Source organism: Amblyomma americanum, chromosome 1 (genome assembly GCF_052857255.1).
Source record: "Amblyomma americanum isolate KBUSLIRL-KWMA chromosome 1, ASM5285725v1, whole genome shotgun sequence".
Classification (NCBI taxonomy): Eukaryota; Metazoa; Arthropoda; class Arachnida; order Ixodida; family Ixodidae; genus Amblyomma; species Amblyomma americanum.
In genome coordinates, this window is record NC_135497.1 from 540,449,613 (window position 1) to 540,501,461 (window position 51,849).

The 51,849-nt window shown below is 51.2% G+C and overlaps 1 protein-coding gene, 2 non-coding genes and 2 pseudogenes across 4 annotated transcripts; 1 reads left to right on the forward strand and 4 right to left on the reverse strand.

The window, feature by feature from the left end:
* Positions 1-1,465: 1,465 nt before the first annotated feature.
* LOC144116873 (large subunit ribosomal RNA) lies at positions 1,466-2,314 on the reverse strand (annotated as a pseudogene).
* Positions 2,315-16,141: 13,827 nt separating this feature from the next.
* Positions 16,142-18,397, reverse strand: LOC144116872 (large subunit ribosomal RNA; annotated as a pseudogene).
* A 992-nt stretch (positions 18,398-19,389) lies between these two features.
* On the reverse strand, positions 19,390-19,542 carry LOC144116762 (5.8S ribosomal RNA). Its single transcript, XR_013311959.1, has one exon. It is a non-coding gene; the product is annotated as a 5.8S ribosomal RNA (ribosomal RNA).
* Positions 19,543-20,986: 1,444 nt separating this feature from the next.
* On the reverse strand, positions 20,987-22,789 carry LOC144116866 (small subunit ribosomal RNA). The gene has a single exon (XR_013311986.1). It is a non-coding gene; the product is annotated as a small subunit ribosomal RNA (ribosomal RNA).
* A 12,935-nt stretch (positions 22,790-35,724) lies between these two features.
* LOC144116297 (uncharacterized) lies at positions 35,725-48,406 on the forward strand. 2 transcript variants are annotated; one of them, XM_077651036.1, is made up of 7 exons: positions 35,725-35,856; positions 35,940-36,052; positions 42,052-42,172; positions 42,657-42,722; positions 44,033-44,115; positions 45,020-45,239; positions 48,299-48,406. In XM_077651036.1, the coding sequence occupies exons 4-7, from the start codon at positions 42,695-42,697 to the stop codon at positions 48,382-48,384; spliced, it is 417 nt and encodes a 138-aa protein (XP_077507162.1). In that variant the 5' UTR covers positions 35,725-35,856; positions 35,940-36,052; positions 42,052-42,172; positions 42,657-42,694; the 3' UTR covers positions 48,385-48,406. The 2 variants fall into 2 exon arrangements, with proteins under 2 accessions (XP_077507162.1, XP_077507163.1); XM_077651037.1 differs by having other exon boundaries at positions 42,662-42,722.
* Positions 48,407-51,849: the final 3,443 nt, after the last annotated feature.

Genomic DNA, 51,849 nt, shown 5'->3' on the forward strand with positions numbered 1-51,849 from the left:
GTCCGCTGGCTCTCCGAGCCAGGGTCTTTGGCTCGCTCAGCGCTGGAGAAGAAAAAAAAAATTTTTCTCTGCGGCAGCGCGCGTTCGCCCACTGCTTCAGCCGCCCACCTGCCCGACAAGGTCGTCTGAGCGCAGATGGAGCAAAGTCTGCCCAGCGGCCAAGTAAGGACGCCGCCACGCAAACAGCGACCCTCGAAAAGGGTTCGCTCTCCTCCATCTCTCTCTCGCGCGCTCTCCGTAGACGACGCTTTTTTCGTTTGCCCCTAACAACAGACGGGTCGTACCCGCCTTCTGCTGCGATCTCTCAGGAAGGATGAACGTTCCATCTTTTCTGTTTGCGGACAAACCTTCCAGTCAGAGTAAATACAAGGAGGGGGGTACTGCGCACAAAAAGACAAGGACAAGAAGATAACACAACAGGCTAAGCCTCAATAGATCGCAGTGTGGTGGCTGCTCTACTACTTACAGCACCACGACAGGTACCTAAGTCGTCTTCAGACGATTTGACGCTGCAGCGATTCAGGCCAGCCGGAGCCCCGGAGAGCGACCAGTGGCCTTCCCAAAACTCGGCCTCCGGTGTAACGCTCTCTGGGTACATTTGGCTTGCCTTTTTCTTACCTTTTTCATCAGCTCATTCAAAGCTGGTGAAGAGAGCGATCGTTTTTTCCGTGCTTTACAACGCTGTAATGAAATCTTGTGCGCACTGGTTGGAGCGCAGCTTCTCCAACCAGCTTAACCGCCTGTCAAAGGCTGGCTACCATGCAGACGTTTTGGGTTCTGTTGCAGAAAAACTGAAGAAAAAGGTCGGACTGGATAAGATAGGTGAAGCGAGACAGGAGGAAAAGAAAAGAAAGATTGCCGTAGTACCATATCTGCACCAAGTCTCGCATAACTTGAAAAGAATTGGGAAACATGCTGGTGTCGAAGTTGTCTTCTCGGCGCCTAAGCGACTGTCTAGCCTGGTCAAAAAAGTAAATTCAGTAGGATTGGAACCACGCAGCTGCTTGATAAGGCACGCGAAACAATTCGTGCCTTGCCGGGAAGGGGTCATCTACTCTCTACCTCTGTCATGTGGCAAATGTTACATCGGCCAAACTGGCCGATGTGATAACGAAAGATTAAGGGAGCACCAATATAATGTCTCTCGTGTCGCTATCACAGGCCACGTAGCAAAACATTGCAGAAACTGCAAAGACAACGAAGATGACGATGACGAGGAAGACAACGACGACTCAAAAAATTGTTTTCCCCTTTACAAGGAATGCTCTGTATTAGGTAAGAACCGCGACTCGCAAACTACGGAAATAATAGAAGCCCACCTGATAGCTAGGATTTCAGATCAGTGTATCAGCACTCCCTCTGTAGCCTTGTCGGATAAGGAAACCCGCTACATTGATTGTGAATGAAAACTCGTGCCTGCTGTAGGGGTGATATTTTGCACTGATGACTCTTGTATGATGACACGTGTCTGATGAACTGGCGATGTTTGATATCACGCAAGTCATGCGTGCTTGTATTTTTTTCCCGGCCACCAGGCCAGTATTTATACTGGCTGGCAGCCAATAAACGTTTTAGTTGTGAGTCAGCGCTGTGTGTTGTGTCTCCTCTTCTTTGTCCCGTCTGTCGCGCTGTTATGGACCATCGTCAGCACCAACTTGCCCAACAACTGGTTTCGCCGCAAGCGCACACGATATCGTTGCAGTGCTTAGACGGGATTCTGACTTAGAGGCGTTCAGTCGTAATCTCACGGATGGTAGCTTCGCACCACTGGTCTCTCGACCAAGCACGTGAACCAAGTGTCCGAATCTGCGGTTCCTCTCCCACTGAGCAGAATTACTATCGCAACGACCAGTCATCAGTAGGGTAAAACTAACCTGTCTCACGACGGTCTAAACCCAGCTCACGATCCCTATTAGTGGGTGAACAATCCAACGCTTGGCGAATTCTGCTTCGCAATGATTGGAAGAGCCGACATCGAAGGATCAAAAAGCGACGTCGCTATGAACGCTTGGCCGACACAAGCCAGTTATCCCTGTGGTAACTTTTCTGACACCTCTTGCGCAAAACTCTTAAAGCCAAAAGGATCGAGGGGCCCCGCTTTCGCGGTCTTGAATCGTACTGAAATTCAAGATCAAGCAAGCATTTGCCCTTTTGCTCTATGCGAGGTTTCTGTCCTCGCTGAGCTCGCCTTAGGACACCTGCGTTACCGTTTGACAGATGTACCGCCCCAATCGGAGTCTCATTCCCGGCTAAAATCAGAAAAGTAACAGCAAAAATAAAGTGGAATGAGAAGTAGCCTGTACCTGCAGAGCATCACCAGGCTTAAACCAATCAAAGAAAAATGAACAGGACCGAAATGGCCAAAAAAGTAATTTGGTATAAAAGCCAATTGAAAAAATAAAATGGTGGGCACGGTAGACGCGATGGTGTCCTAAGGGCGCAACGAGCACAGAGGGATGATAAAATCCCCGCGCGAGCTGATTTATTGATGAAGAAAGTTTTAATAAAAATATGATGGTGCCCAAAATAAAAAAAAAATTAAACACACACACACGGAAAAAAAGGAAAAAAAAATAAGAGAAAAAAAAAGAAAAAAAAGTAAATAAATAAAAAGATGAGAATGAAGGAACAAAGCAGATGACAGGAACTCGGGCAGCAGAAAGTGTGTCGGGATGATCTGAAAAAGGAAGGAAAGAAGATACACAAGAAAAAAGAGAAAAGTGCACACAAAATCTGCCCCGACAGGACAGAGAATGAAAAAGACAAAAAATCTGAAATGCAAACACATTCACTCAAAAGAAAAACAGCAAAGCACACAAAAACACACATACTAGAAAACACTTTCAAACATACCTAAAAAAAAAACATCAACAATAAAATAAGAAAATGAGATAAAAAAAAAATAAAGAAAGATATAGAAAGAAAACACATTCACACACCCTCCAAAAAAAAAAAAACCATTAAAACTGAGGCACGTGGCCCCCGAAGGGGCGGACACGAAAATGTCCACCTCATGTGGCCAGAAGGGCCCCTCCGAGAAGCCACGAAACCCCAGCAAAAAGCGCACCGCATAGATGCACAGCACAAAAAGAACAGTGCACACAGGCACTGATGTGCACTGCATAACAGTACTCAAAAAAAAAAAAAAAAAACTAAGCGAGGGCGCCTCTCAGACGCGCCCTCGATAAAGTGGGGCACAAAATTGTTTAATAATATAAAAAAAAACAGTGCACACAGTCACTGATGTGCACTGGAGAACAGTAATCGAAAAGTTAGAATAGAAAGAAAAAGAGAAAAGGAAAAAAAAAAAATATTGTCTACCTCGGACATAGTTCGGTAGAGCCTGGCTAACTGTGGCCACGATTTGCAATAGTAGGGCACAGGATCGGCGGTCCTCTAACCAACCACGCCAGTGGGATACTGTAGGTTGGTTGTCCCGAGGTGGTGAGGGCAATCGTGCCACCAACGTGCGTGTCAGAGGACAATCCGTCAAATAATGTGGGACGTCCCCTACAGGGGCACCGCAAGGGCATTGAGAAGACGCCGCAAGACCAAATCTATGCAGATAAGCAGGGAAGCGACCGTGGCCAGTAATAAGTGTCACGAGGGGACGCGGTGGTGGAAAAGAATCGGGCAGGGATAGGGCATCGGGAACCCAAGTAAATATGCCAGTCCCCTCGTGATTCTCTCTCCACCATACTGCCCACTTTGATCTTACCACCTCGTGGAAAATATGACGAATACTCGCGCGCGAGCGAAACACTTGTCGCACACGAGGGGAGCGACTCGCTCGCGAAGCCACAATGTCCGCCAATTCATTTCCCAAAACACCAGCGTGCGCCGGGACAAGAAACAGAGCAAGCGGCCTGCGCTCCGCCACCGACGTCAGTGCGACCTTAATTCGGTCGATTTCCAATACTGTTGTTTTTAAAACAGCAAGGGCCGAAAGTAAAGACAAAGAATCTGTATAAAAATGCACCGGCACCGTTCCCGGAAGGGAACGGACATACTGCACCGCCTCCTCAAACGCCACAACCTCTGGCCAGTATGGACCCGACGCACCTTCAACCCGAAAACGGCCGACCGCCCGGAGGCGGCCACGCGGGTCGAACGCCACAAAAGCGGCGCCCGCAGCTACGGAGGTGTAAGCACCATCAGTATAAACGTGGTACGCCTGCGACAACGCCAAAGCCGCCGCCGCCCCCACGTCCAAACGACGGTGCTTGAAAGCCACAACCTCCGATGGATGCCGTGTGGAGATGTCGAACGGCTGCTGAACCTCGACAGCGCGAAACGTCCTCGTCCCAAAAGCGACGTCGCGCCCACGGGAAAAGAGGTCGAATTCCGCGTTTAGTCTATCGAGTTCGATCGCTAAAGGCGGGGCGTGCAGAAGGATCTGACACGCCCGCGTACTCGTCGTGGAATAAGCCCCCGCCAACACCAAAAGCGGGGACCGCTGCACAGACACAAGGCGGGCGCAAAGACCCGAATGGGGACGCTCAGTCCACCAGACGGGCGAAGCGTACACAAGCGTGGGGAGCACGACCTGGCGGTAAAGCACCCTCAGACGGGCAGGCGGCGGCGTGCCGCTAATCCGCAAGAAAGTCGCCAGGCGGGCGGAGAGCGTCTCAGCACGCTCCTTGAGCCTCTCTGCATGGGGAATGAAAGAAAGGGTGCGGTCGAAGACGACGCCCAACACCTTGACAGTGGACCTGAAAGGCAGGCGAACACCGTCAAGGCGGACTGCTGGCATTGTGTTTCCCATTCCCCTCCTAGGAGGAGAAAAAAGAACGCACACCGTCTTCTCTCGCGAGATGGTGATACGCGCACCCCTCGCCCATGCAGCGACTCGGCCGAGAGCATCGTCCGCCAAACGCTCGAGCTCCTTTCTATTGGAACCAGGCACAAGAACGACGACGTCGTCCGCATACGCCTGGAGCGACACACCCTCCGGCATAGGCACCGCCAAAAGGCCACGCGCTACAACATTCCACAACAGGGGAGACAGCGGGGATCCCTGCGGACTGCCCAAGGTGGGACGCGCAACCGCGTCGCCCGCAAAAGAGCGGTACACCACCTCACGGTCAGATAGAAACGACCGGAGCAGCGCGCAGAGATTTCTCGGACACCCCCAGTCACCGAGCGAACTCAGGACCAGCGGGTGCCAAACGCTGTCAAAAGCTCCCTGAAAATCAATGGAAATTAGCAGCACGTGCAGGCCGGCGTCCCTGCATTCGCGCAATTTAGAGACGAGAACATGCAGGGCCTGAACTGCCCCCCGTCCTCTCGTGAAACCGAATTGTGCCTCGTGGTGCAGTCCGCAACGGGCAAGAAAATGATAAATGCGATTAAAGAGCAACCGCTCGAGGATCTTCCCCACGGCAGAATTAATTACAATTGGCCTATAAGACGCCGCCGCCTCGGGCGGTCTTCCGGGCTTGAGGAGGAAAATGATTCTCCCCCTCCGCCAAATTCGGGGAAAGTGGCCAAGGCGCAGTGCACTGTTATAGAGAAATAAGAAAAAATTTGGAAAACAGGCCCACAGTGCACGGAGCGCGCGAGGGCCGATCTGATCCAGACCCGATGCCGTCCCCATCCGGACGAGGGAGATCGCCATCTCGACCTCGCCAAACGAGAACGGCACATCGTCAGGACCGCCCAAATCGGGCCGAGCAGCCACGGCGCGCACCGCCACATGCGCAGGCGTGTCCTCGTCGGTGGCATCGCAGGACACTTGCTCGTCCAAAAGTACCCTGGCAGACTCCAACACGGATTCCGTCAAGGTGCCATCCTGTCTCAAAACGGGAGGCAAGATGGGCGGCCCGCGAAGACGGCCAAAAGCCCGCTGAAAGGGCCGGCCGTACAAGTTGTGAAGTGTCGCCTCTCTCGCAAGATCCCGCGCCGCCGCCTCTCGCGCCGCCGCAACGCGATTCCGAAAATCTGCCAGAGCCGCACTAAAAGTCACGCGGTTAACAGCGCGGACAAAGGGATGGCGCGCCCGCTGGTACCGGCGGCGCAGAGCACGAACGCGCTTTCGCTCTAACTGCAATTCTGGCGTCCACCACTGAATCGCACCGCGTGCGGACTGGTGGGGACGAAGCACCGATGAATGGCGCCTGCGCATCTGATCGTAAAGTGCGTGAAAGCGGTCCACCACAAGATCTAAAGCGCGCGGCGAACGAAAATCGGCGCCAAGAACAGCGGAAAAGAAACGGGAACCTTGCAGAGAAGCGACGACACGAGAGAGACCCCGACCCGTCAAAACTCGCTCTCGAGGCGCATCCCCCAACCCCACACGGACCTCAATGTGTTGGTGTTCGGAAAACGTCTCGGTGGTTGCAACAGTCCAACTAAAGGCACCGAGCGCTAAAGCTGGACTGGCCAGTGTAACATCTATCCAGCTGTCCGTATACTTTGTAGTGTAGGTGGGTGGGGAGGCAGGGTCGTTAAGAACTAGGAGGTCGTTTGCAGTGGCAAAGCGCAACAGCTCGCCGCCCCGCGCGTCGCACATCCCCGGACCCCAAACTTCGTGTTTCGCGTTGAAATCTCCAGCCACCACAGCCGGTGTGTTGGGCGCGAGCAAGAAAACATGCGAGATTTCGGCTAAAACAGGGGCCATGGGGGAGTGTGGCGGCGCATAAATGCTGACCAAAAGAAAAGAGCCGGACGAAGCCGTGCAACTAAGTGCCACTACGCGAGAGGAGACATAGATCGGGAAAAGATCGAAGCGGGGACGGCGAGACAAAACCGCACAGCGCGGACCGTCGGAAGCGGCAAAGCACGCCCATTCGCGGGGAACAGAAGCAATGCTGCCGTCCCTGACATAGGGATCTGAAAGGATGGCAAAATCAAACCCTCCCTCCTCTAATCGGGCAACAAGGGCACCATTTGCGCGTCTGCAGTGATCGAGGTTGGCTTGTATGAAAGAGAACGAGAAATGGCTAGCCATTGTTAAAAGAAAAACGAGTAAAAAACGAAAAAACCGAATGAAAAAACAAAAAGTAAATAGGACACTGCAGGCGCACAAAGGAGGCGCAAACTGTATGCAAAAAGGTCAAAAGAAGGAAAGGCAACAGGGCCGAAAAGCAATGAAGGAGGGAAGCGACGTGGCGAGAAGAAGAAAATAGTAACAGAATAAAAAGAGCGGCGGGCGGGGAGACAGCGCACAAAACGAGCATAGAAATGCGACAGGACAGAAAAGCGGGGAACGCATAATTAAAAGGAAAGGGTCCAAAGGAGGTACAAACGGGAAGAAAATAAGACAATATAAGGAAAGACAAGTGAAGGAAAAATAATAACTGAATAAAAGGAAAGGGCGGGGAGCTAGCGCACAAAAGGAGTATAGAGATGCGACAGGATAGAACAGCAGGGAAAGCGAAATAAAAAGGAAAGATTAAATGACTACGAAAAACAGGCGAACTTGGAAATAGCGCAGTTTGGCAAAAGAAAGCAGTGAACACCCTACCGAAAAGGAAAAAGGAAACGCATGAAAAAACAAAGACAGGCACGACCGCTGGGCAGAAAAGCCCAGCAGGGAAGTGTGAAAAGAAAAAAGAAAAAAGGTGCACCGCTCCCCACCCGAGCGCAGAGCAAGAAAAAAGGCTAAGTGCCATAATCAGTTCTGGCACGCAATCTCGCCACGCGCTCCCTCAAAATGGGACAACTAGCCGCACCCGCAGGATGCGGGTCACCTTCACGGCCGACCCTCCTACATTCCGCACAGGCAACGGCCGCGTCCCCCGCACGAACCGAACAAGTCGCGGCGACGTGATCGGCGGCACACTTTGTGCACACCGCGCGATCGGGGTTGGCAGACAAGGGACAACCGCGACGCGAATGTCCGTAGGTCGCACAGAAGGTGCACATGGGGACGTGTAAGTCCTCGGCAACAGAGGCCGAGGACCATCCAATCACCACCTGACCTTTTGCCATGACACGCCGGAAAGTGGGAGGGTCTAAAGAAATAATGTGCGTTTTGGCACCGTCCCTCTGCCGAAATGTGTGCCGACGGCGCGCAGTGCGAGGATCTATTTGGAGGGCGGGATTTTTAGCGGCCATGTGATCGAGAACCGCATCGTCCGGAACATCCGGGTCAACGCCATAAACCCGGATCTGCGGTTTGCGCCGCTCCGCGACCCTAATCGACATCACCGCTCGCGTCGTCTCGTTTTGTTGGACTGCGGCGCGCAAATTGTCTACAGTCTGACGATCTCGAGCCAGAACCGTTACTCCCGCATTCGTCTGGCGCAAAGTGACGGGGCCGATACCCGCGTCCTCGGGAACAATGTTTGCCTTAAGAGTCGCAATGAGGTCACGAGGCGAGACGTTCGCCTCGGGCGCGGAAGAAAGGAAAGCGACGTGAGGTGTGTGGACTTGCCGCTGGGGAGATGAAGACGCCGCTGGAGGTGACGCAGCAGGGTCCCGGGAGGAAGAGCCACGCAAGACGTCCGCAAACGTGTGAGTCCGCGAAGCCTCCACAGGAACCGGACGCACGAGGGGCGAGGCAGGCACCGCAAGGCGCGCCTCCGCAGCAAACGCCCGAGCCCTGGCGTCCGAACACTCCCTCCGTTCAGCCGACCACATCGCCCGAAGGACCTCGGCGCGTCCGCGGGCGTCCGAGGCCAGGGCACGGTAGTCCGCACATCGAAGCACCAGCTCCCCAAAGAGCTGGGAAATATGGGTGCGGGCCTGGACAGGTATCTTGTTCTTGTCCAGGTTCAAGAAGCTCGTGAGGCGCTCTTGTAGGCGCGTCACCGCCTCGAAGTCGGGGAGGACCGAGAACGCCAGGTCCAAGCGAGCCGCGGCGTCCTCAGAGGCAGCCCCGGCACCAGGCGAAACAGCGGGCGGGGGCCGCGGCGCCTCGCAGGCCAGACCTGAAACGAGCGACGCCGGGAGTGGGCCCGCAGACAAGCCCGGGGCTCGAGGTCGTGGGGAGCCCGGGGCAGCCCCCGAAGGCGACGCCGCCGCCTCAGCAGAAGGGCCGGAGACTGATCGAGACGCAGTAGGCAGCTGCGCGGCCGCAACCTGGTCCGGTAACGCCGCCAGAAGAGCGTCCCCGGTCTCGGAGAAAGGTGACCTTGAGGAGTCGGTCGCAACGCCCGGGTCGATGGTCGCGTCCGGGGAGAGCCGATGTACTATCTCATGAGGTGAATTCGCCCGAGGGGGCGACGCAGAAGGAGGAGAGCGCGAAGCGCTCATGGCATTGGCAGCGACCGAGGCGAGCCCCGACCACCACCGGAACAATGCGAGGAAAAACGCAGGGCCCGCAAGGGCAAGGCCCCAGAGCGCGAGCCAAAGTCCGGGCTCCGCGCAAAGCGATGAAAAAACGCCGGCGTCCCAAAAAAAAAAAGGGAGCCGGCGCGGTCGAAAACCGCGGTGAGCCGAAGCGCTAAACGCCCACCTGCAGGCCCCGCAGCAGAAAGCCGGCGCAGGAAATCAGGCCGCGGACCAGGGCAGGAACCGCGGCGGCAGGCAGTCGGGCCCGGAACAAAGTCCCGGACCACGAAAGAGACGACCGCAGGTAGCGCCGCAGCGAAAACCGGGGCCGCAGGAGGCGCCGCGAAAGCTCGCAGAGAGCCCAAGGCCGCAGCAGAGCGCCGAGGACCGAGAGAGGGACTTCTTTCTCCTCTTCACAGCCGGCGCAGGCAGGAGCGGCAGCCAAGGGCCGCGCAGGTCAAAAAGCGGCAGAACCGCAAAAAGCGGCGAAAAAACCACAAGCGGGCAGCCAGGACCGCAATGAGGAGGCCCGAGAAGGCAGCCCCGGGCGTCGAGGGGCCCTGCAGGAAACCAGGCCGCGAACCAGGGCAGGAACCGCGGCGGCAGGCAGTCGGGCCCGGAACAAAGTCCCGGACCACGAAAGAGACGACCGCAGGTAGCGCCGCAAGGAAAACCGGGGCCGCAGGAGGCACCCCGAAAGCTCTCAGAGAGCCCAAGGCCGCAGCAGAGCGCCGAGGACCGAGAGAGGGACCTCTTTCTCCTCTTCACAGCCGGCGCAGGCAGGAGCGGCAGCCAAGGGCCGCGCAGGGCAAAAAGCGGCAGAACCGCAAAAAGCGGCGAAAAAACCGCAAGCGGGCAGCCAGGACCGCAATGAAGAGGCCCGAGAAGGCAGCCCCAGACGTCGAGGGGCCCCGCCCTCGGGGCGCAAACACAGAGAGCCGGCCTAGCGGAGAGCGCGAGCCAATTCGAATGCCCAGCAGCAGGAGCTCGGCAGCGCACGTCCGCTCAGTTCGAGAGCCGGCTCTCGAACTCCCCGCCTGACACTGTCCTCGGAACAGATCGTGCAGGCCTTCCGCAAAGCCCGAAGGTTCACGGAGGCCCCCGCACTTGGCGCTAGAAGCGTGGACAACACAATGGTCCGCTTTCCGCTCCACCGAGTAAGTAAAGAAACGATCAGAGTAGTGGTATTTCACTGACGGCCACGAGGACCCCGCAAAAGCGAGGCCGTATCCCACGACCTGATACTTATGCTACACCTCTCATGTCTCTTCACAGAGTCAAACTAGAGTCAAGCTCAACAGGGTCTTCTTTCCCCGCTGATTTTGCCAAGCCCGTTCCCTTGGCTGTGGTTTCGCTAGATAGTAGATAGAACAGTTGGAATCTCGTTAATCCATTCATGCGCGTCACTAATTACATGACGAGGCATCTGGCTATTTTTTTTTCATAGCCTAACTCCCTGGGGAAATAGACAGTCTTACTCCCTCATTTTGGGCAGGGGTACCCGTTTTGTCGCACTGCGACGGTTTGATGAGGACTTGGCGATCTGGGTGTGCGTCACTCTGCCCGGTGGCTACCCGATCACCGAACGGAGGTCGTCCGCTGGTGCACCCAGAAAGCCCTGAGCCCGCCCTGCAGGCACCGGACTGTCATCACTTTAAAATCGTTCCTGGTTAGTCTCAGTTCCACAAGAGATCTTACACTTTCCCTGCACCAGACTCCACGATAGGACATGGTGACACTCCGCACTATCGGGGTCTTTGGGCTGTTGCCCTGCACCAGGGCCAAGAGCGAGGGCTCCCTGTACTTCCTAGCTTTCTCTTGATATGCCTCTTCCAGGGGCACCCTCGTCCCGACTACCTGTACATCCAGAATGATTGCCTGGTCGTCGCTCTTAATCACCAGGTCAGGCTTCCTGGTTCCTAGCACAGTCGAGTAGTGAGGCTCCTCCAACACTTCGAACTCCTTCTCGCGCAACCGTTTTGCAAGGTACTTGGCTATCACATTGTGGCGCCTGATGCGCTCGTAGTGGGCACGCTTGCATTTCTGAAGGATGTGCCCCATGTTCTCAATGAATTGACACTTCGCGCGGCAGGTCGTTTCACCGTTGCGACCGCGCTGTAGCCTCTGAGGTGTGGGAAGGGCGTTTATATGGATTTTTACAAGGTTGATGTACTCCTTGCCTTGGAGGAAGGTGGTACCCTCCCCGAGCCACGCCGTACTTCCCGGTGCATTACTGCACCCCTTCAGTGCCGCCCCGTCGGCGCTACTGTGTAGAGTGTCTCTCCAGAAGGTATGGCACTCCTTGGTGCGGATGGTCTTGCCGCGGTACTCTGAGAGTCGCCTGGCCAGGCCCAGACATTGCCCCACATACGCTCCGGCGGCTGCTTGCCGACACAACGGGCTGTCGGAGTCACCAAGACGTTGGAGCCGTCGGACGCGTAGGCCTGGTATTATAGTACGCAGGCAGGGGATGCCCAGTCCACCATGCTTTACCTCTGAGTGGAAAAACCCCAGCGGGACGTCGTGCGGAAGCGCTAGCCACCGCCGGACCGCGGCACGCACCATTTTGTCAATCCCCGAGAGCAGCTTCGCGGATATTGGCCCCAACACCAAACGGTGGTAAACTCTCGGCAACAGGTATTACTTCAGTATTACCATCCTCTGCTGTGGCTTCAAGGGGCCTTTAGACACCCTAGCCAGCAGGGTCTTCATTTCTCCTTCAACCCGGAGTTTCTGCATCCCCGTTGCTGTGTAACGCAACCCAAGGTAGCGCCACGTGCCAGATGTATCGGCTTTGGGGATGGCTTCACCGTTGAGATGGTAGGTGTGAGTACCGTCCACTTTCACAACTTTTCTTCTCCCACTCGGCAGGAGTGTGAGCGACAGTGACTTGGAGGGGTTGAGATGTAGTCCCCTCTCTGACAAAAATCTTTCGAGGCTGCTCAACTGCTCCTGCAGACCTCGTGGCGTGGATGCCATGACGACGATGTCGTCGGCAAACGCCATTGCTCCCACTTTCAGGTCTTTGCCTGAGAAGTTGATGTTTGGGTCACAGGTCTCTAACCATTCATCGACCACCAGATTGAACAACAGGGGTGACAGCGGATCTCCTTGTCGGACCCCTACGGTGGGATGTACTAGCAAACTGGTGTCGTCGTAGCTGAGCACTGTTGAGGATGTGACGTAGAACTCCTTGACGTACTCGACAAACTCGTCACATATCCCTTTTCGGCGCAGACCCCTTAGGATCGCAGGAAGGGTAACTCGGTCAAACGCTTTCGCCACGTCTAATGATGCCATACACAAGGGCCTGATTCCGCGTTTAGCTTCCTCAAGCGCCGCTGCTAGCACCATGACGTTTTCTGCGCAGCCGTCAACTGGGATCAATGCCCTTTGGCGATGGTCCAATTTCACCTCTGACAAAATCCTCGCGGCATACACTCTGTGTAACAGTCGTACGATGATTGACGACATGGTGATCGGCCTGAAGTCCGCAGCGCGCGAGGCACCCATCCTTTTGGGGATTAACACTGTTCTCGCGCTCCGCAGACAAGCCGGAAGCCGCTCGAGCAGCTGCATGTTGTTTAGCAGCACTCGGAGAGTGGCCATCGGGACATTCCGCAGTTCCTTCCCACTGAGACCATCAGGTGCAGCGGCCGAACCAGGGGATGGCATTGCTGCCTTGATCTCCCTGGCAGTGATTGTTCCATAGGGATTTATCATTTGTTTTTCCACCTCGTGCTCTACTACGTCGGAGACAGTTCCCGTGGGCACCGATTCCATCACCGACCTCCACTCTTCCAGAAAGACTTGGGGATTTTCAACCGCAGCCGTGACCTCGCCGTCCAATATTTCCTGGGCGCACTTGTTTGCGCTTGAAGCGCTCTTGCGTTTGAGCATAGAGGCGTTTCTTCGCCTTGCGCCTACTCTCGGGTTTTCTTGGCGGTCGGGGTCGAGACCTACCTTTCTTCTGGCGGTCTTTTTGGAGGGCTTCTCGCACATAGTTGTTTATGGCGGTACTTAAGCCACTCCGACTGGTCTGTCCTCCAAGGTACCGCTGCACTATTTCCCAAAGCCGGGAGCCATCGTATTCGGTTGGCGGTGGTTTTGCCACCAGAGCTCGGAGCTCCTCTTCGATGGCCTCCCTCGTCTGATTGACGGTAGGCTGGGAGGGCGGAGGAGTGCACCCTGAGATGGTCTCAGGGGCCCCGCAATCACCGCCCCCGCTGGCGAGCCGTGACCGAAGTTTTACGACCAGCTCTTTGTAGCGGGGGCTCTTGCGATGGGACTTGATGGAATCGAACGATCGCTCATTGAGGCGATTTGCCAGCAGCTCGTTGATGTTGCGCTTGGCACCCGTAAGGGTTAGATCAGCCTCTAATCTTGCCATCAAGTACTCCTCTTCTTCCGTCCATCTCGGCCTGCTCCGAGTGACGTCAATCGCCCGATTGTATTCTTCATAGTGAGCTTTACGCCTGTGGAGACTCAGTCCGACCTTTTTCGTAACTGCCCTCCCACACTCTGGGCACGTGTGGTGCTGATTGCAGTCTTGACTCCCCGTCTCCCTTTCGGAGCGTCCTTGGTCGGGTGGTTCCTCTCCAACTTCAATTCCGTTGCTGCAGAACGCAGCTTCGGAGGAGCGAACCATCTCCGTGACAGGCTTCGGAGTCACCCGCCTGCCCTTCGGTCGTGCTCCCGTACCCTCCCAGACTGACGGCTGATGAGGCCCATTGGCACCCTCTCCAGCATCTGGAAGGCCGGGGGAGACCGGTCCAGATTGCGTCGGGTCGTCATTAACCTGACCAACATCATTGTCACTTTTTCTTTTTCTTTGTTGAGACTCGGTCACCTGAGCCTCAGTCACTGTCGCCTCGGAGCGCTCCACCTCGGCCCCACACAGTCGGGCTTCGGAGTCGCGCTCGTTCCGCTTGCCGGGGCGGATGCCGGCGTCGCATGCTCTCGAGTTCGACATTTTCTTTTTGGACACTTTTTTGGTTGCCTCGACTTTGTTGACGTTAGGCCGTTGCGATTTGGAGCTCTTGGCTGTTGGCGCCCTTTCCTCTTCCATGCCAGAACAAGCCTGTTTTCTGTGCATACGGGATACGTGGATCTTGAGACCTCTTTCTGTGGGCAGCCATTTCTCGCATGCCTCACAAGTGAATCCATGTCCAGCGTTCACAGGGGGAGCACAGAGCCCCCCAGACGAGCCGGGGGTATGCGCCTCATCCCCACCAATACTTGGTGCGACCGCCACTCGGCGCCCGCTTTCTTTATTCTTTCTTTGATTGTCAGGGCCAAGTGATTCTAGGTCGAGGGGCTGGCAACCCCATCAACCCGTTTTGCGAACCACCCTTTTAGCCCATAGACATCACGGGGAGGGCGGTCTTAGGTGCCCGGTATGCCCGACATTCAAGGAGGCGCCATGTGTGGGGGGTTTCACTGCCTGGGCGTTACAAACAAACCTGTTAGCCCACTCCCTCGCAGTACTACCCCCCGGCCGCATTCCATCCCCGGTTGCGGACGTTGCCCTGGTCCGGAACTGGGGGTGAAAAACCATTCCAACAGACGGTGGCTGGTCGAAAAAACACCCCCAAACGGATACCAGTTGGCCTCCTATGCTGGAAGGAAGGAAGGCCTCTGGAATAGAGCCAATGCGGTTTCCTTCATTGCGGCCTTCATCTCCTGGCCGGGCACCGTGCACCCTATGCACCGCGCCTCCCCTGACACCCATGGGTGGCAAGGGGCACCTTTTCGTAGGGCGGTGGATTCGGCTTAGCCTCTCAGCCACGTCATCCGTTCGTTTCCTCGGCGGTCAAGCTTGGTCATCCATGTTTTCTATCCGGTGCAGCCAGGGTCACCCTGCCGGTTGCCGCCGCAACCGACCTGGTCTAATAAAAGCACCCTCCGGCGTTCCCTTGGCGGTGGGCCTGGGCTTGATTAGCCCTGGCTGCGGGTCCCAGAGTGGCCAACCGGACCCAACGTTTGGCTCTAGCCAAGGCACCCACTGGTTTAGGGCCTGCAGGCTCGGGCCTTACTAGCTCTGGGTTGTCACTCCTCTCGGTCACCTACAGCTGGGTTCACTGTAGGGTCCGGCAGGCACCACGGGGAGGTGGGAGTGACGTCGGACTGGGTATAGATCTGACCACGGCCAGGTGAGAGTGTTTCCACAACCCGCAAGTTCCGCAGCTTCACATTGCCCTCAGCCAGTAACTAGACAACGGAAACTGCCTTCAAGGTTTCCCGCACACACTACCAGCTCGTCGCTCTATCGCCTCCTCTCCTGGCGGCATGGACAGAGTGTCCGAGGGATCTCAGGTTCAAAGCAATGCCTGCCCCAATTTCCCTCTTGGATATGGCGACCTCACGAATCGCCCGAGTCCTCGGCTATCCTATGCCGGATCAGGAGGCTCGGAGCAGGAAAATGTGGCGCTTGTCCCTGCGATTCTGGTGATCTGTCTTAGCTTAAGTTTCCTTTAGACATCTGATCACAGGACAAGAGAGTCATAGTTACCCTTGCCGCTTACCCGCGCTTTTTTGAATTTCTTCACGTTGACATTCAGAGCACTGGGCAGAAATCACATTGCGTCAGCACCAATGCTGGCCCTCGCAATGCTTTGTTTTAATTAGACAGTCGGATTCCCCCGGTCCGTGCCAGTTCTGAGTTGGCTGTTTTCTGCCGGCCGAAGCAAGAACCTCCGGCACAAAGCCCCGGGAACAAGCACAGCTGTGGCTTTCCACAGGAAGGTCCCGACGCTGGTCCGGGCTCGGCCGCACCGCTTTTGACGGCGGCGAGCCTTGCCCAGTCCCGGTGCAGTGCCATTCCTGCTTCTGGACCCCAGCCCGACCGGCTCAGCCCTCAGAGCCAATCCTTTTCCCAAGGTTACGGATCCGTTTTGCCGACTTCCCTTACCTACATTGGTCTAGAGACTAGAGGCTGTTCACCTTGGAGACCTGCTGCGGATATGGGTACGGTCCGGCTCGGAAATCACACTCCCTCACTCGAATTTTCAAGGGCCGACAGGAGCGCACCGGACAGCGCAAGAGCCGCACTGCTCTACGGAGCCACCGTCCCTATCTCGAGGTGAACCCATTCCAAGGACTCGATCTCCTTACAGAGAAAAGAAAACTCTTCCCGGGGCTCCCAGCGGCGTCTCCGAGCTGGTTTGCGTTGCCGCACTGGGCCCCGAAGGACCGACCTCCGTAGCCGGGTTCGGGACTGTTAACCCGATTCCCTTTCGGTTGCAGCGGGGCGTCTCCGATTCGACAGACAGAGCTGCACAAACGCGCCCGCTTCTGAAAGGATTTCTCCTTTCCCTAAGGACCGACTGACCCATGTTCAACTCCTGTTCACATGGAACCCTTCTCTACTTCAGTCCTCAAGGTTCTCACTTGAGTATTTGCTACTACCACCAAGATCTGCACCAGCGGCGGCTCCAGGCGGGCTCGCGCCCGACACCTTCAACGCCCACCGCTGCGGCCCTCCTACTCGTCGCGGCTTAGCACCCCCACTGTTCGTGCTACTCTGCCAGCGACGGCCGGGGATAGGCGCGACGCTAGAGCGCCATCCATTTTGGGGCTAGTTGCTTCGGCAGGTGAGTTGTTACACACTCCTTAGCGGATTCCGACTTCCATGGCCACCGTCCTGCTGTCTTAAGCAACCAACACCCTTCATGGGTTCTCATGAGTGTCCCGACTCGGGCGCCTTACCCCGACGTTTGGTTCATCCCACAGCGCCAGTTCTGCTTACCAAAAGTGGCCCACTTGGCACTCTCATCGCAGCGGGAGGCCTCAACCCAGAAGGCCTCAAGTACACCATTTGAAAGTTTGAGAATAGGTTGAGGACGTTTCGACCCCAATGCCTCTAATCATTCGCTTTACCAGGTGTGACTGCTCTCCCATCGAGTGCCAGCTATCCTGAGGGAAACTTCGGAGGGAAGCAGCTACTAGATGGTTCGATTGGTCTTTCGCCCCTATACCCGGTTCGGACGATCGATTTGCACGTCAGAATCGCTTCGGACCTCCACCAGAGTTTCCTCTGGCCTCGTCCTGCCCGGGCATAGTTCACCATCTTTCGGGTGCCAATGTGTGCGCTCTCGCTCCGCCCCGGCGACAAGTGAGCGCCTGGGACGGGCCGTTGCTGCGCCCGAACCCCTGTGCGGTCCGGGATCGCAACGCGGCCCGCGAAGGGCCTTCACGTTTCATTGCGCCATTGGGTTTCGAGAGACCCATTGACTCGCGCACATGTTAGACTCCTTGGTCCGTGTTTCAAGAAGGGTCGGGTGGGTTACCGACCTACTCGCCGCAAACCACGATAGCGCCTCCGCGGGAGAACTCCTCGCTCGCCCGGCTTCTCGCCGCCAGCCCGCCGCCACGGGACCAACCCGGACAACGAGAGGCGACAAGCTTGCCCAGCGGGTCCTCCGCTCCGATTCCAGAGGGCGTCATCGTTCGGGCCTCCCGACAGCCGGGAGAAGCCCATGGGGCCTGGACGGGGTGACGAACTCTTCGTGCACGGCAAGGTATAACTCCCGCGAACCGTCCCCGAGGAGACGAGCAGGGCACCTCCAGAGCCGGACTCAAAGTCATACTTTTCCCATTGACCCGCGTCCGTCGCGGCGTTCTACCGGCGGTGGAAAGTGCGCACCCCGGAGACCGCGTCCGCGCACTGGCAGCCGGAACAGCCCCCCGAGAGGAGCCGTTTACCCGACGCCGCCAGCTCGGCAGTCGTCCGGAGACTGAATCCCACCGCATTCGAGCTCCGAGGGCCCACCCGTTTTACTCTAAGCGGTTTCACGTACTCTTGAACTCTCTCTTCAAAGTTTTTTTCAACTTTCCCTCACGGTACTTGTTGACTATCGGTCTCTCGGTCGTATTTAGCCTTAGATGGAGTTTACCACCCACTTAGGGCTGCACTCTCAAGCAACCCGACTCACGGGAGGCTTCGTCCCGGGCGCGCAACGGCGGAGACGGGCCTGGAACCCACTCTGGGACAACCCCTGTCAAAGGGGACTTGCACCGTCGCAAACTCCCGGGAACGTTGCCTCCCATACACCACATTTCCCGACCGCCTGCAAGGACGGGGGATTCGGTGCTGGGCTAGGTCCCGTTTCGCTCGCAGCTACTCAGGGAATCCCTGTTGGTTCCTTTTCCTCTGCTTAGTGATATGCTTAAATTCAGCGGGTTGTCTCGCCTGATCTGAGGTCGACACAGATGTGCGCTCTCGCGTTCGATTCCAGCGCGGTCCAGCGCGCGCGCGCGTCCTTCCCCAATCGTCCGGCCGACGACTTCCGCCCGTTCCCCGCTCACAGTCAGCAGCACCCTCGGCGAGTGCGAGCCGCTGCCCGGCGCTCGGGACCGCGCGCATGCGGTTTGCGCGGATAACGCAGTTTCGACCCCCGACCGCCGCGGCCGAATTTTTCCCTCCCGCACCTCTCTTTCCCTCGAGAGAGCGACCTCCGCCTGGCATAGGGGCATCGTCAAGTTTTGCGTCGCCCCCGCCCCAACTGGAGTGGCCCAGTTTTTCTCGGGGCTGAGACTGCGAAGCACTTAGACCGACGGCGGACTGCGCTCGCAACGAGATCGCGTCCGTTCGACCCTTATTCGACTTCGCGCCCGTTCGAGGAGGCGGTCCCTTTGCATCGGGTCCGGGGGGACCCCTTCGTCACCGCACCACGGCGCGCCTCTGCGCCTCGCCCGAAACTGCCGCGCACGAAACGCTTTCGCGCGCCTGTCGCCTCCCCGCACCCCGCGCGAGATCTCCCTTCTTCTCGCGCGGGCGTGCCCGGACAGGGCACTCCCGTCTCTGCGTTTCTCGCAGCAGTTCGGATACACGTACGCGGGCCAGCGGGCAACGCTTTCCCGCCCGTCCACACGGCCTCGTCTCCCGTCGGGACCGCGCTTTCCCTGCAGGTAATCCCTTCCTGCGGCGGTTGCCTTCGGAGGCCAGACGCTCTACGGCTAGCAGCCGCCGTCCCGCGTTACGTCGTCTGCGCAGGGCGACCCGACTCGGCCGCTTGGAGCGCGGCTGAAGGGTTCGACCCACTCTCCTATTTCGCAAAGTCTGTCGAGGGATCTTCGGTGTTTCGTACCGAGCCGTCCTCTTTGCCGACACGGTCAAAACGAGTCCCCGGCCGCGCCATCCCCGGGCGCCGGCGTCTCTCTTGATATATGATCCGACCCTCAGACAGACGAACCAAAGGGAAGACCCAAGGGCACAATGTGCCTTCGAAGAATCAGTGCTCAGTGTGTCCTGCAATTCACACCAAGTCTCGCAGCTGGCTGCGTTCTTCATCGACCCGACAACCGAGTGATCCACCGCTTAGAGTCGTGCATTTGGTTTGTTCAATTCCGTACAGTACAACCAGCGTTTTAGGCACCGGGCTCCTCCCCTGGCCTCCTCGACTGCAGTTTCGTCCGACAATTCCACGTTCCAGCAGCCGTCCGTTCGGCATGCTTGCGCGGTGCCTCAAAGCCGAGGCGAGCAAGGTCTCTTCGAAGCTTGTGTGCGACAATGGCTTGCGCGTCGCTAGAGACGACGAGGCATTTGGCAACCCTAAGGCAGACGTGCACGGCGCTCTCAAGTTCCGGTCTTCGCTGGTGCCGTTTTTTTCCTGTTCACGGTTTGCTGTTCAGCCCGTTTTCTTTAAGCGGTCGCGCGGGTCCGACGACCATCGGTTCACCAGGAAGCACACCGGTAACTTCGTCATCAAATGGTCAATAACACAGAGCTTTTGCGCCGTTTCCCCGAGCACGTTCGTTCTGCCGTTGTGTTCGCAGCGACATCACCCATGGACTCCCAAGCAGCGGTAGTCTGTGTGGACGGTTCTTTGCCGCCCTCCGCTGCGCCCTCTTTGGGGAAGGGGTCATCTTTCGCTCAGAAATGCCCCTCGAGTCCGCCCCCACGGGTGCGCCCTCGTGCTGCGCCCTATCCGACCATTTCGCCACATCATTGCTTCGCTTAAGAGACAGGCACCGCCTAGCCGTGGCTACGCAGCGCGTACTTGGACAGCCGCCAGACGGGCGTTCGTCAGACTACTCCCGCAACAGGAGTCCACCGGCCACAGTGCCATGGACGGCGTTTCGGTATCGCACCGGCAGACTACTCGAAGGCTGGGAAGGACGAAGCAGGCAGGAGAACCCCGCTGCCGCAGGGTGTGTTCGAAATGCGGGATTATAACCCCTCGTCCCTTTCTTCCCGTGCCTCATTTCGCCCGCCGGCACGGCTTCAGACATCGCGACCGCACTGCGAGACCTCTTGCGGCGGCCGTTCCTTATAAGTACTGGGCCGCACGCGTCCCGCCGCGCGCGCGTTGTTTGCGAAGAGTTACTTTTCTGGAGCCGGCGAGCCGCGTTTCCTCTCGTACTCCGCAGCAGCCGCCGCCGTTCCCTTGGCGGCGGGCCGGCCTTTCCCTCGGCCGGCCTACCGCCTCGGTCGCAACTCTAACGAGAGCCAGCGAGCTGCGGTTCCTTTCGTACTTCGCAGCAGCCGCCGCCGTTCTTTTTGCAGCGGCCGGCCTTTCCCTCGGCCAGCCTACCGGCTACGTGCGAGTCTCTCCGACAACGAGCGTCGAAGACCGAAAGCCCACCAGATTGGTGCGTTACGCCGTTTGAACCCACGGAAGCAGTCCGTCCGACATTCCCTTGGTGACGGACCTCCGCTGGGCGTAACAATTTTTGCAGAGATGCAGCATCAGAATCTCGCAACTCCGCGGTTGAGGCCTTCCCCCGCTTATAAGCAGGGGCGGCGCCGGGTGTGAGAAGCACAATCCGGTAATGATCCTTCCGCATGTTCACCTACGGAAACCTTGTTACGACTTTTACTTCCTCTAAATGATCAAGTTTGGTCATCTTTCCAACAGACCGGCGCAACCGAAAGGCCGCGCCGGACATCGGTCCGAAGACCTCACTAAATCATTCAATCGGTAGTAGCGACGGGCGGTGTGTACAAATGGCAGGGACGTAATCAACGCGAGCTTATGACTCGCGCTTACTGTGAATTCCTCGTTCAAGGGGAAGAATTGCAAGCCCCTATCCCAATCACGAAAGAAGTTCCACGGGTTACCCAGTCTTCTCAGACAGGGATAAAGACACGCTGCTTCCTTCAGTGTAGCGCGCGTGCGGCCCCGGACATCTAAGGGCATCACAGACCTGTTATTGCTCTGTTTCGTGCGGCTAGGAGCCGCTTGTCCCTCTAAGAAGGTTGTAAGGTGCTGGGAACCCCGCACCTATTTAATAGGCTAGAGTCTCGTTCGTTACCGGAATTGACCAGACAAATCGCTCCACCAACTAAGAACGGCCATGCACCACCATCCACCGAATCAAGAAAGAGCTCTCAATCTTTCAATCCTCCCAGTGTCCGGGCCGGGTAAGTTTTCCTGTGTTGAGTTAAATTAAGCCGCAGGCTCCACTCCTGGTGATGCCCTTCCGTCATTTCCTTTAAGTTTCAGCTTTGCAACCATACTTCCCCCGGAACCCAAATACTGCGGTTTCCCGTGAAGCTGCCCGCCGAGTCATTTGAGTAACTCAGGCGGATCGCTGGTTGGCATCGTTTATGGTCAGAACTAGGGCGGTATCTGATCGCCTTCGAACCTCTGACTTTCGTTCTTGATCAAAGAAAACATTATTGGCAAATGCTTTCGCAGTAGTTCGTTTGCGACGGTCCAAGAATTTCACCTCTAGCGCCGCAATACGAATGCCCCCGTCTGTTCCTCTTAATCATTACCCCGTATTCCAAAAACCAACAGAACAGAAGCGGGATCTTATTCTATTATTCCATGCAAGTTTATTCAGGCGACTCGCCTGCGTTGAGCACTCTTATTTTTTCAAATTAAAAGCGCAGGCCTCCTCGAGACGCACCAATGCAGGGCACCAAGAGAGGACCGGCATGATGTTCAGTCCGAGCCGTCGCATCGGGTAGATGCACTACTCGTCTGGAACTGAGATCCAACTACGAGCTTTTTAACCGCAGCAGCTTTAGTATACGCTATTGGAGCTGGAATTACCGCGGCTGCTGGCACCAGACTTGCCCTCCAATTGATCCTCGCTAAAGGATTTAGAGTGTACTCATTTCAATTACGGGGCCTCAAAAGAGTCCCGTATTGTTATTTTTCGTCACTACCTCCCCGTGCCGGGAGTGGTTAATTTGCGCGCCTGCTGCCTTTCTTGGATGTGGTAGCCGTTTCTCAGGCTCCCTCTCCGGAATCGAACCCTGATTCTCCGTTACCCGTAACAACCATGGTAGGCAAGTAACCTACCATCGAAAGTTGATAAGGCAGACACTTAATAGAGACGTCGCCGGCGATCTGCACAAAGTTATCCAGAGTCACCACAGAGTACGGGCAGAACCCGATGGGTATTGGTCTAATAAAAGCGCCCGTCAGCCAAATGCCTTCAGGCTCAATGCATGCATTAGCTCTAGAATTGCCACAGTTGTCCAAGTAGAAAGAAACGATCTAAGGAACCATAACTGATTTAATGAGCCATTCGCGGTTTCGCCTTATTTCGGCATGTACTTAGACATGCATGGCTTAATCTTTGAGACAAGCATATGATTACTGGCAGGATCAACCAGGTAGATGCATAGGCAAACCCTTGTCGCTCCTCAAGGGAGCCCTGTCGCGGCCGATCGGGGCCCCTCTCACCCCTCGGCGCACGACGCGCATCTTTTTCGCGGCAGCTCTCGCTGCCCGTGCATCGTTCGAGCTCGCTGCGGCATCCTACCCGAAGGCCCGGTTATCACCGCGCGGCAAGAGAGCACGCGCCCTTTGGCAAAGCATTTGTAACGCGCCCACCAGTGCGCACGCGGCCGCTAGGGCCGCGGCGTTCAGGCACTGGACAGCGCTTGCTGTGTAGCCGAGACGGCCAAGCCGCCAGACGACGGGACACGCCCGCGTCTTCGGCGCAGTCGCACGGAATCGAGTCCGGGTAGCACGGAACACACTTCGTAACACGTGGGAACAGCGTCGTCCGACAACCAGCCACTATCGCAGACGCGGATGAGGCTGCATACGAATGCCGTGGGGTTCACGGGACGGGGACACGCTGGGCACGAGGCCGCATATCAGGACCCGTACGGCGCGCGCGCGCTCGGGCGCACGCCACCGACAGCGCCACAAGGACCCACATATAGTAGCAGCGATAAGTACCCAGACCTCCGTGGGTTGGTAAGTGGCCGTACTCGTGCCGATCTCGCCGTAAATTTGGCGCAAATCGTGCGCGCCCATCGGGCGGCATCGCGGCGCGCGCGTTTCGCGGCGCCCCGCGGGAGCCGAACTCGAGGACTTTGCCGTGGCGCTTGGCGCCATGCTCGAGGCGCCTTCGCCGCAAGAGCCGCGCAAATCGTGCGGCACCCATCGACGGCATCGCGGCGCGCGCGTTTCGCGGCGCCCCGCGGGAGCCGAACTCGTGGACTTTGCCGTGGCGCTTGGCGCCGTGCTCGAGGCGCCTTCGCCGCAAGAGCCGCGCAAATCGTGCGGCACCCATCGGCGGCATCGCGGCGCGCGCGTTTCGCGGCACCCCGCGCGAGCCGAACTCGTGGACTTTGCCGTGGCGCTTGGCGCCGTGCTCGAGGCGCCTTCGCCGCAAGAGCCGCGCAAATCGTGCGGCACCCATCGGCGGCATCGCGGCGCAGGCGTTTCGCGGCGCCCCGCGCGAGGCCAACTCGTGGACTTTGCCGTGGCGCTTGGCGCCGTGCTCGAGGCGCCTTCGCCGCAAGAACCGCGCAAATCGTGCGGCACCCATCGGCGGCATCGCGGCGCGGGCGTTTCGCGGCGCCCCGCGCGAGGCCAACTCGTGGACTTTGCCGTGGCGCTTGGCGCCGTGCTCGAGGCGCCTTCGCCGCAAGAGCCGCGCAAATCGTGCGGCACCCATCGACGGCATCGCGGCGCGCGCGTTTCGCGGCGCCCCGCGCGAGCCGAACTCGTGGACTTTGCCGTGGCGCTATCGGCCCCTCTGTCGGTACCGCGGTTCCGCCGCGGGACCTGGCCAAATCGCGGGCGCTGCAGCGCGGCCGGCATCGCGGCGCACCACACGAGCCGTACTCGTGGACTTTGCCGCCGCGCTAAACGCCGTACTCGCGGCGCTCTCGGAACAACTGTCGCACAAATCGTGCGCGAACTCGTGCAAATGCCATGGGCCGAGGTCGCCAAATGCAAAAATTCGCCTCCGGGGCGTCGAGAGGCGCGTTTCGGACTTCGCCGACGAAGCGCGCACTCTACGCCTCCGCGTCTGCCGCGGCGGTATGACCCCCTTATAGATGCAGCGATAAGTACCCAGACCTCCGCGTGTCAGCCGGGGCGGCCTCTCTTGAACTGCTATAACTCCGCCGGGCGACGCACTAGAGTGGCGCAAAAGGTATCAAATTCTTCGTCTTTTGAGAGTGCTACACGATGATGTAAAAATAGTACGGCCCGACCTAACGGAACGAGCGCAAAGTTTGTAAATGTCGTTGGACCCTGCCCGAGCCAGACAGCCTAAACGCCCGTATCTTCGGATAGATATAAAGCACAGAGGCGAAGAGGGTGGCAAAAGCTTCGCGCTTTCGCGCCAAGTAAGCCGATACGAAATTCGCACGCCTCCGAGGCCTGGTACGGCCGCCAAAAATTCCCAAACGTTACCGGGGCGAGGAAACCTTTGTGCAGGGGCGAGCGCTTATCGCTTGTATCTTTCGATGGTGCAAGAAGAGAGAGGCGAATGTGGCACCAAAAGATTTGCCGCTCCGAGACCTATCCTGCGACGGGAAAGTCGTGCGCCTCCGATATGCAGGAGAGCGGCAAAAACTTGAAAACTCTATCGCGTCCGCCCCAGGCGAGACCGCCTAAACGCCTCTATCTTCGGCTAGTGAAGAAGCAGACGGACGAGTTTGAGTTTGAATTTATTTCCACAAACAAGGAGATACAATTGTTGTGAGAGATACAAGGGGAAAAAGCTTCTCAGGGGCAGCTTGACCGACCACAGTGCCGTTACAGAGGCTGCAGCAGGGCGGAAGTGAAGGCTTGTAAATGAACCAGGGTTAAAACAAATGCAAAAGAAGAAACACAAAAAGATACAATTGCAACAGTAAAAGAAAAAGAAAACGCCGTACACCGCTTATTACAGTAAGACATAGAGGCGCACAAAAATATCTCAGGCAGGTTTCTCAAAAAACAAAACAAAAACAAGTGAGCACGTCGATGTCACATCGAGTAATGTCATTTAGTGACTTCGGCAACCTGTAGCTTAACATTTGTTGACCACAATTAGTTCGCTTGCGAGAAACACACTAAGTCTCCGGATGCTGGAGTAGTGTAGGGGGCAACGCGTATTTTTTTAGATTTTCTTTTTTTCTTCACGAAATTCCGACAACACAGTGCCTTGGTGCATAGGGCAGATGAACGGCGAAAACCAATCCGCCTGACTAGGCCCTACGCACCACTCGAACGCAACAGCAAGGAGCACTTATATACACACACAGATACACGTTATAATGATCACAATGTTTGTAGAGCACAACTTGCAAGTATAAACGTTCATTCCATTCTTATTACTCAGAAAACACGTATAAAAAATCACAGAAAAGGACAGCCCTTATAAAAATGAGCCTTGAATTTATGTTGACGCAATGTTGAGCATGTGTTGAGCCAACAGAAATTCAATGGAAATTCAACTCGTGTTGAGTTTACACAACACTCACCCAACAGAATTTCTGTGCCCAAAATCTCAACACAAATATGGTGCATAATTTCTGTTGAATTTCTGTTGTTTTTTTCTTTGAGCACCCACCAGAAAAATGTTCAACAGTAAGTGCTTTGCAACCATCCGTAGCACTGTGTGCCACGTCATGAGCTGTTCTGACAGGAGAATCTACTGCTATGTTAGAAATCGGCTGCTACTCTTGATTCATGCACAAACAAAACGGCGCGAAATGCGGGGACAAAAGAGAAACATACACGACAGTCCAGAGCCACGGTGTCTCCGCGACGACGCCTCCCCTCTCGCGAGCACACACCGTCGCCTGCAGTTCTTTCGAAAGAATTAACGCACACACGTCTCGCTGAACGTTGATCCGTTGGCTACAAATGGACTTCTACAGTGGACTTAGGGTTGCTTATTGACGGCGGAATTTATCTCTGATCCATCAAGGCGACTATTTGGTCCGAGACCCTTTTCTCAAGCATCACACCTTAGAAGACCCAAGGACCAAGGCAGGTGAAATCTTGTACCCATTAAAAACCGGTGGGTACCCGGGGGCACTGGGGATCCAACCTGGCACCTCCCAAATGCGTTGAGTAAAAGAAAAATCTCCCACATCATTAGCACTAATGAACTTCACAAGAACCACTTGAAAGCATGCACAGTGTCAGCATGCTGGCAGGTAATGCCGCTCTTTCTTGTTTTGGTAAAGTTATCTTATACCCAACCACACTTGCCTTACGAGCAATTGCAGTGGATCGACAAGATGGCATTCATCAAATGCTCTAAGGGATATGATAGAAAATGACATAAAAACTGAAATGTATGAAATGCTTATTCATTGCCTGTAACATTCCTATACTTCTGCTTTCTCAAAATGTCAAGGTAAGGACTATGAAAAGCAGAAGCTGGTTTTTTGAATAATACTGTGGTGTTATCAGTAGCTATAGACGGATAAAACTCATGATCAAAGCAGCAAATGCCCTTCATACGAGGCATGGCCCCTACCGATCGTCATGATGTCCTGGTTTATCCAGGATTAATGCCTGTGCACCTGCCATTTACCTGTGATGTCATGCTAAAGCATGCAAGGGGATTAATATCGTGATGTCATAATAATTGGTTGACACTATTGGCTGTAGGGCCTGCTTTAAAGAGTACTTGTTACATCATTCTTTTGTTTCATCACACTGTAGTAATTTATGCATGCTTTACACAATAGTCATTAATAACAATATTACTGCAGAGTAGGCAGAACACAAGAATGATTGCAATGTGCAGCAGTGTTGTGCCTTTGTATTGATATTTAGAGGCAGGAATTCAGTTCAGCAGAGTGAAGATGGCATTCCGACAAAAAATGGTACCAAAGTACAAGGTTGAAAAGCGAGCAGTTTATTGCACACAAGCTAATTCTTCAAATACAATATTCAGATCTGAACACATTTCTCAACAACATTCAAGGCCAGACTTACTTCAACACATAACGTCTGCACAACACTACGCCTTTAGTCACTATTTACACAACTGTACAGGCAATATCAATGAGCTATTTACAAGCAGAGCAGAACACTTGCAAAATAAAAGTGCATGTACAATGTGTAACCCCCTCCCCCTTTCCCTTATATTTATACCTCACATTTGTAAGAAATGCTCACATGACACTTTTCTGCTAAGTGCTCCTAATATATTTACACTCTTAGGGCAGCATTTAAATGGCAATTTCCACATGTATATTTCACATTCTGCTAACACTAGCTCTGTTTCATTCAAATACACTCGCTGCACCAGTCTCGAAAACCTGAGGCCCATTTCGCTTACCTCATGTGTAGGTAAGCTAATGGAGCACGTTATTCAAACGAGGCTAAACAGATTCCTAGAAGAACAAAAGCTTTACCCCGACACAATGATCGGATTCAGGACACATCTTTCTGCATGCGATGTTATGCTTCAACTTAAAGAACAAGTGCTAGACAACGAAACAGCTGATACCAGAGTAATAGTCGGCCTTGACGTGGCCAAAGCTTTTGACAACGTAGACCACGCAGCCATACTAGAACGCTTAGAAACTCTAAATGTAGGGGGAAAGGTATACAACTACGTGAAGGACTTTCTTTCAAACAGAACAGTTACTATCAGCCTAGGAGGGAAGGAAGAGAAAGGCATAAGGCTGGGCAACAAAGGTACTCCCCAAGGCTCGGTCCTATCACCGACACTCTTCAATATTGCAATGATTGGCTTACCACAGAAATTGACGCGTATAGAAGGGCTCAACCACACAATATACGCGGACGACCTCACCCTCTGGGTTACCAGAGGCAGTGACGCGCACATCGAAGGTACCCTCCAAAGAGCGGTCGAGGAAATTGAGTCGTACCTAAAACAAGTAGGACTCAAATGTTCTGCCGAGAAATCTGAAGCGCTCTTCCTCGGCCCACAAAAGAGACGAACAAAGCCCCATGAACATGGGATAACGCTAACGGTAAACGGGGACAAAATACCATCAGTGGAGATGATTAGAGTACTGGGTCTTAGTATACAGACAAACGGTAAGAACACCGAAACGATACGAAAACTCGAATCGAGTGTAAGCCAGACGTGTAGGCTACTCAAAAGAATAGCAAATAAACACGCGGGAATGAAGGAGACGAACCTCTTAAGACTAGTTCAGTCATTTGTAATCAGCAGAATCACATACGTGGCACCATACCTACGGCTAGCCAAAGCAGAAAAAGACAAGATTGAAATCCTAATTAGGAAAGGCGTCAAAACCGCTCTGGGCCTCCCCCCGTACACATCCACCCAGAAAATTCTGAACATGGGGATTTCAAACACCCTAGACGAGCTCATTGAGGCTACCAGAGTAGCGCAACAACGACTTCTACGCAGCCATTCGGGGCTAAAAATACTAGAAAAGCTAGGCTTCGAACCTCGAGCGCGGCTCAAACACACGGAGAATATCCCAACAGACATAAGGAACAAAATCAGAATCCCACCACTCCCAAGGAATATGCATCCGGTACACCATGAGGGTAGGCGAAAGGACAGAGCGAAATCTCTGCAGAAAAAATTAGCCAATAGACAGGACGTGGTTTACACGGACGCGGCGGAATATGAAGGCAGAACGGGTTTCGTAGCCCTGGCGACCAGGGAGGGCGGAGACCGAGTCTCGTGCTGCAGCACCCAACAGAGTGATGCAACAGCGGCTGAGGAGGTAGCCATTGCGCTGGCTTTAACTCAACGGAATGTTAGGGTGATTATAACAGATTCCAAATCGGCTATCCGCAACTACAACGCAGGCAGGGTATCTGTCGAAGCAGTCAAAATTCTCACAGCCGGCCCGACACCGGCAGAACTAATTAACCTTGTTTGGACTCCGGCCCACGAGGGCCTCCGGGGAAACGAGACAGCGCACGCATTGGCCCGAGGACTCACACACCGGGACCCCAATGCGGTCTCGTCGAGTAGAGAGTCCCTTCAGACGAGCGAGGAGCTGAACACGTACCAAGATATTCTTAACCATTACAGATTAGGAAGACAGACATTACCTGGAGCATGCAAGGGCCTCAGCAAAAAGGAAGAGGTCATATGGAGAAAGTTACAGGCGGGAGTTTTTCCGAACCCACTCGCACTAAGCAGATGGCATCCGGCGATCCAAGACCCCAGGTGTAAACAGTGTAATGAAATAGCAGACATGATCCACATGGTGTGGACATGCCCTAGCCACAACGAACCAGACAGGAATATAGAGTCCTGGGAGGCTTTAATGGCCAGCCAGAGAGAAGAACAAAAAGAAGTCATCCGTCTGGCCCTGGACACCACTGAATCCCAAGGGATCCCAGCCTGCTGAAAGGGGAGGAAGATGACGGCGGTCAAGACTCGTCTTTTTCGCCCTCTGATTCCTTGACGGGTGCAAATAAAGTTATTTCATCATCATCAGCAGAGCTATAAGCGTGCAGTGCAACTTCTGGTAGTTGAAATGCAACTTTGCACTGGCTATTCAAAAAAAGAATGGTCAAGTGCAGGCCAGGTCAACAACAAACTGCAGCCAGGTGCATGACACCCACGTAAACGGCTGGCAATATCTTGAACCATATGAATTTTGCCATAAACCAGCCTCAATGCACGTGCACATCATGGCAGCTGGAGCAAAACGCCCGTATTCTTTTACTGTTTACTGCACATGACCCAAGCGTCAACGTGCAAAGTGCTGAAGCGAAGGACCGCTCAGGCGACTTGATGAATATGGACTGACCAGACTGTAGTGATGATGATCGCAACTTTGAAGAAGTTGACTCATCTACAAATGGAGATGATAGGCTCCAACAACAGGCATCGCCTCAGACAGACAGCACTTTGGTACTGGGCACCCAGTGAGGCTGGTAAACAAGTATGCACATTCAAAGTCAACGGAATATAATGGCTATCGCACAGCGAAGCAAAGTTGGAAAGATCCTGAAGAAGTGCATGAACCACTATCTGCATCACGTGAAGAGAAAGCAGCAGCCTTGAAGAATGAATTTAACGTCCTAAATGTTTCGAAAACAGAGCAGCTTGTGCCACAACCAATGGTCTCACAGGTTTTCATATGAAAATTACCCCCAAAGGGGATACATAATTGCTAATTACATGTGACAAAATGATAGCATAGCAATTCCCCATGGACACCCGTACTACAGATGTCCTTGCATGTGTTGGTTGACAGTTCGACGGCCGACCGATGGCTGGTGCAAGCTATGATTAGCAGTTGTGTGCTAGACGTCACACAAATTTTAACACGGTCAGTCCTGCACTGGTGCAACATATGGGGGCCCACAGACTTTTCTCCAGAAACTGCCGTCTCACTGAGTGTGAGAGCAACACAACACCGCCAATAAGACGCATCAATGGGATCCTTATGCTATCACATAAAATGGGCAGTGCTTATTACATACATTGCAAACTGTGACTTGACGTGACATGCCTGGTAGCCAACTAATACTGTGGGCCCCTTCACCAAGGCTCTCAAACATATGAAAATTTCAGCATCAAGATAATGGACAAGGTCTGATGTCTATTAAGGAGAGGTGTCAGTGGTGTGGCACCTCTACAACAGCTGCTACTTATGACGGAACAAAAGGTACATATGGACTCATACAGACTCTAGCATTTCATTTTCATTCACTACACACAAGTAGAGAGATTCTGTGTCATTCAGACATATGCACTTTTTTAAAGACTCTGCGTCAACGATGCAACTTTGTGATGTACTCTCTGTCTTCACAAACTGCAAATTCTTATCCAGGGGGACATTACTGAACACTGCTTGCTTTACACTCAGGACATCAACATGCACATCAACATGATCACTTCTGCTTGAAGAATGACTGCAAGGTAAAAGGATTTTGACAATGCGACCAAAAAGCCCGTTCGTGAATACATAGGAATTTCTTCTGCGAGATTTGTCGAGGCCTGCAGTGCAGAATTTGAAAGGCCCAAGCACCATTTTTCGGAACACTGTACCACCCTCCACACGTTCACCTTTGCCCAAAAGCAGAACGCACCCCACTTTAGTGAAGTTCTTTCTCAAAGTATACCCTTTCATCAGACATCTGAAGTCGGATTCTAGAATGTGGCGCCCTTTTCGGTTTAGTGAGTGTGCTGACCATAGTGTTGAAAGTGCCTGCAGAATACAGAACTTCTGAACAATTTGGAAATGAGGGTATCGGGTTCCTTTCACAAATCTACATAGTGTCCCGTTCATTGCCTCAAAAGGAAAAAGGGAATAACCCCACAATGGCCCCCAGTTTTTCACAGTTTCCACGAGGTGAAGCAGGAGATGGGAGTTATATGTCATATACTCTGTGCCATATAAGGTTTCATAATCCATAAGAAAATTTACCATTTCTTTCTCAATTCGGAGAAGCTCTTCTATGTGTACTGATGGACCAAGCAGATAGTGCATCATGGCAACAAACCTTAACCAGTGCTTGTAGTGCTTTTCTGGAACAAAGTCCTTGAGCACAACAGGCGAATAGAACAACATCCAGTTCTTCCACTCTGACGCCTTCCATTCTTTGATATGTGATAGTGACCTTGGGAGTCTCGATATCTCCCATATAGGAGTCAGGCTTAGTAGCAACTTGTTTGCATCTTCAAGGTGCTTGCGCAGTCTGAACTTCCGACAGCGATGTGATTTGAGCCACATGAACAAGGTGCTTCGAACGAAGCCTAAGCACACCGCGTGCATATGGTCAACTGCAAACCCTCCTCCAAATGTAAAAAATGCAAGCATTGTCAAAACACTTGCGCCCTTAATGCCACAGCTTGCCTGCTGACTGACCCTTGCCTTACTGGCATGCTCAGCAAAAGAATCTTGTGTCCTCGGCTTGGGCAATGGTGTGGCTGGTGGATACACACGGCAAAAGCCATTACCTTTAGCTACAACTTGGCCAGGGTGCTCACACCAAGCACAACCATTTGCCCCATTAAATTGGGTCATATTCATTACATCGCACCTTGCGACGCTGTCCACTGAACAGGGTCCAGGAAATGCCTTCGACAAGTGTGTATTTCCATCTCTGTCCTGCCACGTGACTCCCTCAGCAGACAACTCATTTATTGCCTTCACAAATGGAATAAAAAATGTATTCATTACTGGCTTCCCAGACCCTACCCACAAGCCTGCCAAAAGAAGCTTCTCTCTCCGGTGCTTGTAAGGCAGTTCATTCACCATTACCAGCAGTGGCCACATACTCAGATTTGAACTCTCAAAGAGAGGCACACCATCAGTGTTGAAGGTGAGTGTGACATCATCGGCAGACAAAGGCAATTTATTATAATGAATGCTTTGTGTAATGTCCTGCCACTTCGTATTGAACCGAGGTTCCCTCTCTTTTAGCCACTGTAGACTCTAGCACCTCTCGGAGCTGGCTTTTGAGGTCCATGACAAGAAAAAAGGAAGAAGATTTGATAAGACTCTCATGTGTGTGCACTAAATTACATTTAGGACATGAAATATCTTCTCCTTCTATCGCCTCACCTATGTACTCAGTGCAAGCAGTACAGTAAAAGTGTTTTTTGTATTGCTTTTCACAGGCAATAAAATGCCTAAATAAGGCATATTTCGATCCTGGGTATGTCACCCCTGAGGGCAAGTGGGCACCAATAAGTCTTACTAGGCTCTCTGTCGCCTCCTTGGAGCAGCCATGTCGCAAACTGTGAGCCATCACCATGAGCAAGCTTTCTGCTTGCGTTATATTTGCTCCTGGAAACAGCAAGTCATCCTAAAAAAAGAAAAAAAAACAGTAACCAACATTTGAAGTGCAATGCGAGCGTGTTCTGAGCAAACGAGCAAGGTTTCATGAAAAACGCTGTGCGTGGAAGATGCTCTTATAACTGTACATTACTGCATTACCAATCGTCTTCATGACATTACAATGCATCTCGTTGCTAGACTGTATGCGTCTTAGCGAACAAAAGATAAAATTGCACTCAGAATGACTAGAAATTAAATGACATCACTTTCAAGCATTTCAACTACTAGTTTGCATAAAAAAAAGTGGTACACATTTGTGGCAATGACTTTGTGAAGAGACCTCAAGTGTGCTCGTCAAGTGTGCTGTGCGGCCATACCGCAGTCCTCTCGACATAAAAAACACCTGCATTAGGACTGCAAATTATGTCAGAAAGTATTGTAAGGCAGTTTACTGATGGAAGAGGCTCAAAAGCTTTTGAATTTTTTCTCCGTCTTAATGGGATATGATGAACGGTGCACCTGCACTTGTAAATGCAGATAACGAAGGGTGCCTATTAGTGACAGATAGAAACATGCTAAGTGATGTTTTGTTGTTTGGTAGCTTTCAGCATGCAAAAATGTACTATCGAGACGCAACTTTATGTGCAACAAGCAATCTAGTCACACAGGAGCCTCTTATGACTGCCACATCATTTAAATACTGCATATAAGAGCATGTAAGCCAGACTTCAACATCTAGAAGTGCGGCCTCAAGCAACCGGACAATAATAATTTTTCCATTTCTGTTGTCACTCGCTGGTCCTGCAGACTTTTCTTCCCGACAGTACATAGGTGCACAGTTGTCCATTTGCTGACACTTGAAGCAAGTGCAACAAATGTTAAGCTCTCTTACAAAGGGATAAGAACTCTGTGGGCTCTTCATCTCTTAAACAAGGAACAGCATTTAAATTGAAAAATACTATATTCTCCTGTCAACATTGCATGGCGGCTCTTAAAAAGAAGCAGCACTTAAACTGAAAATAACCTAACTATAAGGTTCTGCTATAAGCTCCTGTCAAACAACATATAATCCATTATCCCTTTTCATACTGCAGTACAGTACGGCCTACTGATAAATGATCTGGTCTATAGTCTATGGGGGTATAACATCCCAAAATGACTCTGGCTATGAGGGACGCCATAGTGAAGGGCTCCGGAAATTTCGACCACCTGCGGTTCTTTAACGTGCACTTGCATCGCGCAGTACACGGGCCTCTAGAACTTCGCCTCCATCGAAATTCGACCGCCGCGGCAGGGATCTAACTCGCGTATTTCGGGTTAGGAGCCGAGCGTCACAACCATTGAGCCACCACGGCGGCTAAAGAATACACACGACTGCGTGGCCTCCACGCTTCGTGAAACTCTACAACCGACTGACGGCGAAAGCAGCACCAGGCGCATGCCCGGAAAAAGCAACCAAGCGTACTAACGGCGCATGCTTCTTATCATGAAGTCTTTTCTCGCCAGCTTTCGCGGCAGCGCTTCGCGAAACTCGGAGGCCACACGATCGCGTGTTCCCTTAATTCAGCAGTTCACCGCACATGCAGAAACAAATGGCAAGGGCTGTTACCAATTCACCAGTCCGCTCATCCGGTGAGGCCTCGTGACTTTCGGGTTCATGCGGTTCAGGCTCGCTTTCTTCGGACGAGACGTCGTCAACTTCGTCCGATGAGACATCTTCGGGAAAAGCGCCTTCAGAAGATTCACAAGAACGTGAGCGGCTGTGCGCAGTCTCCCCAGCACAGGCACCAGAGCTGGAATCTGTAACGCCGGCTGTGTTCTGTTCTTCATTACTTGCATAGGAGCTTTCATCACCCGATTCATCCGAGTCACTATCAGCTCGAGAAGCTGATGGCGCGCCAAGTAACTCCCGCTGCTTGAACCTACACTTTGAACGATGCGGAACCTCGGCCGACGAGTCCCATAAGTATTTACTGTACTGCCTTTTCGGAGGCATGGTGGCAGCAGGCACAGTACCAGGTTAACTGGAGATTATATGGGACAGGAAGCTATATATATCTTCCGTGTTATGGTCACCCGTGCTTTCCAAGAAACTTTCAAAGGATCGTCGGTCGCTTCTACCAGTAACAAAGGAAGGGCGCTCGCATGGGCGCTCGGATGTTGTTGTCATCGTCTGCTATTTATGACGGCGCTACTGGCATTCGCGTATGCAATTTTCGAACGCGGTGTTAAGTGCATGTGCTAGGATAAATGATTACTCTCCTCTCACTGCCTACCGGTGAATTTTTCCTGTCTTATTATTTTGAAATCGAGTAATGAAGCGTGCTTGAAGTAAAGTAATGGCAAATGCAATCTTGCCCAACAGGTTGACTGTAGCGCCACACCAACCGTAGGTGCCCTTCCCTAGCGGCAAAAGGCATGAGTGCAGCCAAATACCGCACCTGTAATTCCAACCATCCAAGCCAAGCCACCAAGCCCTGTTTGCGGTCCAGTCGGTTCAGCAGGTGCTACAGGAAGGCCTCGTGTTTCTACCCACTCCGTGACAATGAGCCACATTTTGATAAAATGGGTGGAGGAAGCTAAGTGGGATGTTTATCCTGTTAAAACCCTCGCGGACCCTGCCATCGGCATCCGACTTTTAACCGAAGAAGGCGCCATAAAACAATTGAAAGGCTCAGTTGTGAGCGTTTTTTGGAAGGAGGGCGAGCAGCCGGCGAAAGCTGAATTGCTGTACCTAGGTGAGTACTTGTATTTCTTTTGCGTGTTTAGTCAAGTTTACGCCTTTTCAGGTAGTGGAGTTCATTTGCATTGTTTCTGACAGGTAAACAAGCCTCACTAGAAAAAAAAAGGGCGAAACTTGCCGCGGAAGCGCCAGAATGCGTGGACAGGCGGAGGGAGGACAGCCAACCGTCAGCCGGGATGTCCACGTGCAATGTGCGTATCAATAATGCTGTTACGTGTGTTCTTTGCACTGTCGTTCATTTCAAAGCGATTTCAGTTCAAGGGGGGCCGTTTGAATATTTGTGCGTGCGCGGTGGCGAACGCAATATCAAGGATAACTGTGGGCATTTCACCACAGATGCTGTTATTGTAACATGCTTTTAATGCGGGGCAATTTACTGTATCAGGTTTACTAATAACTTTGTTCCTGTGCCTCTTGACGAGCAAGGGAACAAAAATTTGTTCCACGTGCATTCGCAACCTGCACGCAGAAGTTGCATATGTAAACGCTTTACTGCCTAGGCCATCGCTTATTTTCTCTGTGTGGTATTTAAATAGTGTCTTATAAATTTTTGCCGCAAAAGACGGAAAGGCGGGAAACCAAATACTTTAGAGGACATCCAGGCCTGGGCTGTTTGTACACGCCTGAGAAAAAGTAGAGACCACAAGAACGGTCACACAACTGCATGCAAGGGCTATAAAGTAACGAACTGCTCAGGACTTTGTTAAGGTCTGTTGCCAATTATTGCATTGGTGCAGATGGTAGTTCGTTGCATGTGCTTAGCAGCCCAAACCTAGCTGATGCATAGGTGCCCCTGCGCTTGCTGCTACGACGATGAGTTGCTAATCATTTGTAATAGCATGATCTACAATGCTGCATATTGCTGCTGATGGTAGGGGTTTTTGTGTGTGGGGGTGTGCATTGATCAAATTATCATCAGACTAACTATGCTACGTCCACTGCAAAACAAAGGCCTCTCCTGCTTCGCTTAAACTGACCCTGTCGGGTTCCAGGCATAGTTAACAATGTCTCCTTAGAATCTTTCAAACATCTCCTCATAATGTCTGGGTATAGCTGTGTAAACCTGCGCAGTCATGAAATTTATGAGCATGAGCACTGAAGTGCGTGCCGAGCAGCCTCGAACTCTACTTGTGGTGATGCACGGCGATTGCTTTAAAAAACAGTAGAAAGGGAGGTGTGTTTCTCCGTTTGCCAGAAGCAGGCAAGGCAGCAGAACCCTTTTTGCCACATTGTGAAAAGTAGCCACCGCGCATTGCCACAACTAGAGTTTGTAGCTATCTGCCATAGGTTTCTGTGTTCACGACCATAAGTTCATTGCCTGCACTGCTGTCGGCACACTTAACACGAATGCTTGACAGCATGGCTTGGACTGACGCCAGTTCCATTGAGCGTTGGCCACTGTTGCTGAGATAATATCTCAGTATGTTTACGGCAGCTAACCACAGCTGGAGTGCAGCTCGATTTGACTGGTCGACTTGTCTTACTCCTGTGTCTGACCGGCGGGGGAAGAGCACCCACTTGACAGGCTTGTTTTGCCACTTTTTGGTCGTGGCTGCAGTCTCATGTGCACCCGGAAAATGTTGCGGTTTGCTTATCTCAGCAAAGCAACATGGTGTGCGATGTCTTGCATGCCTTTCGAGTTTGGCCTCAAAGTGTGCATCGAAGGGTTCTTTGCAGGGCGGCTTCCTGCATAGTCCATGCTGCTCTGGAGATCTAGTGTCGGGGCATAAGAACTGCACTTACATGTCTTGAGCTAGACTCGTTGATGCGATTCAAACTAAGCTTTTAATAAAGTGGAGTTTTAGGCCAGTTGGTGATTCATGATATCCAGGTTGCCTTAGCATGAGACAAACGAGGACAAGAGAGGGACACAGGACGAGCGCTCATCCTGTGTCCCTTTCAACACAGACTGCTGTACAGGGCAACACTCATCAATGACGTCTCGTCTGGAGTCTCCAAATCTGCAGTGTCGTTTCCGCGATGTTCTAGGTTATCCGCAGTTTCCTTTTCGCACTCAGCACGGTTCCTTAATATTTGGGTACCATTCTTTCCATTCAGCATGTAGAAAGTGCAAAATATGATGGACCTCAACCCTAGCATTACCACTTGTATAAGTATCATATTATTGAACAAAAACCTGCAATGGACTAAAAGCTCCACTACGGTACCTGTTTCTTCCTTTCTTCTTTTAGTCCCTCCTTTATCCCTTCCCTTATGGCAGGGTTCAGGTGTCCTGTTCAGGTGTCTGCTGATATGTGAGACAGACACTGGGCCATTTCCTTTCCCCAAGAAATCAATTTTCAATTTTCTGTAAAGGGTGTGATTCCCCTAGCCTAGCAAACATTGTGCAAAGCCTGCCATTTTCTAGCCTGCAATACAGCAGGAAAATAAATAATTTCAGGGCATATGGCAATAAAATTTGTAGGGTTTTCAAGGGACTGCAATAAATTGAGATTACATAAAGCAGACGAGAGATAGGCATTTCATCACTCGTCACCCCAATGCAAGAATTTTTAAGCTAGCATCAATAACACCGAAGATATAGACGATTTAAAATTACGCTCCTCCTCTCCCCCCTCAACTCGTACACGCGGGGCACCAGACAAAAATAAAGAAAACAGCTCTGGGACTGGGCCCCGCCCATGAATACGTCATCCGCTGACGTTCCTTTTGCAACTTCCGGTTGTCGCTCCTAGCACCCCAGCAGCAGCGTCGGCGGCGTGATTGCGGCGCGCGTCGGGTTTCTTTGCTTGTCGTCTGTTGTAGTTAGCAGTAATAGACCGGAACCTCAAGGTGCGACTGCTCGCTCTTACGGCCGCGATGGGCATCGAGCCCTATGCGTTCACGCCATACCGACTGAACGCCAGTGACGACAGTAGCGACTCGACGAGCCACTGCGAGTGGCTCCGGAACTCCATACAGAAGGAGGCGGCAGAGGAAAATTGAAACCATATGCGCGAAGGCAATGCCCTGGCTCGCGCTTGCCCGAGAGAGTCGTGCGGTGGCACGAGCAGACGATTTTCACGGCTACCGGAAGTGTGCCTGTGACTTCGTGGCTGCCGTGGCTCCAGCGAATGAGAGCGTGTGGTGGCCTGGCGACGTCATGGGTACAGTGACGTCTTTTTTCACAATATAAGTTTAAAAATCGGTCACTACGAGGACACCAATCAGCCCGGAAATTTTAAAAAACACGGTTTTTAAAAATTCATAATAAATTGCCGGTTCAGTTTCGAAGACTCGTACTTGGTGTGAATGCTTCTTAGCATCATTTCTAAGCATTGAAAACATTTACAAGTGACTTATTATTCATTGCATAGTCCCATAGTCTCTTTAACGCAGTAAAACTGAGTAGAGGTCATGATTTTGCTTTGCTGGGCCGTCGACACATCTGGGGACAATATTACACTCCTGTTAAGCTTGTCTGATCTGTTTGCACTGCAACAGCCGCCGCGGTGGCTTAGTGGTTATGGCGCTCGGCTGCCGGCCTGAAAGACACGGGTTCGATCTCGACCGCGGCGGTCAAATTTCGGTTTAGGCGAAATGCTAGAGGCCCGTGTACTGTGCGATGTCAGTGCACGTTAAAGAACCCCAGGTGGTCGAAATTTCCGGAGCCCTTCACTACGGCGTCTCTCATAGCCTGAGTTGCTTTGGGACGTTAAACCCCTATAAGCCTATTTGCACTGCAGATGTGCAATTCACGGCATAACTGTGTTCTGCAGTTTAACACGAGGTGTGTTTGGCTGCGGTGATAGCCTAGTGCTCTCGCGCAGTGGCCTGCAAATCTGATCAGTTCACCTCGCCGCGGGTTCGACTCCCAGTGGTGGATGTTATCTTGATTTCTTTTTAACTTACCTGATGTATCATCGCTATTGCTAGGAAACTGCACAAGATCCAATGATCACAAAATTCCTGGTTGATGTTAGTGAGCAAAACTGCTTTTGCACTAAAAGCTTATGGGTCGTATGTGTACTCGCAGGTGGTATCGAAAATCACAGATAGCAAGTGAAATGGGTGATGTCATCAAGCGTCCTTATAGTACAGCAAGTCGAGCACTGCCACTTCAGACAAGCGTATACATGTCGCTCCTCTATACAAACCTACCACTGGCCGACCTCCATGTGGCGTCATTCATGACCTGACAGTCGTACCAAAATTGTGACGCGTCGCAGCGCTGACATCAGTCCAAGCCAGCCCAAGCCATGCTGCCGAGCGTTCATGTTAAGCATGCTGATGGCGGTACAACCTTCTCGTTAAGCTCAATTACAATAGTTGCCAACATCTCATTAAGGCTGCAGAATTCCTTTTTGTTTCCAGGGATGTCACATCTAGCTCTCTCCTTGACATTAATCAGCAACATAGTACGGTGTCACCCGTTAACATTTTATATGCTTCATCTGCCCTCCTAACATCACTAAACCCTAGACATCCAATACCTGGAAATTCTTCTAACACTGCCAGGCTAGCCTCACTCTTAAGGTTTTTGCGTTACATGTTGCCAGGTTTAGTTTCCAATGGCAGCCTGTCTGGATCGAGCGATTGTTAGGACTCTCCACTGCATTGTTGTTTAGAGTGTCGCCTTGGTTAGTTGCTCTGCGGCTGCTGGGGATTGAGAGCTAGAGGTTGATTGACTGCAATTAGCCATGGATTAACCATAATGGCATAAAGATCGGTTGATGCCAATGAAAGAAGGTCCTCCTTTGGGGCATTTTGCCACTTCTTTCTTGAGCTGTATCTGACTGTAGTAGGTGCATAGTTTATAGCCAGAAACTCAACTGTGAGAGCTTTAAAAATTTCAAAACCGCCTTCACTGCTTTCCTCTTATATTAATGTTAGGTGCAGTGCACTACAAACCTTGCTTATGGGGGTGGAGGACAAGGGCCCAAGTGGTTGGGAGGGTGCACTCACACTCAAACCGTAGGCAGTCGCTAAGTAGGTGCCCGATCCGCTCATCAAACCCGTAGTTCTCACGTGCAGGAGAGTCTGCCATTGTGATGAGGTCCGAATAGGCATTTGTAAATGCCACTCTGAGCCACTGGTGACAAACAGCGTAGAATCGCAGTGGGAGAGGTCATACGGTATATCTAGTCTTTAGGGTTAGAAGCCGAGCACCATAACTACCGAGCCACCCTGGCAGAGTAGATGGCAGTTGTATTGTATAATGGCATAAAACCACTAGCAGGTTTTCGCTTCATCCTTAAACTCCCATTTGATGGAAAAATAAGGGCTGGGTACGCAGTACCTCCAAAGTAAACCAAATCAATTTGTTCTTTTTTAGTTTCACATTACATATGACTGAATTGCTTAATAATAAACAAGAAAACTGTCACTAAGCATGGACTCGCAAGTTATTTGCTGCCATTCTATTAACTGGTAATGGGTGCTGCCAGGGGTCACAACCTCTAAGAGTGCCAGTCAAATGGCTGAAATAGTCCTTACATTTTGGTTGGTATATTTGCCCTTTGTTTTGGTGGAGTCAAGGGGTGGTTCCATATGTGTGCACAAACATGGCTGAACTTTAGGATTCCCACTGCCAAAGCATGCCTTTGTCTACAAATTGCACAGTGTGTGCTCCTCTTTTCTTCTCAAACCAAATCAGGGGCAAACCTGAAGCGCTAATTACTTGTGGGTGTTCATATTATGAACTAACGGATGGTGCATTATGTTAATCCATTGGTGTCTTGGTTGAAGTTAGTGTTTTTCATTTAATGCATGTGGTACTTGATGAGAATATGCAACAGCAGTAAAGTGGCTTCTAAACTATAAAGGTAGTTTTTTTGCACATGGTGCTTGTTTATTTGTGACAAGTGCACACGTAAGCAGATTGTTCATATTCGCCTGTGTCCTTGATAGTGGTTTTTTTTTTGTGGATTCAGTTTTTCTACCTCAGTAATGAAATGCAATCTGAAATACTCATACTTTTCAGTGCTGGATGTTTCATTATGTTAGAAATGTGTAGCCCTTGCTAGTAGCGCATATCATGTGGACATTAGAACAGCTGAAGTGCATGCTATTCAGTTTTAAGTGGTCATGCAGTAAACTACTGCAATCATTACAAAAACCAAACCTTTTTTTTTAATACTGAAGACATCTGGCATGTATACTACAGCCAGAAGTGGTTGAAACTGCACAAGGATATGCTTCAATTTTTAAAATATTTTACATTTCAATAATTGTCATGCCACTTCTTCAGGAACACCCATGCTGTAGATCAGCTGCACAGCAGCTTAAGGAGCAGCAGGAGGAGATTTCCTGCCTGAGAAATGAAAATGAAAGCTTGAAGAGGCAGCTGGAAGCAGCCGAGAAAATAGCTGGTGAGAATTCTGGGATGGCTTCACATTCCTTGCACTTGAAATTTTAGTTTTGGCATGAAACCTGTTCTTGCAATAAATCATTAAGTGCGTGCATTTTGTACTTGGAGGCATTACGTCATACATGTCTGAATACTTAGCATAACTGTGTGCAGTCTGCTGGTTCTTGATCACCACTTCACATATACAACTGTTCTATGCCCGAAGCATACATTTGTACTGTGTTCGTGCTCAGCGGGTGTAATGTTTCCTCTTCTACAGCACTGTTTATTCTTTGCCTTTAACTGTCAACACTTTCAGATCAAGATGGTCTCTTTATAAGCACGCACCGTTGGGCATTGTTAGTATTGCCATATCTATTGCTTAACGAAAATATTTGCCTGCCTGAGTTTTCAAACTTATGTCTGTGCTGACATTGTTTACTGATTTCATTTTCCTCTTGCTTCTTTTTCTGCTTCACCATTGCCCCGACACTCCTTTCTCACAGTGCAGCACAGCAAAATGGTTTGTTCTGATTAACCTTCCATGTCTTTCCTTTTCCTTCTCCTTGCTGGTAAGCACAAGTCATAACAATCTCTTTCTTGGTGTTCATTTCAGATATGAGTGTTTTAATCAGGCTGGTTAACAATGCAATATTCATTTTTAATGTAAGACGTCTGTGTTTGTTTTTAAGCAGAGCGACATCTCGGACATATCTTGCAATTTGAGATTTTATTTATGCGCAATATACTCTAGGGCATCTCATGGACTCAAGCAAGGCCCATCATATGAACTGTGTGAAAATGTTTGCAAAAAGTTCTTCAGTTGATAGCTTGTGGATAGGCTTTGCACTTGGAGATGTTTCTTCATTTTTAAAAAATGTGTTTGTCAGCCAGTTGTATAGATGACAGATAGTGTTCAACCTAACACCCAGTTTCTGGAGAATCTTTGAGAGAGCCTTGATACAGTACACTCCACTGAAATGGCTCATCATTTTGTACATGAACTAGGTTGAATTCCAGCTTTATTCTAAGTAGCTATAAACCTTTGGTTCCACACATTGGCGAGCAATATTCACTACTAATGATAATAAACTTTCCTAGAATCTATGCGGCTGCTACAGCTTAGATGCTAGGCCCCTTGCGCTTTTTGGAGGAAACGAAACCTTGTGGCAGTATTTTTATTCATGTAAATTTAAAATATAGGCCAGCGATAGGAATGCCTCTTGAATATTTGTGTATTTTGGAAAGGAAAATGTACAAACCCTGCTCTGCGAAACAGGCATTGGCTACCCTTAACATGCCCAGAAACCGGTGTTTTTGTTTTAAAGGGCCCCTGATATCATTTTGATGGGCTCATTCTAGTGGACCAGATTTGTAGAGGTGGTCTTTGTGGGCATTCGAGTCATATTTGGAAGCTCTGCATGGACCCTATCATTTGGAAATAATTTTTTAAAAATCTGCTCGCAGTAGCTTGCAACCGGTTACGGAGACACGCCTCACCGCCTCTGCCCACTGATGTCATTGGGGTGGGGGACGCACGATGAGGTGTGTCTCCTTAATCGATTGCGAGGTACTGCGAGCAGAGATTTAAAAATTATTTCAAATTATAGTGTTCATGCACAGCTTTCAAATATGAATTGAATGCTTATAAAGACCACCTCTGCAGATATGTTGCACTAGAATAAGCTCATCGAATTCATTTCAGGGCCCTTTTAACTGATTCCATACTTTTTTATAATGGTAGATGTTTATAGGTGTGTTTTGTTTACAACTGGAAAATAGACTACTTACTTGCGGGTTGCTGCCTGGGCTTTGAGTGGTGTGCTCACATTCTTCCTGTTTTAATAGAATGCTAACAATTTTCTTTCCCTGTCCATTGCAGTGCCAGCCAAAATGGTGAAACGGCTGGAGAGGATGCTGGAGTCCAAAAAGGAGCCAGATCAGCCTGTTGTGCCATGTGCAAAGGTTTGTGAGCTAAAATATGATCGTTGCACATACTCTTGAATATACAAGTGAGGTACTCTTCTGCGTTTGAAATTTTCTCTGGCATTCGATAGAGAAGTTATCACGGCTTCTTGAATTCATGCATGAGCCCATTAGAGGCATGTCCTAAAATGTATATCTGCATGTCTGCAGACCGTCGCCCCACCGGACAGTGAAAGGGAGAATCGCCAGAAAGAGGGCACTGCGGGTGATCGGCAGCACATGCATGTTTTTCGCTTAGCCAGCCACGTGCAATCATCCTTGTTGCTTCCTCAAGGCATGGAGACGAAATGCTAAATCAGACACGCATTGGTGCCTTAGTATACCAACTGAGCCGTCTACAACCATAAATTCCTCAAATCTTTTCCGCGAAGTGCTGAGCACGAACAGGTTATGAAACACGTATCGAAGAAATGACCAAATTAAGTTATGACTGGCTGTGCACTAATCAGTTGCAGTGTGATCAGTCCTAAAAAAATTGGCAATTGAAAAGGTTATTGTAGAGGCATGCATGTAAATAGATGCTCAGGAAACCCCAAAAAGCCCTCCATCATACCTCGGTGTACCATAGATCCAATTTGAGGACCCCTGAAGTAGATGGTCATACAGTGCAATATGCTCAGGTAACGTGAAAGAGCCCATGCTTTCCTTGCAGGCACTTCATCTAGTCGCTAGGCTATTACAGCACTACAATTCGCATTGAACCCATTAATGCAGGATCTCTTTCGAAAAATTTTTGCAGTTGCAGTACAGTTAAGTAATTTCCTCGCATTAAACAACTGCTGACATCCCAACTGCACAGAGGATAACGGGCAATCTAGCATTTCCATTGAAACAGCTGAATTCGCTTGCTTGCCTTTATCTTTGATTGCTGTGCTGTTTGCAGGTTGACATTGGGAATGGCGTACTGGTTGACCGCACCATTCTGCAAATGTTGGAGCGGCAGTGTCAAAGCAGCCCTGGGAAATTCGCCAGGGCGCTCCTTCGGAATGTGTTCACGGAGGAGGAGTTGAGGGGAAAGTCCCTCTATGGGATGAAGAATAACGTGCAAAAGGGCCTTCCTGTGAAGGAGGCCCTAGACCCTGTTCGGCTGTCTGCTGTGATAGGTGAGTGTTCCATCTCTTCTCTGCTTGCTTGCTTAAAAATTAAGGGCCAAACTATAGCAAAGCATTGAAGGAAAAGTATAGGCCATGTAGTTAAGTTCGAGTTTTAAGTTATGAGAGAGACCCGGCTGCTTGCAAGACTTTAGAGCAGTCCCTTCCAACACTCCACTGCCTCGCTGCTCAGAAATTTGGTGCACTTCTTTTATGGGCTGTACTGTCATGGCTTCAGCCTAGAAGGCTAATTTTTCTAGCGCCAGATTAACATAACATTCCACAGCACAACAGCACTTGCAAGTGTGTGTGTATTGGTTGCGCCCATGGCGACAGCACTGCTTTTGTGCCATATTATGGTACTTGGCACCCCCCTTTTCTATGTCTACATAAACTTTTCCATAGGTGAAGACTACAAGGTCCACAGACCGCAAACTGCCTTGTGCTAACATTTCTCATGGTTGTTTATTATATTACTCCTACCAGAAATGTGTGCTGGCAGATATCTTAGCCCACATGGTATGCTGAAAACACCAAACCTGGCATGTGCAGTCATGTGCGAAGGTGGAGGGACCACATGAGTGGGGATGTTTGCGTGGCTGGCAGAAGTGTGTGGGCAAATAGGCTGACATATTTTATCAGTCACCCAATGCATACCTTAAAAACAGACGCTGCACCATGAGAAAGTGCTGGCACGTGCCGCATTTGCTCGCGTATAACCTGCACCGAAATTTAAAAAAACGCCTTTAATAAGTGAGGGTGCGAGTTACCTGCTAATTTTTTCTTTTGGGGGGTCAGCTTCACAGCAGTGCGCGATGGCGGCCTTCCACGTGTAGTCTGCCATTCTCATTGTCGTCAACGCTTGTCAAGTCGACGAGGGGCCAGCGAAACGTGTAGCGGAATCCACATTCATAGTCTGTCTATTCTTCCCCCGCCATTGGCCACGTTTTCTTCAGACAGTGTTGTTGAGCCTAGTGTCGGGCACTCCTTCATGTACTGCACCCCAGTTTGCACTATTTCCCTGCTTTGTTTTGGCGTCATGAGTGCGACTCGGTGGCAGTGTTTCGCAGCGAAAGAGAAGTTAAGCGGAAAATTTCTCTTGCTGCCGACGATATGTGCCAAAGTTGTGCTTTCACTGTCTACGCTAGACAGCAAGGTCACGGCGTTTAGCTTAATACTTCCCGCGCTTCCTTCATGGACCTGGCGGGGCCATGTTATCCACAACCCAAGTGTGCACTACACCGCTTGTCAAACACACTCAAAGACAAGGCACTTTTCGTTCAAAGCAATCACAAAATTGCGAATGGATGTAACTTCATGAAGACGGAGCGTCACTCTGTCGACACGGTCGGAGAAATCCAAGTGACGAAACGGCGAATGACTGTATGAGACCCGCTGTGGTGGCTCAGTGGTTAGGGAGCTCGGCTACTAATCCGGATTCCCCGGGTTCGTACCCGACCGCAGCGGCCGCATTTCAATGGAGGCGAAATGCACAGGCGCCCCTGAGTTGTGCGATGTCAGTGCACGTTTAAAGATCCCCAGGTAGTCGAAATTACTCCGGAGCCCTCCACTATGGCACCTCATTGTTCTCTTAGTCCCTTCTTTATCCCTTCTCTTAATGCACGGTTCAGGTGTCCACCGAGGTGTGAGACAGATATTGCGCCACTTCCTTCCCCCAACAACCAGTTTTTAATTTTCAACGTATGAGACAAGCGATAACTGCCCCCGAGAATTTTGGCAACAAAAGCAAGTTGACGGCGATGACTATCCGACTGCCACCTCGAAGTGTCAGAGATCGCAGGGACCTCTACTGGCAAAAATGAGGTACCAAAAGTATTTCAAGCCAATCCAACTGCAGAGTAAATCCACCTCAATCCAAGATGGCGCCTTTTGCGCCAGCAAAAAGCCAATAAGATGGCCGATTTTGGCCCGCAGGCGACTGAAATTAGTCTGAAAAATCAAACTTTCGGACTTTGAAAGTCCAAAATATCCGTCGTGAATATGTATGCGCTTCTATGGGGTAACTGACAGTGCCTCATCGAACTCCGAATTACTCGTCGGTTACTGCACTTTATTACTTGCTAAGGAGGCACAAGATAAACTGTGCGTTCATGAAATTTAGCGTTCTGTAAGCTCGGTCCTCATGACTCATTTCTGGTGCAAATAGCTGAAGCAAGCATGGGCACATTCAGTTGGGTGAGGTATGCGAGATCTGCCTTACCACTATGAAGGTTACCATAGGCCATAACAGGCTACTGTATGAATAATAGGACTCTTTAGCAGACTGTTTTGTTTGAAGCAGAGTAAAACATCTGTGCTGACATGCTTTCTTTGTGGAGTGCCATGGAAATCAGAGCTATAAAATTGAATGTTCTATACACAACTGTAATTAATGCACAAGTAGCATGGCAGTGGTTCTTTAGGAAGGTAGTTTTATCTGCTTGTGCAGTTTAATTGCTTTTGCTGCTTTTGTGTACTTAGCATTTATCTTAGTATAACCCAGCCTGCCCAACATTGTAGTTTATTTTTTTGCAGTTACTGTTTCTCAGTGGTTGTGGATGTCGAATTTTCTTTTACTTTTCCTGAACAATTAATATTGCTGAAACTGTTCAAGACGGACAGTATTGAAGTGCACATTCTGTGTGTAACCCGATGCTTTAGTGTACTCTCTTCAGTTTCATGTACAAGGAGAAAGTAAGCATAGTATGGTAATGTTCACAGAGTTGAGGCAGCTAGTTGTGGCAATAGTTTCAGTTGATATCATGCAAGCAGTGACAGGCATATTGACTCATTCTTGACGGCACATGTAATTTCATGCATGCCCCAGTGCAGTGGCTCAGTGGTTATGCACTCGGCGGCCATATTTCAGTGCACAGAACGCCATGTGGTTCAAATCAGGAGCCTTCCACTGCGGCGCCCCTTATAGCCTTGTGTTGTTCTGGGATGGTAAACCCTATATACCATACCAGTATGATGAGGTGATCAAGGGCAGTGCTCACAAATAATATTGACTTTGTGTTTCAGTTGATATGTAGCACACTGTAATTGTGATTTGTTTTATATCTTTGCAGGGTACACGTGTGACCATTTTCCTGGAGTCAATGTGGCGTATTTAAAAAACAGCCTGGCAGCACTCCTTGCACGGGAACTAAAATAAACTGAAATGAGTTCAACTATTATTTCCTGCCTTCTGTTAAAAAATGAATATCCAACTATATTTGTTGTTGGTCAGTAACAACGCGCAGAATATGCTCATAATCTACAGCTGACAGAACTACTTGTCTCTAAGCTAAGCAGATATCTGAAATATCACTTCTTGAAAGATTTGCGAGTTGAATGAGTGTGATGCAGTAAAATGGTTGCTTCATCCAAAATAGTTCAAACCAGCTGTGCACGAAAAAATTACTAATGCATGCCCACTTTATCCAAGGTACACACTGGCTTCATCACCTAGAAAGTGCACTAGCCTGTCTGGAGGTGAATTGTGATATGACGCAGCTAAATTAACATGACGTACATACTACAGCTTTAAGCTGTACAAAACTCATGGAAATGGGGATGAGTCAGGCAAGCTTGTGCTTATCTGACAGGTGGTAGTAAATTTAGAAGGACAAGGTGATTTCTATGGTGCATAGTAGGAGATGAGGCATTGCATTGGGGAGGTGTACCTGCCTGCCACCAGCTCTGACTTTAGGTCCTGGCTGGTAGGTAGGTAAACTCTTTTATTGCGCCCAAAAACAGGGGACCAGTCAAAGGACCGGTTGCGCTGACTTAGAGGAGGTCGGCGGGGATCCTTTGGGATGCCGCGGCCTCCACCGCGCACTGGATAAGCCAGCGTTGGTCTGCTGGCTTGGAAGTACACAGGAGAGACTCCCACGTCTCTGGGGTGTTTGCGTTGTCTGTGTTGTAATGTGTACAAGTCCACACCATGTGTATAAGTGTGGCCGGAGTTGAGCAGTGTTTACACATGGGGGCTATCTGTTCCGGAAAGATCCTGCTGTATAAGAGGGGGTGTGGGAAGCTGCCAGTTTGTAGTTTGCGCCATTGGACGGCCTCGCGTCTTGTTAGATCGCGGTGTGCGGGAGGATATGTGCACCTTTGGAGTCGGTAGTGCTGGAGTATGTCCGTGTAAGTGGTGAGTAGAGAAGCGCGTGGGATATTAGTGTCAGCGGAAGCAGGGTGGCTGATCATACTCTCGGCTCGGCAGCTGAGATCTCGAGCGAGAGTGTGTGCCTGGGCGTTTCCGCTGAGCGACTCGTGGGCTGGAGCCCAAAGAAGTAAGCGAGATGTGGAAGAGGGTGCTGTAGAACGTAGAATGTGTAACGCCTGGCAAGAGATACGGCCAGCATCGTAATTGCGAATAGCCTGTTGAGAGTCACTGATGACGACTTTGGTATTAGGGTCAGCTAGTGCGAGCGCAATAATGGCAACCTCCTCAGCTGCGGTGACTGTTTCTGCATTGCGAATGCTGCAGGCTGTGTACCAGCTGCGGTGAGGGGCGAGAGCTACCGCCACCATCGCTGGCCTCGATGGATGGTAAGAGGCGTCCGTATACGTGACGTCCGGACGTCTGCTGAAGCGTTTCTCGAACTGACGAGCCCGGTCGGCCCGTCTCTCGGCGTGGTGTTCCGGGTGCATCCGTTTGGGAATGGGAGGAATGCGGAGATTTAGGCGATATTCCGATGTAAGTTCAGCGTAACTTGGGGCCGATCTCGGCGGGGAGATCCCAACTTGCTGCAGTACCGCTCGGCCAGCGTGTGTGAGTGAGCCGCTCATACTGGGCGGTGAGGGTTGCTTCGATCAGTTCGCTCACGGTATTGGAGATTCCGAGAGCCATGAGCTTATGGGTAGCTGTGGACATGGGAAGACCTAGTCCTGGCTGCCGATAGCTAGAAAGGCACGAGGTAGTAGTGATCGCTGTACAGTATGCACTGTACTGCGGCCTGGAAGTTTTCTGGACCAGGAATCATTCGCCCAGCTTATTCATTGTGGCACTACTTTCACCCCTCAAGCTCATCACCATTTTGTACTCTTCAATGATCCGGAACAATCGCTCATGGCCCCAGATAGTGTTACAAAGACGACGAGGCTGGCAGTGGCATGGTGCTCGTGCCTAACTGCCATTAAATCATATCTCTGCCGTTGCTCATCGCGCCTCATTCTTTGGCTGGCCGCCACGTGCCAAGTTAGCTGCTGGCTAACTTATGATCGTACACATTTTTTGTTGTTTATTGGTCGAAATTCAACAGATAATCAACTTTTAGCTTTTCAACATCACTTCAACAGAAAATCAACAGCAGTTAGTGTTGAATTAATTCAACACATGCACAACAGAAACTCATGTGCCAATTTTCAACATGGGCTCAACATGCTGTCAACACTGAATCACCCAAAACTCGCCACCTTTTCAACACAATTTCAACAGTGTGTGTTGACATGGGTTGCTGGAATTTCAACACAAAGTCAACATTGATTTTTGTAAGGGAGTGCAAGAGAAGACAAATCAAACATAACTATAGAAACTGAATGCGTGCCTAGAAAAAAAACAAAAAAAATATCAGAACAGAGCATTGCAAGAGCCGACACAGATGCAACATATGTGTAGAAACTAACTCTGTACCTACCAAGAAAATTAAAAGAAATGTGCGAAAGATATAAGCAGGAAAAATAAAATAAAAAACTATAGTGCACTTCCCAGGAAGTGACTTTTCGCTCGCTTACGAAAAGCAGACAGGAAAAGATGAATTAAATCGGGATGGGTTCCAGTATATGGGTTCCATATCGTTCGTGAATTTAGAAAAAAAAAACATTGTTGTCGATTGGCTACGAGTTCCAAGAATGCCGCCTGACACGGTCGCTGGTAGTGTAACGTTTGTATAGGTAGTACTCGCTGAAGTAGGAATATGTGGAGTCATATCTTGAAAAATTTTCAACAAAGCGAATAGATTTCTTTTGCAATAAAAAGGGCCTTTCAAGATTACATTACCCAGTGACTCCCCAGATAAGCGAACAATAGCGAAACCTGTAATGAACTGCACTGAAATAAAGCTGGCGCCAAAATGTCCGTTGGTCAGCGCCATCAAACTTTCCAAATGTTGAAAAGTGTTTGTTCGTTACATTGGCGAGAGCTTCGCCTCTTAGTACCCCCCGCCCCTGTTTACATATCAACCGGGATTTCTGTTTGCGGTATTTTGTAGAGTTTCCTCTACAGTACGCCAGGTCTTTTGCGGATCGCAGTGAATTCGTGAGAACCTTCCACTGCAGTGATGAATTCGAGATTTATATATGTCCGAACCTAATTTATTCCTATCTTATTTATGCTGTTCTAGAATTGACAGCTCTCTCGTTTATTTTTTTTTTCTAAATATGCCAAACAGATGGTTTCGGCCTCTATGCGCTTTACTAAAGCAGAAGTTTTTCGCAAGTTTTTGGCGCTTCTTTTCCCCTGGGTAACATTGCTACAGTAAAAGCGCAGCTCTATTATTTTTTGCGACTATTGTGTACTAGATCAGGGTCAATTTCGCAAAGACAGTACACATTGGAGACCATGTGTTCATTTTTTTTTTTCCTGTGTTACAGGCTGAATCGAGGTGTAGTGATTTGTGCACACCATCTTGGAATA

Excerpts from the sequence above, each read along its gene's own strand:
- LOC144116297 (XM_077651036.1), top strand. The coding sequence starts at position 42,695 with ATGTCTTTCCTTTTCCTTCTCCTTGCTG. Across the intron at positions 44,116-45,019 it reads CTGTTGTGCCATGTGCAAAG|GTTGACATTGGGAATGGCGT; the intron begins GTTTGTGAGCTA and ends TGCTGTTTGCAG. Across the intron at positions 45,240-48,298 it reads TCGGCTGTCTGCTGTGATAG|GGTACACGTGTGACCATTTT; the intron begins GTGAGTGTTCCA and ends ATATCTTTGCAG.